Genomic DNA, 72,089 nt, shown 5'->3' with positions numbered 1-72,089 from the left:
GTAAAGGTGTTAATTAAGTAACGCTTTCATACACATAGCCAATTTTAGGTATCGAGGGTAATTTACAACAGATTTAAGCGATCAAGAACTTCAAGAGATCAAAGTTCGAGCCATCAAGAGTTACCTGTATGTACCTGCATATGTTTTTCTCTCTGTATTATGTATGTGTGGGAATTTCTTGATATACTTTGTGGGAGCTTGGAGATTTTTCCCACTTGGAAGATTTCCACTGTGGACAGCTTGGAAAGGCAGGTACAGAAACAAGGGCTGTAAATTTATTAAACTCTGTCAGTCTCTAGAATTCCAATTACAAACTTCTTCACAAATCAATTCTCACAGTTTTATTGCTTCAAGAGCTGGATGCAAAAAATGGGCAGATTTTGATTACTCCCCACCCTTCCCAAAATTTCTTTCTTATACATGTTAGCCTCTTACTCCCCCATTTTTGGAATGATTTTTCTTCAGTTCCTTTGTTGTCTTACTTCTGATGTGTTATGTTTCTGTATGATCATGTTGGCCTCTTGTCTGAACAAGTCTGTGGAGTACTGTCCAATTCCTGTAAAGTCCACTGTTGTGTTTCTCCAGAAGTCAAAGCCAAAATATTCCTGGAATGCAAAATTCTTTTCATTAAAAGTCTACAGAGATATAAGGTAGAAAAGAGGGAAGCATGCACAGCATTATTCAGTTGTGGAATTTCAACTAGAACATAATCATAAAGTTATAAACAGTTAACTTTATAAGCTCTACTGGTCAGAGACCAGAAGAGCTTATGTAATAGTAAGGTGTCTGTTGTTTGTCCATCCATCTGTCTGTCTGTTTACAATTTTTCAAAATGCTACTCCTCCTACAGTCTGATTTTTATACAACTTGGTATACAAATATATCCTGTATCCTATATCCTGTATATCAGTTTTTGATTTTGATGAACAGTGTTGCCATGGTTACTAAAAATAGAATTTTGTGAAAATCTTTCAAAACACTACTTCTCCTACAGTTTTAATCCGATTTCAATGGAACTTTCTTCACAAGTACACTACACTAAGATACATAAATCTGTGTACTGATTTTTTGATTTCAATGAACAGTGTTGCCATACCCAAAGTTGCCAGTTACTAAAAATAGAAATTTCTGAGAAATGCTTTCAGTGCTACTCCTTGTATAGTTTTAAATTCATGTGGATTTCATTCAAAAGGCCACCCCTTTTCTCTGTCTGATTTCAATGAAATTTCCTACACAAGTAGATTACATAAAGATACATAACTCTGTATATTGTTTTTTGATCTCAGTGAACAGTGTTGCTATGATTACTAACAAGAGGCCCATGGGCCACATCGCTCACCTGAGCACATTGGCTAGGAAAAAAAGCAAAAATCAGTACAGTATTGAAAAGTTTACGGGGGGGGGGGGGGGGTGTTGAATTTTAAACTACCTGATGATGCTTTCATATCAATATAACAAATGGCTTTATTGTTCTTGAGCAGCAGATTTTTTCCCATATATTCATTTGTAAAAATTTGATCCCCCATTGTGGCCCCACCCTACCCCCGGGGGCCCTCATTTGAACAAATTTCATTCTACACTACCCAAAGATGCCTCCATATCAATTTGACTAATCATGGCTTTTCTGTTCTTGAGAAAAAGACTTTTTCCTATATATTCCTCTGTAAACTTTGATCACCCATTGTGGCCCCAACCTATCCCCTGGGTAATGATTTTAACAAACTTGAATCCTAACTATCTGAGGATACTTCCACATAAATATGACCAATCATGGCTTTACTGTTCTTAAGAAGAAGATTTTTAATGATATTTTCCTATATATTTCTATGTAAAACTTAGATCCCCAATCGTGGCCCCACCCTACCCCCGGGGGTCATGATTTGAACAAATTTGAATCTTCACTACCTGAGGATGCTTCCATATAAATATGACCAATCATGCCTTTGCTGTTCTTAAGAAGAAGATTTTTAAAGATATTTTCCTATATATATTTATGTAAAACTTTGATCTCCCATTGTGGCCCCACCCTACCCCCGGGGGTCATGATTTGAACAAACTTGAATCTACACTACCTGAGGATGCTTCCATAAAAATATGACCAATCATGGCTTTGCTGTTCTTAAGAGGAAGATTTTGAAAGATATTTTCCTATATATTTCTATGTAAAACTTGGATCCCCCATTGTGGCCCCACCCTACCCCCGGGGGTCATGATTTGAACAAACTTGAATCTACACTACCTGAGGATGCTTCCATATAAATATGACCAATCTTGGCTTTACTGTTTTTAAGAAGAAGATTTTTAAAGATATTTTCCTATATATTTCTATGTAAAACTTGGATCCCCCATTGTGGCCCCACCCTACCCCTGGGGGTCATGATTTGAACAAACTTGAATCTACACTACCTGAGGAAGCTTCCATATAAATATGACCAATTTTGGCTTTACTGTTCTTAAGAAGAAGATTTTTAAAGATATTTTCCTATATATTTCTATGTAAAACTTGGATCCCCCATTGTGGCCCCACCCTACCCCTGGGGGTCATGATTTGAACAAACTTGAATCTACACTACCTGAGGAAGCTTCCATATAAATATGACCAATTTTGGCTTTACTGTTCTTAAGAAGAAGATTTTTAAAGATATTTTCCTATATATTTCTATGTAAAACTTGGATCCCCCATTGTGGCCCCACCCTACCCCCGGGAGTCATGATTTGAAGAAAGTTGAATCTACACTACCTGAGGATGTTTCCACATAAGTTTCATCTCTCCTGGCCCAGTGGTTCTTGAGAAGAAGATTTTTAAATGATGCCATTATTTTTTCACTAATTCCAAATTATCTCCCCTTGAAAGAGGGCGTGGCCCTTCATTTGAATAAACTTGAATCCCCTTTACCCAAGGATGCTTTGTGGCAAGTTTGGTTGAATTTGGCCCAGTGGTTCTTGAGAAGAAGATGAAAATGTGAAAAGTTTATGACAACGACGACGACAACGATGACGACAGACAATGGACAAATTTTGATCAGAAAAGCTCACTTGAGCCTTTGACTCAGGTGAGCTAAAAATGGAAATTTCTGTGAACTTTAGGTCTGGTTGTTATTAAACTTGCCTCAAAAAAAAACTAAACCCCCCGGTTATTCTATTTACACATATTGCTGTTGTTACTCAAGTTCAAGTGCTTCCATCTGCCTCCTTTATATGTACAAACCAGTAGAGCAACAGTCTTGTCACCTTCATATGTACAAACCAGTAGAGCTACAATCTTGTCAGAGACTTCTGGTTTATAAATCTTTTGATTTATGATACAAATATTATAAAAGACAATAAATTTAACACATTACGTTACTGAAATGACACTTTGTGTCTTACATAAATGCAAATGAAATGTCTTTTATCACTTCTTTTTATATTTTTATTTCAAATTCAGTTTATAGTATACCTCATTGGCCTCTGATGTATGATCATAATAATCTCCACACCCAAGATAATATCCATAGTGTGTCTCAAAGCCTCTGTACAGGGGAGTAAACTCTTTTCTATGAAATCCAAGATGCCACTGAAATGAGTAAACAAGGGTAAAATAATGCAGAAAAGATGTGCAATAAATAGTGACATTAAGAAGAATTGGCCACTTTCCCCCTCACCACCACCAAACCCACCACCATCACTTGATTTTACTTTTTTATCCAACACAAATATGATATACTGAGAGAGAAAATACTTCTGACTGACCTTGCCAATCATGTGCCGTCTATAGCCTAATTTTTGGAAATACTGAGGCATTATTGTTTCATTTAGGGGTAGTCCATAGGGCTGAGAGGCAACTATTACTCCTGACTGAAGACCTGATAGAATAAACAGTCTTCATTTAACACTCCACAACTTCCCTGTTCTCAAAATAACCTTAAGAAAGAGGGAACTACAAACTGATGCTATTCTTGAGATTCTGTGAATATATAACATTTGATAACATGGAAATGATGACAAAATTGACAAGCTACTATAATAAATGTCGAAGTTTTCACTTGTCAACTTTCTCATTCATTTGCCAAATTTTCTAAAATAAGGAAATGGTCAATCTTTCAACCTTTTAATATAAAAATGTTTACAGTAATCATCAGAAGGAAAAATAAAGCTTATAGTCACACAGGACCCTATGCTGTGTATTTATCACTAATTTTGAATTCTCAAAATCTTTTGGTATCTCTCTCACCAACCATCTTGTATCATTATAGCAACTATGTCTGCATATAGGTGAAATAAACTTAAGCTTTCCTATCTCTTAAAAATGTGTTCATGAGAAAATAAGTCATTTTGACCTTGGCCAAATAAAAAAAAATGCGTGGTTTCAGTAACGATGCCATTAGGGTTGGATACCGTTAAGGATGAAACGGTACGATACCATACCGGTATTTTTGAAACGATACGGTATTTTTACCGATACGGTACTATATCTTGATGAATAAGAATAAGGGTTCATTTCATAACAAATATGCTTTCACCAATCATCAACCTTTCAACGTTATAACCTAAAATGAGCTTATAAACTATGTTATATTTCAACCTTTTAATAAATGAACAACAAAACAAATAAATTGAATCTCAAACAAATTAACTTGAATAGATACATAATCACAAGTATACACAACTTCCATGGTTGCAAGGACCCATTTTGTTTGGTCGCACTAAACAATGAACATTAGAAGATGGATAGAAATGCACATCACATTTTTGCGACATTTTGCCTTTTTAATTTACATCTATTATCAGTTTTTATTAATTAAATTAAAACACGATTAATTTTAATGTATTTAAGTTCTTTTAATAAAAGAGATATACGTACTGATTTACCTCGAATATCGGCCGGCAGTCGAAAGCAGGTGTCGTATAGTCAAACAAAGCATCCATTTCGTTAATTAGCCTACTCTTTCAATATGTGGAGAATTCTATTTTAGAGAGTTTTAAATCTTTTTGAATGTATTAGAATGTTTCTAAGATTAAGAAATAGTACCGTTATTAGTACCGGTATTAAATGAAACGGTATTTTACCGGTATTTTTGAAGTAACTATTCGGTACGGTATTGGTACCGAGTACCGGTATCCAACCCTAGATGCCATAAAATAATAAGGGTAGGTAGGTAGGAAATAACTATTTTTTTTACTTTACTTTTTTATTTTGATAGCATCAGTCAACTATTCAATACACTGTTTTTCGTCATTTACATACCAGTACTCATAATGACCAAATAACAAAAAAATATATGTATACTCTTTAAAACACTTGACAATGGGATAGACAAGTTTTTACAGTGTCTAAGACATGTATTTTATTGACTGCACTAGAGAAAATTGTACAAGTAAAAAAAAAAGTCTGGTTCAAAATCTGGATTTGGAGTAAAAAGTAGTAGGGTCAGTGGGTAAAATTAGGGTCGGTCAGGTTACTGGAAACACACATATTAAGGTTAAACTTTCTCAAATGCAAATCAAATATATTGGTACCCAAAGTAAGGTCTTGTCTCGAGGAATATACCTGTGAAGTATGAAAGCCCTTGCAGCAACCATTGAATAGATATGGAAAAGGTTAAAGTTTTTCAAAAGCAAATCAAACATCAAGGTCAAATGGTCAAAATTAATGGTACCCAAGGAAAGGCCTTCTCACAAGAAATAAACATGTGAAATATGAAAGCCCTAGCACCAACCATTCAAAAGTATTGGCCAAGGTTAAAGTTTTTCAAAAGTAGGTCAAACTCCAAGGTCAAAGTTGTTGGTATCCAAAATAAGGTCTTGTCACAAATATTGCATATGTGAAGTATGAAAGCTCTAGCACTAACTATTCAAAAGTATTGGCCAAGGTTAAAGATTTTCAAAAGTAGGTCAAATTCCAAAGTCAAGGTCAATGGGCTACAATTGTTGGTATCCAAAGGAAGGTTAGTTAACAAGGATTACATATGTGAAGTATGAAAGCCCAAGCACCAACCGTTCAAAAGTTATGGCCAAGGTTAAAGTTTTTCAAAAGTAGGTCACACTTCTAGGTCAACATCAAAGGGTCAAAGTTGTTGGTATGCAAAGGAATATCTTGTCACAGAGATTACACATGTAAAGTATGATAGCTCTAGCATCAATTGCTCAAAAGTTATGGACAAGGTTAAAGTTGGGTAAAATTTTGTTAAACTGGGTCAAACTCTTAGGTCAAGGTCAAAAGGTCAAATATGATGGTACCCAAAGAAAGGTCTTGTCACAAGAAATACATGTGTGAAATATGAAAGCAATAGCTGCTACCAATCCAAAGTTATGAGTAATGGTAAAGATTTTGCAGACAAACAGACAGCTAGACAGACAGACAGACAGCTAGACAGACAAACAGACAGCTAGACAGACAGACAGACAGTGCAAAAACTATATGCCCCGAATCTTTGATTACGGGGGCATAACTAGAGTGTGTAATTTTTGAAAAGTGAGAAACTTTAAATGAATGATGGTGGTAAATCATAATTTTTCTGAGATCAAAAAGATTGAATCATACAGCTTTAATGTTTATTTCAATAGCCTTGACCCTCTGGCCTTTTTTTCAGAGACACCAAAATCTGCAGGTATCTCTCATTAACCATTCTTCCCTTGCATAGTACATTTTGTAAATACAGTCTAGGTTAGAAAAATTCCAAGTCATTTAAGAAATAATTCCTATGTTGGAGGACTTGTTGGAAAATATACCCTGATAGTCGAGAGATTTTGTTAGCAAATAAAACCCAGCTAGAAGGGCAAGGTTTTTATTTGCCAAAAAATCTCGAGATTGAGTGTATATTCTCCAACAGTTCTGAGGACAAGGGAATTATTTCTATTCTGCTACAGTAAATATTTAAATTTCTTTATAGAGAAATGCAGAAGCTAGATTTGGATGTCATCATAAGTGTTTTATGACGTCACATCCTTGTTCCATGTGTTCATTTGTATCTCAAGCATTAGAAAAAGTAAAAATTGAATGTAATCAAAATCCAAAGTTAATTTTTTCCCACCAATTTGCATCATAATCAAAAGATACCTCTATCCTTTTCCTTGTGAAGGCAGTCAAAATTAGAGGAAAGTGATTTTAAATTAATGATAATTTGTTGATGGCGTTTGTGATTTATTGGAAAATAATGGCTGCAGCATCTCGTATCTTTGCAATAACCATAGTAGAATGTAACTATCATAATGTTCATATCTATCATATTGACCTTGACCTTTGACAATCATTTTAAATCTATGCATAGGTGCTTTGCAATTACCATCCTCAATCTATTTAGAGAATATGAAGTCTGTTAATTGAAAGGTACACAAGTTATCACATCTTGTTGAAGGATGGACATACGACTTTTTTAACTGTGCAAACATCAAACACAAACTGACTTACCTACTACTTTACAAAACCTTTCTATACACATCTTACAATGGCCTTTAATTAAGCATATTAGATCCAGAAGAGATACAAACCTGTTTGAATAGGGTGCCTTCCTGACATCAGAGCCCCTCGAGTAGGGGTACAAATTGGGGACACATAGTAATTATTGAGAATAATTCCTCCATATGCCAAACTGTCTATGTTAGGAGTAGGGATCTGGTTTGATCCATGGAAACTCACATCATTATAACCCTACAGTAACATAATAAATATTCACTTCATTATAACCCTACAGTAACATAATGAATATTCACATCATTATATTTCCATTTCTATTTGTTTTCTCTGTGATAACTCTTTGAAAGTTAGTTGAGTTGATTTCTTGATCATTCTACCGGAATGTAAATTTCGCCAAGCAAAAGGTCAGGAGCTAAGAAGGCCGAATATGCATGTAATTCTCATGCGGCTGTCTTTGTGTCTGATGCTAAGGAGGCTTAATATGCATGTAAATCTCGTGCAGCTGTCTTTGTGTTTGACGTCAGTGGGCGGGGATTATTGAAATTGACATGTGAGGCCTCTTGTAATTAAATCTATTAGTCTACATTTTTAAAATCTAAATTTACAATTTTATTTCACAATGAAATGGAAATATAAGGAATTACTGACTTCGCCCGTTATGCAAATTATTCCTCATTTCCAACTATCGTTGATGTCCCTGGCATACTCTACTAACTAGACAGTGATTCCTTTAAAATAACCCTATACAGTAACATAATAAATATGCACATCATTATAACCCTACAGTAACATAATAAATATTCATGAGAGGTCATTATAATCTTACAGTAAATGAATAAATTTATATTCACATCATTATAACCCTACAGAAACAAAATACATATTCAATGTTTTATAACCCTTTATAATAGAATATATGTACAATCATTTGGTATTGTACATGTAAATTTAAGTATTACTTAACTAATTTTTTTTCTCCTGAGTTATTACAGTAAAATCAATATTTCTTTACCAAATCATCAGCCACTATGAGGATGATATGTGGTCTGGTTGTGGCTGCAGTTGTAACATCACACAAAACAACACTGAATAGAAACAGAAGTCTACAGCAATTCCTCACCATTGTCTACAAAAAAGTATCAACAATAAAACTTATGCAGGGGTGAACTTATTTATATACTCAATGTTACTGTATTTGATCTCATACATATTTTCGTCTCAAAAGAGCTATTGATTTTAATAAAAATTCAATCTTTCTGCAGGCAACAGCTTGAAAATCACATAATACCTGAATCTTTGACAATAAACAAGGACTGCATCCACAATTTTTTTTTCAATGGGTTATTACCATAATCTCCATACTAAGCCCCTTTGGGTGCTTGGAAAATTGAAAAAAGGGATGTTACTAAGACAAAGGGAGTGTCTTTAGGTAGTTCAAGTTCTAATCCTATAATCATTAAATGACTTTTGATAGACAAAATGTTCAGATTCTGTCAATCTGATAAATTTAAAGATACACATGTAAAACAGATCACCAATGCAGCATTAAAATTATTTACTGTCGCATTAATTCTCACAAGGTGTTGTTTGCATTTTGAACCTTACTATGTTGGTTTCCAGGTTTTCTTTAGTTTGTATTCTGATAAATTTGCAACCAGTCACACCAACACATGATCAAATAAACAATTTAATCAAACATATTCTTTTTCTATCCATTTGGAGGTGTGACTTGTGGACTTGGGAAATAAAACAGAGCCCTAGCTTATTCTCTGAAAATGGATAAATATTTCAGGGGAAACTTATAGGGGCAGGGGTTCTTAATAGGGAGAACACATTAGTAATTAGTCCGAAATATCTGACGTTTTCCAGGCTTCTTTGACAATTTTGATATTTTACGTGCCAGGAAAAAGTCAGAACTGGCGCCATAATGAAAACTGGAAATTTCACCGTCTCCAACCGGAGCTGATTTTCGATACTTGCGAACTGAATTAAATGCCGAACTTACCATTTATCAGTAGCACAATGCTCATAGTATTCACCAATATTGATGAAAAGAAAATATCACCCCACATTTCGATTTTGTCTTGCAAGATTTTAAAATGCATGAAATGAAAAGAAAACTCGACCGTCTGATAAAATGTTTTCACCAGATTGTATATTTCATAAACAAACCCATATAAACCATGTTGGTGAGTACTAAAGGCTTTGTACTATTGATAAGTTGTGAATTCAGGATTTAATTCGGTTCGCAAGTATCGAAAATCAACCTGAGAATGCCGCCTCCAGTTGGAGGTGGCGAATTTCCAGTTTTTGTAATGGCGCCAGTTCTGACATTTTCCTGGCACGTAAAATATCAATATCGTAAAAAAAAGCCTGGAAAACGTCAGATATTTCGGACTAATTAGTAATATGCATTCATTTCTAGAATGACTGAACCAATTTTGGTAGATAATATTTAATTAAGGGAAACAGAAATTGTAAATTTTTATTTTATTTAATTTGGGTCACGTGGTCAGGTTTTCTTTGTATTCAAATTCCATAGCCTATGTCCCAGTGTAACTACCAATTGCCTTGCATTAAGAATGAAGCTCTGTTCGCTTAGCGTTTGTAATTTTGTGAAACACTGCATGATCATGCTAATGTCAAAGTTTAAAAATTAAATCAAACTCCAAGGACAAGGTCATAGAGAAAAAAAAGTCTTGTCACAACGAATACACATGTGAATTATCAGGGGCCTATACATGATAGGTATATATGTTAGTTATGTACAAACTACAAAGCCCTGACAAGAACACCAACCGTTCAAAAGTTATGCCATATGACCAAGATTCAAGTTTTTGCGCACAAAAAGACAGACAGGCAGACCAAAAATTATATGCCTTAAATTTCTGATTATGGGAGCATAAAGTTGCAGGTACTTTACCTGTCTTCGAGTCATACGACAGATCGTGCTTATGGTGAAGTTATGCAGCTGCGCTCAGCCTCAAGCAGTGTTTTTATTTTTTGTCAGCTGACTTGGTGTACCTCGATCCCGAGCTAAATGACTCTCAGGCTCAAGCATAGAAAATTAAAAAAAATCCTTTGTTACAACGCGAAATATAATAACAACACTAAATGTAATAAACTGTAATTGTTACATTTTGCGTCGAGATCAACGCAGAGAGAGAGAGAGAGAGAGAGAATTTTATTTTTGCTGGTCTGCAATGCACATGATTTGTGAAACAGTATTGAAATCGATTGTCGTATGACGTCATCAGCATCACGAGGAATATTCCGGAATATTTATGCCGTTATCGTTTTTAATATTAGTTAGCGGTAGTTAAAGTCCGGCTATGTATTTACAATGTCCGCCAAAAACGAACATCTGCTGCGTAAGAAAAACGGACAATTTACCAAGCGAGGACATAGCAAAAAAGTACTTGGATTAAAAAAAGGTTTGTTAGCGCGCTTAGCCAAGAACAGGGGTGAACCTTTACCACCGATTCATTCGGAAGGTGACCGGAATAACATTGATCACACTGAATGTGAACAATTCGTGCACTTAGATCATGATTATTTTGGTGTAGAGGAAGAAGTGACTGTGTGTGATGATGGATATCCCTCTATAGACAACGGTAAAAGCTATGATTGGCGGGTGGGTAGACGTATTGTGGAATTGAGCGTTCTTGCAGATGGGTTAAGGGCTTGTCAGCTTTGCCAGTCCCCCCCTACATTTACATAACTGCATAAACGAACGAAAGTTTGGACTTTCCCAGATCTTGGAAATTAAGTGTGAAAGCTGTCAGCTAGTAAACGACGTTGCCACAGGAAGCCGTCATCGGACAGAAAAGGGGGGGCTGGCATGGGATGCCAATACAAAACTAGCAGCAGGTAAGATGGCCAGTGTAAAATAACATGATAATTTGTCGTTTAAAACTTCCAATATTGCATCATTTATTTCAATAATACAATAGACGAAAGTGGATCATTTAGATTTGCTATTACATCAAATATTTCTATCCAATTTCATATTGTATTTATGGTGTTATAGTCTAACACATATATATTTTATGTGCAACATAGGTATGGTCAATGGAGGGTTTGGAGAAAGCCATGTTAACACTCTTCTGGCAATGCTCAATATTCCTGGAATATGTCATAAAAACTTAAAAGAGAGAGAAAGGGAAGTTGGAGAGAAGCTTGAGAGAATGGCAACTGCATCATGTTCAAGAAATCTGGCAACTGAAGTACCTTTGTAAGTATAAACATGGATAATTCATTTAGAAACACAAAGAATTGATATATGTACTGATAGTATTAGAGAAATTATGAGAACATAAACTATGAGCCTTCATTCTAGCATATTTTATGAAGTCTTCTACTTATTTATATGCCCGACTTTCCACAAATTTCTTTTATTCAACAGTTTGCACTATAGTTAGATGTCAGTACGGTATTATGACGTCAAAGTGGATATATTCATACTCCTCCATAGTAGCTCAAGAGAAAATGAACCTTTTTTAATTTGCAAAGTATCTTATAGAAAATATTTGAAAAATGTAAATGTTTCTTGATACTATATTATATACAGTCTGCGATTATCTCATAGAATTTTGGTAGCACTGCATAGGAATACAGGAAATTACACACAATAATTTATCAGAATTTCCACTATTCATGTACTTTAGAATGTAGAGCTCCCTTTGTGAGTGACCACTTGTTGCACATGCTATCTGTAAGTTTTACTGGCTATGACCATCACTTTTATGGTTTATTTCTTGTAGAACTGATTCTCAAGAGGATGGCATTGTTGTAAGTTTTGATGGAGCATGGCAAAAAAGAGGCACTGGCAGGTCTTATAATAGTCTTACTGGTGAGATGTGTTTTGACATTATTCTTTTACTGATAAGAGTAACAATTTATATTTTCTGTACAGTTGAAGGAACTTTCTAAAAATAACTGAAAATGTCTTTCAGGTCATGCCACTCTAATAGGGCAGAAAACAGGAAAATGTGTTGGATATGCACTGAAGAGTAAGAAATGTCGTATCTGCAGTGCAGCTAAAGAGAAAAATGTAACACCAAGAAAGCATAACTGTAAGAAAAATTGGGAAGGTTCTGCTAAATCAATGGAACCAGCCATGGCCTGTGAAATGCTACAGTCTGTCTTGGACCAGGGAGAAAAAGTAAAATATGTTAATAATCAGAATGTTTTTCCAAAGTAATCTTTGAGATGATTCTGAATAAGCCTTATATCATTATTATTTTACAGGTATCCGCATTAGTGATGGACAATGATAGCACTACGATAGCTAGAGTGAAGTCAACTGTAGACAAGAACATCAGAAAGCAGTGCGACAGTAATCACACAAGGAAAGGGTTCACGGCTTCCCTCATAGAACTGAGCAAGACCCACAAGCTACTGCGAAACACTAAAGTCCGCTCCCACATTGAAAGATGTTTCAGCTACAGTATTTCGCAAAACAAGGGCCAACCAGAGCAACTAGCCATTGGACTGAGCAGTATTATTCCTCATTTGTACGGTGTGTAATGAAGGTCAACTAGAAAGTTTGCTGAGTGAGATATTAGGACTACTTTTAAAAGTCTGTTGAAAAACTTATTGCTTTCTGGGTAATGGTTGTTATCACGATTATGTAATGATATGTATATATTCCTAATGAAGTATTATCTTGTGTAGGTGAGCATTCTAGTTGTGGAACCTGGTGCAGGGGTAATGAGGAGGGATATAAACACAAGGAACTGCCATATGGAAAACCACTTGATGACAAAGACCTTAGAGTGGCCTTGCAGTCTCTGATGGAGAAATTCATATCAAGATCATCTGAATTGGCCAATATGGGGTCCACTCAGTCAAATGAAAGCTTTAACCATATGGCAGCTTCTAAAGCACCAAAGAGATTGTAAGTACATGACATACCTGTGCATACTATAATTAAAATAGTTCTTGAATTTAAGTTTGAAACTTACATGTCTGTGAGCAAATTGTTACATGTACTCAGCCCCCATAGCATTAAATATTTATAAACAATAGCAATAAATATATAAGAGCAGTGTAGCTTATTTTGCAATACATCTGTAATGCAGGTTTTATGGGGGCTCAGAAAGCCTTGCCTCAAGGCTCTCTGCCACAGTTTGCCAAAAAAATGATGGTTTTGAATACATATCTGAGGTAGAATGTGTTACGTGCAGCCATTCATGATTTGATTTTTTTGATGTTACTTATCATGTTTATATTTGCCGAATTTCGGGCATTATTTTTGTTCAGAGTAATTTGAATATTGTTTTATGTCTGTTTACATTTTCTTTAATTGCACCTTATTTTTACTTTTTTATTTTTTTTTTAATTTGGGACTCTACCAACTAATATTTATAACATTAATTCTTTCTAATATATGTATTAAATAATAATATAAACTTAAAATTTTTAACCAGTGATATGTCTTGGAACTTAAAGAGAAGAATTTACTTTTAACTTCCACAATTATTAGTCCCCTACCGGTGAAACCGGAGGGGACTATATGTTTCCTCTGAGTCTGTCCGTCCGTCCGTCTGTCTGTCTGTCCGTCTGTCTGTCTGTCTGTCTGTCTGTCCCTCTGTCTGTCTGTCAGTCTGTCCCACTTGGTTTTCCGCACTTTTTTCCTAAACGCTTGCAGATATTGAGCTGATTTTTGGTATGTGAGTGTACCTTGATGAGTTACAGATCAAGTTTGCATTTCGTTCCGCTTCATTGATTTTTGACGGAATTACGGCCTTTTCAATTTTTAGGGGTTTTCCGCAATTTTCTTCTTAACGCTTTCAGATATTGAGCTGATTTTTGGTATGTGACTTTACCTTTATTAGTTATAGATCAAGTTTGCATTTCGTCCCGCATCATTGATTTTTAACGGAATTATGGCATTTTCAATTCTTAACGGGAACCAGATTACACTTGCCGGTAGGGGACTAGTATTGCTAATGCAATACTCTCAGAATGCTTGTTATAAATGTTTTCTCGTGTGTCTAATGAGCTGATATGTGTTTCAATGTTTAGTAATTAAGTAACTTTGATTTGTAGCTAAATAAGAGTTGCTCATTATCACCTGGTACATACACCATAAGACACATGAGACGCAAGGATGCTAAGCTGAAAAGAAAGCGCCTGAGAAATGCACAGCCAAGTGCCAAAAGAAGAAGACTGGAGCTAAAAGCTGAAAGGCAATCTAAGAATGCATCACAGTCTGTTCTTGAAGGTACATGTACATTTATTTAGTATGTACATTTATTTAGTATTGACTAATTTTTAGTGATTTCGTCATCTTTAATATATTTACTCATATGTTGATACAATCTAAAAACAAAATGATTTTTAAGGGAGATACATATAAGCCAAATATATGCTTAGAGGCTGAAGAAAACCTAGATATAGATGATATTCAACTGGATGCCCCTGTTGACAATCTACATACACATCCATTAGTGTTCTTTGATTTGGAAACAGGAGGATTAGGTTTGTTCATACTTAAAATTTCAGTACATGTATAATTTATAGGTGTTTGTTAATCATATAATACTTTTAAAATCCCTCTTGTAATCATTACATTGAGTATGCCAATATCATACGATCACACATTTTGGTTTCTTTCTATAGGAAGAACATCTGATATACTTCAAATTGCTGCAAAATGCAAAAATAAGGAGTTCTCAGTGTATGCCTTGCCCACTCGCTCCATCAGCAAGGAAGCGTCTGAAGCAACCTCTTTGACCTTCGATGGAAACAACCTCTGCTACAAGGGAGAAGCAGTCGCTGCATTTCCTCCACCTGAAGCACTCACCAAGTTTCTTATATTTTTAGAGTCTTTTGACCTTCCAGTGTTAGTGGGACACAACATTCAAAACTTTGACTTACCAATACTGCGACACCATTTGGGAAACTGTGATCTTCTTGAAAGATTTCGTAAGAATGTAACTGGATTTTTAGATACTCTAAAGATTTCCAAGAAATTATTGAAAGATATCCAGCTTCCAAACTACAAGCAAGAGACATTGGTTCAGAATCTATTAGGAGAGGAATATGAGGCTCATAATGCGATGGCAGATGTGACAGCATTAGAAAAGTTATATTACTCTAAGTTGTGTCTGTCAGAAAGTACAGTGTCTGAAAATGCTTTTTATTTATCATATTACACATGTAAAGAGTCTTTAGAGCCATTGTTAAGAGGCAAAGTTGTGTCAGCTTTAATACTTCGAAAATTGGTTCTATGTGGATTTACTTTGTCAAAACTAAGACAAATTCATGCTAGGGACCCAGAAAATGGGATTAGATATATATTTTCAGAACCATTGAAAGAAAATCCTAAGAGTGTAAGAATAACAAAATCCTCAAAGATTATTCAAAAGGTTGTGGATTATCTTAGTATGTAAGCATACATACATTTATGTACGGTACATATGTATATTGAACTGACATGTACATGAAAGTGGGGAGAAAATGTAGTCATAAGTGGAATAGTAGAAATGTAATATATTTTCAGTTTTAGCATTATTTCTTGATTGAGTTATTGAAGTGTCAATTATATTTCAAGATTTATTGAGTTAACACATCACTGGATTTAAAGATAAGAGTAGAAAATATATTGTGGAAGTCATAGAGAGCCAATGTATTTTAATACTTTTTACCAGGTAACATAAATATTGGTTTGCAGTTTTAGAAAGGAAAAACTTTGATTTACATGTATACTAAATTTTATGAGGTTTTAACCATTATTGAAGAAGTTGTAGACGTTTTAGAGACAACCATATTTTTCGAGATGAATTGGTAAGAAAAATATGTCTGTAAATGCCATAATATGTATACTGACAAGCCAAAATGGCTCCATATTGTTTAAAGACACAGTAATTTGATTAGTTTATGCAAAAATTTGCTTTAGATTTTGCATATTAATTAAATTTAATGTGATGTTAAATATGACAGCAATCCTAGCTAGTATCGTACAAAAAAACATACAGGGGAAGTCATACACAGACACCATATTTCAATATTTTTTACCAGGCAACACAATTATTTTTTTCCAATTTTGGAAAGGATATACTTTGAATTAAATACATACCAATTTTTATAAGTTTTAACCATTATTGAAAAAGTTATAGTCATTTTCGAAGGCAATACGACATTTTTTGATGTAGAGGAAAATGAGTAAAAATACACTGAAAAATGCTATGATATGCATACTGACAGGTTTAATGGCTCTATATTGTTTTAACAAATAAAATAGAGTATTTGTATTGTTTTATGCAAAGATTTGCTGTAGATTTTGCATATTAATATAGTTTTTATGTGATATTTGATTTAACAGCAATCCTCGCTAATATGTTATAAATAGTGTACTTATGTAAACTGCCACAGAATAAAAAAAAGGTTTGCAACTTATAAATATTTTTCTTTATTTTAATTCTTAAGATTTTATTCTTTAAATTTAAACAACAATTACATGTATTTAACCATGAAAACTCGAAGGGATTCTCTTTCGCTAGTCTAATCTTTACAAAGTTGCATCCTTCTCTTCCGTTGATCAAAATGTCTTCCCAAACAAGAACTGTAAAGCATTAATTTTGTAGTCATTGGTGTATAATTGATCATGTCTTTTGTGTTTGTTTGATACATAAGTACCAAAAATCGTTATCGTTGGGCTCGATGTTGGGCTCAATGTTTATGTACATGCATTATAGACGAGATTTATGAAAAACTCTGTAACACGTTCGTAGTTAATGCTTCAAAACAATGCATTCCTCAGGCAGGTTTTAATCCACGAAAGAGATTAAGGAACCACATTCTATCGAACGGAACCTCAGACGCATTTGTATATATACGTGAGGGTAGACCAATAGGCAAGCTTTCTGGATCGTATAAAAATTAAAAACGCCCGCTTTACACGTGCCAGTGAAAATGAATAGATTTCTTTTCTAAATTTCATGTGTGTGCCTATTAAAAAGCAAACTGATACACTGTTCAACGAAATAACACCCCTCCCCCACCCCCCACCCCCCCAACACACACACGCGCGCGCGCGCGCGTGTGTGCAAGCACGTTTTTTTTATTTGCAACACCTATGATTTGTATATCAACTGATTTTAAATGGTTAATGAAATCAATATATGAAGAAATCAGACCTATTGTAAGAATTTGCATATGTTTATTTTTCCTTTTGTTTTATTTTCTTTCCGTTTATTTTCTTCGTCCACTACTCAATTGAAAATTATTCTCAATCTGACTGACCAAAAAGTGTGTAATTACATTTTGCGTTGTTGCATTTTGCTTAATCTCGACGCAAAATGTAATAATCCTAAAAAGTCTGTCTTTACATTTTGCATTGTAATGCATTCTTCGTTGATATCGACGCAAAATGTAATAACGCAAAATGCAAAAATAATCCCGGTTTATTACATTTTGCGTTTTTATTACATTTCGCGTTGAAACAATCCTTGAAATTTTAATTTTTAGCAAGAATGCTATTCATATACTATCAGGATTAGTAAGTAGCCATATTTTCATTTTAATGAATATATATAATTTACAACAACATTAAGGGGAGGAATGGGGTGTTGCAAAATTTCCTCTTTTTTAAATAAAAAAAAAGTTTTTCGGTTGAGTGGTTATGACACGACCCCCCCCCCCCCCCCGATTATTTTTTGGTTGATCCGCCTTGTTAAGCAATGCTCTATCTTCGCCTGTTAATATGTGATCATGTACATTTACGTCAAATTTTTACCATCAATAAAACTGCCATCTATAAAACCACAAATATCCGAACATGTATCTGAAACCTTTTTAATGGTCAGAATGTTGGTATTACACGACATTCTGTAGTCCTCGGTTTGGGATTCCAATGTAAGTAGTAACACCTGTACAAAAACCACAGAAAACACAGAACATGGTCATAACACGATGAACCACTATGTTCTGACTGCTAATGGGAGGGTATTTTGGACGCTACTCGCGTTTATAATACCTGCAGTTATTACAGGTTTGTAGATATTCTTACGAATTAGTAATTCTAGTGTAGTACTTGAAGATTAGTTGATTCCTTGATTCAAATATTTTTTGCTGAACATTTTTAGCAGATTTAAGTTAACTATACACGTATATTTTATTACTGCAGTTTATTTTAGCTGCCCGAAAAGTTGGGTGAGATTTCGCGACAAATGTTATTTCTTCAGCAGCAGTAAAGATACCTGGACATCTTCATCGGTCAGAATTTTAGTTGTTTTTCTTCATTTTTAACACTTGCAAGATTTATATGATCGAATATCAGATTTTTTCCCCTTAAGTATTTCACCAACAAGAAAATTGGGCTGTTCCACTTTACATCTTCTTTAATTTCAACTGCAAATATTAGGATTTTTTTTAACCTGTTCTTAAAGCGTATTTTTTCATTGATGGATTTTTTTTCAGTACGTCTGTGCCGAGTTGGGAGGGACTCTGGCCCACCTGGAGACGAAGGAAGAAAGTGATTTCCTGGAGGAGATTGTGTACAATGAAGGTGTGAATTCCATTTAATCTTTACAGTTACCATGCTCTACTACATGTACCATGGCACCGGTTTGTTAAGAGGGCTGGGTGGTTGTGGCCATTTTCAGACTATATTGATCTCCTTTAGAAGAAGAGCTCCATATAAAGATATACAGAAATGATCAAATTTTAAAACTAAAATGTATGAAATTTTTCTTTGCCAAATGATAGTTGACAGCTTAAAATATCATATCTAACAAATAAAGTTATATCTGATGGTTAATTTGTTGACCCCCCAGCCTCCTTAAAATAAAGATTTTTAAAAATCTCCCGCTGTCGTGGTAGTAGATACAAACATTTATATTTTATAAACGTGCAATAGTCTTTCCATTATTCAAACTAAATAGATGTATCGGTATTTTGATCTCTCTCGATCTCTTTTTCTGATGACTAGAGATGAAAAGATTAAACTTTATCGTTATTTCCAGCCTACATTGGGTGCCTCAATGACGGGATTACTCGGCTCTTTGATGGAGATTTTTACTATAGTAAAGTGATGACCAATAAAATGTGTATACAAAAATGCAGACAACATTACTTCAAGTTTGCTGGAACACAGGTACTGTAATGTTAGGGACTTTAATTTTTTTTAATACTTTTTTCTTAAGAAAACTACATGTAAGACGATCATTCACATTTAATTAAGAACTTTCGACAATGATTTTGTGTTATTTATTTTATTATTTTTTGTTGTTGCTGCCGTGAAAATAATTAATTCAGCAGTTCTTTTGAATACAATATGTATACATTTTAAGGCCTTATTAGTCGATCAAGTGGTTTATTGCTAGTTTATTGCTAGTGATTTTCTTGCTTCACTATTATTTCATTGACCCTCCCTTCCAGGTCCTGAGTAAAGTCGCCAAGTATATTCGAAAGTCTTAGTTACTTAATTGCCATCTAGCAGACAAATTGTTTGCATAAAAAGAGAGCAATAGTTTCTTTTAAAAATGTGATTTTTAAAATGTCCTCTAGGTCATGGGTTCAAACCCAGAGTGGGGCTAGGTTGATCGTGAATTGAGTCTGTAACCCATAAATATAAGATGCTCGTATGTGATTAAAGATGGCTTGTGTATAGACTGTGTGTTCAAAAAATGTTGCTAATGTTTGTCAAGACCGATAGTCGACGTCTTTTCTTGTAGTATTTTGGACAGTGTTTCTGTGGGAACGCGACATGGAAAAAATTTCAAAAACATGGCCAGTCCTCAGAGGGAGAATGTAAACTACCTTGTTACGGAAACAAAGGGGAGAGTTGTGGAGGACATTGGAAATTATCCGTTTATTTAACAGGTATAATGTACGAACTTCACAATTAAGTTATGGTCTAATAATTTTTTATGCCCCCGTAATCGGAAATTTTGGGGTTATAGTTTTTGGTCCGTTCGTCTGTCTGTTTGTCTGTTAATCTGTTTGTTGTCTGCAAAAACTTTAACCTTACCCATAACTTTTAAATGATTAGTGCTATAGTGCTTTCATATTTCACATGTGTATTTCTTGACAAGACCTTTCTTTGGATACCAACTTTTTTGACTTCTTGACCTTGGAGTTTGATCTACTTTTGTAAAATTTATCCGTACTCTAACCATAACTTTTGAACAGTTGAAGCTCTGGCTTTCATATTTCACAAGTATATTCTGCGTGTCCAAACCTTTCTTTGGATACTAATATTCTTGACCTTTGAAATGGAACTATTTTGAAAACTTTTAACCTTGGCCATAACTTTTGAACTGTGAGCACTAGGACTTTCATATATCACATGTGTTATTCCTTGTGACAAGAAATTTCCTTTGGGTACCAACAATTTTTACCTCATGACCTTGACCTTGGAGTTTGACCCCCCCCCCCCCCCAAAAAAAATAACCCTGCCTATTACTTTTGAGCGGTTGCTTTTAGGGCTTTCATACTTCAGTTGTGCATTCTTGTGACAAGACCTTTCTTTTGGTACCTTTATTTTTTGTCCTCATGACACTGACCTTGGAGTATTACCTACTTTTTGAAAAAACTTTAACCTTTGCCATATTTTATGAATAGTTAGTACTAGGGCTATTATATTTCACATGTTTATTCCTTGTGACAAGACCTTTTTTTTTTGGTATCAACATATTTGAACTCTTGACCTTGGAGTTTGACCTAAATTTGAAAAAGAAAAACTTTAACCTTGGCTTTGAGCTTCCATACGGGAGGTATCAGTGTTTCACAAACACATCTTGTAGAATTACTGTCTAGCTTGTTGGGTATTCCAGAACATCAACGGCAGTTGGAAATGGGGATAATTTACGCTTAACGGATGAAGTTGTAAATATCGAGAAATCAACATACTAGTACTTAACTTTCAGAGTTATCACAGAGAAAACATTTGGAAATGTAAATAATATATGACTCGCGATCACGACATTCCCAGTATTAATTGATCATGTTTTTCGTGTTTGTTTGATACATAAATTAAGTACCAAAAAATCGTTTTTGTTGGGCTTGATATTTATGTACATGCATTATAAACAAAAGAAAACGTTGATGAGGTAAACAGGTCTCAATAAAATCAACAAACTTTTCATGTAGGCTATACCAATTTTTCCGAGTACCTGAGTACTCGATCGGAAAATTGTCCGAGTATCCCATTATGAAATATTGACCGATTTGACATCCGTAGTTCTTTGCTGTTGTTGCAAAGTACTACTGAAGTTTCGCCTTCACTGTTGTTAATGTATCTTTTTGTAAAGATTTTGAAATCCAATAAAGGTTTGGTAATTCAAATTAAATTTGGTTGTTGGGAATTATTTTCGCGCGTTCACACTTGCAAACAATTTTGCCCCTTTTTAAAATCACACAGTCACAGTTCTGTTTAAGAAATCATACTATCTTCCTTAAATTCGCCCGTCTTAAATTCGCCCACTAGTGTCTAGAGCGAAAGGGACGAAAATTTCCCTGTATACAATATTGAAAAAATGATTTTGAAGAATCTCTTCTTTCGAAAAGGAACTGTGAGTTTTAGTTGGATTACCACGCGTTGTTTTAGTTGGATTACCACCTTTAGAATTAACTCCAAGTTCATATTAAAATATAATTATAATAATAAATATTACAAACAACGACTATGTTCCTAAATATTTTTTTTTCAACTGGAACCAGTAAATACTAATCATGTAATCTAATTCTTTTTTCACTTCTGAATTACGGAATACAGAAGGACAGATGGTTTGCATTTTGCAACTCAGGCGTTTAATACAAGATTTCAATATCCATTTTATAGTTTTATCTATATTACCATCTTATATTTTTATCTATTTTAACAGTGTAAATGTAACCTCCTTCATATTTGACCCCATATTCTGACATAATCTTTAACAGAACTCCTAATATTTGTGTAACTGTGGCTCCACTGAAAAGATCGGGGTTGAAAGGAGGTGAAGAACAGGAAAACGTGGGAGGATTTTGTTTCAGATGGTATCTAACCTATCAATTCTATTGTTCTGGTATTATGACCCCTCTTTTCATAACCTATCAAATTCTATTGTTCTGGTATTGTGACCCCTCTTTTCATAAACTATCAAATTCTATTGTTCTGGTATTGTGACCCCTCTTTTCATAACCTATCAAATTCTATTGTTTTGGTATTGTGACCCCTTTTTCAGACTTCTTCCTCGTATATTCAGGCTAAAAAAGCAAAAGTTTGAAGTAATTTTTCGCAGAAAACTCCCAGGGTAAATATTTGGTTAAGATAAGAGGTAAAGGGATGTAGATTCAGCTAAATGTATATTCTAATCGAGGATAAAAAAAATAAGCTGACAAAAAGAAATGGAAAGTCTTGTGTCAATTTGGATTAAAGCAAATTATGAATTCCAGACACTGACATTGAACAAGGAATATACTGTAGACGTACTTTTTTCCACGTGGGAATAATTAACGCTATGAACGCGGTCACAGTTTTTCTGAAGAAATTTGTCACAGCGTACTTAAAGTGTATTTAGGAATGAAATTGCATTAAGGAGGATTTCTTCTCATATTTCTTGTATTTAAAAATTGTTGAAATTTTCATAATTTCAAGAAACTTTATCATAAAGTGATGGTATCAATTAGATTAAATTTGACCGTTTTATTTTAATAGCAAGGTCAGGTCAAGGTCATTATCTTTTTCTTTGACCCAAAGAATAAAAAAAATACTGTTGCAAATCATGCAATGCCTACTTCTATTTCAAAATATTAAATGTTTTTCTTTTTGCATAAAAAGATATTACCATATAGGGTCTATTAGATGATTCTACCAAATTGACATATAAATAGTTGAAATAAAATAGATATTGGCTAATCCGAATTTCCTCTGTTTTTCCTAGATTTTTAGGATATATTAGTTATTCTTATATGCTTTCTATATATAAATTTTTCATATTTTCACATATGGCAAAGTAGTCATATAAAGATGCAAACTGATACCAAGAAAAAGTTATGACCGTTTACTAAGAGAGAATATCACTTTTTACAGATTTTTTGCTCAGATCTGTATTTAGATTGGAAGCTTTTAAAAGCTGACAAAATTGTAGTTTGTTTGGAAAATTATATTTATTTTATATATTTTAAAACTTCACTCCATTATTATTAATTTTACTCACATTTGAAATTTTCTTAAAGTCTTTGATTGTTTAAAAATTTTAACTAAATTCATTGTTCTATAGTAATTTTGAGAAGCAGAAAAGGATTTTTCATGAAAGTATAATATGATAGATTGTGTACATATTATAATTTGCATCATTGATGCATATATAATATCTATGCGTTTATTATAACAGAAATATCAGCTTTTATGAATTAAAATGACTTAAATACACAATTTTTAATCACAAAATGATTATGATATTATCAAATTCGAAAGCATTTTAATTTTCGTAAGCAGTATTTAATGATCAGGAACGCCACTAGTATATTTACCTGCGTATTTAGATTTTTCGAAAAAGGCATCATGTATGGAAGGAGCCGTGGGGGGGGGGGGGCTGCATTATTTTCCATGCTTACTTGGAATTGAAATTTCCAGAGAGGGGTGTCGACATTTTCAGAATTGTTAACATGCACAGTCTGTTTTTTTTTAAATGTTCAACACTCAATAATGTTTAAATTAGTGGGTTCAAAGTTGACCAGGAGTTCATGACCCAGGACAAGCTTCAGTATAATTCATTTTGTAGTAAAATCCAATACATTTTTATTCGTTTTGTTTACTCAAATTGACCATAAGCATCTTGAAAGTACTTTGGTGTGTCTGTTGAATACTCTGTTGAATTCATTAGCTGGAGTTGATTGATTGTTGATTTACGTCCCGTTCGAAATTTTTCATTCATAATAAAGACTTCACCTATACCGATGAAGGCCTTTCCTCGACACTCAAGACCATTGAGCAGTGAGGGATCGTTATCGTGCCAACGCCTACCGTGACAGGGTTTTTAAGGTCTCAACCAAAAGACCCACAACTTTCACTTCAAAAACGCTTGGCGAAGGAACAGTTGCTCTCCATATTTTATCGACTTAGGTCTGTCGCAACCGGGCTTGAATCTACGGCCTTCCGATCACGGAGCGAGCACTTTACCGACTGAGCTACTGTGGCGGTCTGCTGGAGTTGAAGTCCTTTGGGAAAGGATAAATTCACCAGTAACACACGTTTCGGCTTCTTTACCTGTGAAAATACTGTAGATATATTACGGTAATTGTATATGCATGATTATCATAAACAACAAAAACGTTTCAAAATTATATTCAAATATTTATTACAGTTTCAGACTATGCTAATATTGAATGTAAATGAACAGTACCTAGGCACTCTTGGGGAAGTTTTAAATTGGATTCGAGAATTTTTCCTAATTTTATAATGACATTTCTGAAAAATGTTTAAATTACGAAAACGAAACTCTTCATTGTTAAATGCTAGCTTCAGTAGACCTCTAACCTCGTATAATTTTTCGAAAATCCACATTTATAATATATATTCTTCGAAACAGAGTATCTTAATAGGAATAACATTCATTTCTGAACATTACAAAACCAAATGTTATTTTTGTCAAGTTTGGACATGCCGCCAACAAGAGCCCTGTAATAATTCGTCATTTACTGGATATCAGTTATTGTAAATGAAATAGAATGACTATAAACAGATTGTACTTTGACTATATTTGTATGTTATAGTCCATTTAATCCAAGTTCCGAACATGACACAGCGTTTATATTTTTAACAATTAACCCTAGCTGCACTTAAATATGATTAAGATTTCATCAGTACATGACTTCTAATGAATTTCCATCCGGATATTTTTAATTTTTTCTATTGATATACGTTTGTATTGTGTTCTTTGTTTTCCAGAGAGAACATATCACACCTAAATGTAGAATTTAAAATAGAAACGACACTATGCTAGTTTAGCATTTTACCTGTAAGGGCAGAACATTACTTTTTTGTTCTACTAAGAGTTATTGCTAAAGAAATCATATACGAGTACTTGCAACAACAAAAAAAATTGCACAACTGTTACAATTCTAGTCATATGATGATTTGTTATGAGTAGGAAACACAAATTCAAGTCAATTTCAAAGGTTATGATGAAGCTGCATCTCATATGAATCAGCTTTCAATTTGCAGGTAATATTAGGTGAACGAAAGCAAAAGTATCAATTCTAGTAACTAGTAGATCATATACACGTAACAGTAGATCAAATACATGTGACTGTACGTCCTTTACAGGGGGCCGGAAGCACTGGGTAGGGGGAACAGATATGTTAGAGGAGGGAGAGTGGATATGGTTCCCAGGTAATACACCTTTGACGTATACCGATTGGCTCTCCACTGAACCAGACAACCAGCTGCACTCTTCATTAGAGAAGGAACACTGCATGTCTCTGTCTCCAAGTGTGTACGGATCGTACAAATGGAGCGACGAAATTTGCAGCAAACACTTGTTTTTTATTTGTGAAAGAAATGCTATAAAGACACGCCACCGTTAGCGCTAAATTTTACGATTTGAAAAAAAAGATCTTCAATACATGTATGAATGTATGATATTTCGTAACTCATGAGAGTTTTAGATCAGAGCGATATATTTAAATCTCGGCATAGCTCGGGACAAATCAATGATGATTCAGATCATATGCATTTGCTGAGTAATGAAAATTATACATCACTGAACAGCTGTGTCCAGTAAAGGGTGGACAATATTGCGACTTCTGTTGAAAACAAAATTGTGCAATAAATTCTGAATAATCGCTTAGGTTTGTGTATGGGCGTTGCTTTAGTGTAGGAGGGCCAGCTATTTGCAGAAGAATTCGATTTGTAAATTTTAGAGGGGTTACATGTACTTGTGGAATTATGAGTCGCAGCGTTAAGGAATGAAATAAAATATTAATACGGGTTTTGTTTAGGAGACCTATATTTACATTTCTGATAATCAGAAGCCTTGTTTTCAGATTATTACCTAAATCCACGAAATCTTACGTTTTGGATTAAATTTCCAGATTTGATTTCGGAATTTATATGAGTAGGAGTTCAGAAAGACCTTGAACATATTTTTTTAAAATATCAAATTCTTATGAAAACATAGTATTAATACCTTCTACTGATATGCCAAGAATGCTGAATACTTTGACCATTTCGGAATGTAATGTCATTTGTAATAGTACGGCTATTCCTCAAATTTTCTTTGAGTGCAACAAGGACTGGGTGGAATCGATACAATAAAACTGAAACTTAAATCCATATCAAATCATAGGCTTTGTTTTATTCATAGTAAGAAAATTATTTGTGCTTCACCAAGGAAGAACTATATATATATATATATATATATATATATATATATATATATATATATATATATATATAATATATATATATATATATATATATATATATATATATATATATATATATATATATATATATATATATATATATATATATATAAGGGATGGCGATTTGTAACCGGTTAACCGATTACTCGGTCGGAACGATGGTAATCGGTTAGCCGGGAAAAAAAAATATGTAAATTTGAACACAGTTTTCTTAAATTCATTCCTAAAAAAGAAACCTCTGCATTAAAGTTAATAATTTAGCTTTTTTCACATATCTATTTAAGCTTATATGGAGGTAATTATGGCTCTCCGGATGGAGATCACGGGATAATTGGTCAGTTTGTGAAGTGTTCATTAATGTTTTTAAAAACACCAAGCCGTTACCCCGACTGTTCTATAATTCTTTAATTATATTGAACAAATCACCGTTGCGCACTGTGACTTGATATGACTATCTTTTGCCGTTATCTATTGAATTATATTATTAGACAAACATTATGAATTAGTATATATATATTATATTATATTATATTATATTATATTATATTATATTATTATTATTATTATTATATATATATATATATATATATATATATATATATATATATATATATATATATATATATATATATATATATAACGAAAGGAACAATTAGTATGAAAAACGTCAGTCAGCTTTGGACTTAATGATAGATTGTATTTGCTGACAAGGTCATTGTATCGACCATAGAATTTGCGAAATGATGACTTCAAACGAGACTGTTGATACCCTTGTTTCATGAACTTGTTTGTCAGTAGCTTGCCTCGTTTTAGAAGTTGTTTGTACGTGGAGCATATTCTTGCGTATCAAATCAACTGGGAGATATAAACCCCATATGCATGTGATAAGGGTATATTGCTACATGAGTAAGGAAAGTTGACGATGGAAAGTTGAAGACATGTTTATCAAAAAGATTTGTTGTTAGGTTATTACTAACGTCTTTTTCTAGTAAAATATCCAAATATGAAACAGATGTGCCAGACTCTGTGGTGTATTGTGTGGGAATTCCAACAGATTGTTGGAAGACCTGATCTTCAAAAACTGCATAGATATTGTCAATCAGAAACTCGAGCATCTTTTTAATATCTATTTTAGAGTACTTATGTGTACAATCAAAATGTTTATTAACAAAATAATTTTGCAAATGACCAATGACAAGGTAAGTAAATTTACCAGTTCTATTTTTATCAAAAAGCATACGTATATAAAAGTGGGCTACTCGAGTATCCAAAGAAAAGGGAAAGTCGATGTAAATTTGAATAAAATAATTTATGATTTCAGTAAGTCTCATGATTAACAGGAGGCGAAGAGTACTCAAAAATTACACTTTTCAAAACAATCATTCAAAAAATTCCGTCAATGGAAACTTTAGAAGTTCCCTCTGATAATGCCCTATCAATAGGTTTATTTATATATTCATTGAAATGAACAAGCACACTTGAAAGGAAAATATACAAGAATACTCTCGATTGCCGTACACATTTTACACAAACATTTCAGAATCTCTGGCAGTTTTGTTTTTGGGGTATTTCAAATTCAAAGTAAAATTTGTAATTTTTTGGTGAAATAATATACATACCCCAACAGAGGCCATGCAATGAAAATCGCCTCTACTGGGTGTCGGTGAATGGAGTAACTGAAAACAATTTGTACATGACAATAACATGTTAACGACCAGTTAATTCAAAATTTCGAACCTTACACAGAATTCAAGAAATTATTCTTGGCATCCCCTTCTACGTTTGATTATGGAAAGCTAATTCTTGTGAAGGTTATTAGGTGGGTGCTGACCGCAACCTTTAAAGTTGGCTAAAATTGTTTTACTTATTCGTAACTAATGACCATGTGCCTAATTATAATACATTTTGTTGAACACAGGAATTATATTTTTAAAAAAAAAATTTTTTTTGGTTTACTCTTTACTTGCATGATTTCTACAATGATTGCTTATAACTGTATGTAGCTATTTCACCATAAAGCTCGAACCTATCTGCGAAGAATGGCATAATTCTATTTTTTCAATCAAACATTCAGGAGTGAAAACCCTAATAAGGTCTTTCCAGAAAAAAAACCAAACAAGAAGTACGATGTATGTTAATTTAAAAGAAAAACAATAGGCATTCTTGTAACCTCGCGCTGACGACGAAATCGTAGTCGCCTGGAATTTAATATTTTATATTTTGCAGATGATTCAGGTAAAACGAAAGCAAAAGTATCAATTCTAGTAACCAACTGGTCATATATACTTGTACATTCTTCAAAGGTTGCCGGAAGCGCTGGCTGTTAGAGGAGAGAACATGGATATAGTGTACAGGTTCCTTTTACACCGAGTTGCTCTCCAGTGAAAAACCAGACAACCAACTACACTCTTAGAGAAAGAAACTATGTCTCTATCTCCAAGTGTGTACTGATCGTACGACTCTAAATTTTTATATTTGGTAAAAAATAAAGAAATAAGAATCTTACCAAGTTTATGAATATTACAAAATAAGTTTAAACATGGTGAAGTCAAAGGAGTTTGTGAGACAAAAAAATTACATTTTACATCACAGGAGTTCGTAAATTAAAAAAATTATATAGTTTGATTGCATTGTTGCTGAAAATAAAAGAGTTTTCTGATGACGGCAAGTAAAGCATAGCTAAGAACTGGACCTTTGGGCATGTGACATGATTTTTGAAGAATTTGGTACAGGGCCATTTGTTAATTATCAGCGATTATTCAGAATTCATTGCAAAAATTTGCTTTCAAGAGTTAAGCCGCAATATTAAATGCCCTACATATTACTGGACACGGTTATTCAGTAACGATTCAGCAAATGCATATTACCTGAATCATCATTGTTTTGTTCTGAGCTTTGTCGAGATTTAATTATTTCCTTCTGATCTAAAACACTTGTCAGCTACGAAATAATCATCCATTGACGAAGATATTGAAATATCGACTCCTTAAAGTTATAATTTAATTTTATCTATCTATCTATCTATCTATCTATCTATCCATCTATATATATATATATATATATATATATATATATATATATATATATATATATATATATATATATATATATATAACTGGCAGTCTGAAACTTAAAAAAATGCTTTAAATCAAAACTAAAACGGGAATATATCTACTTTCGATAGCATGATAACCTGAGTTGAAAGAATAAAAGGTTTTTTGCTTTCTAACGCAATCTCTACAATAAATTAATTATCAGGCTTTTTGACATCACAGACAACTTCTTCAATAAAAATGGAAAAATAAAGTAAATTTTCAAATCTTGTCTAAAAATTTACTTCGTTAAAAATTATTCTGATTCTACACACAGGTACTCTGAGGTTGACATTAATTAAAAAGATGCTGTAGGTCTATATATGTAGTCTTTGGAGACTCTGGGTTTTTCAACAGTCAGTTGGAATATTTTTGTCCTATTTTCAGCAGAACTGCTTATATATTCTTATGAAGCAGAATTTATTCTGATGAAACAAGAATATCAACAGTCTCCTTTAAAGTCATCATTTCGTAAGTTCTATGGTCGATACAATGACCTTGTCAGCAAATACAATCTATCATTAAGACATATGCTGACTGACGTTTTTTCATACTATATGTTAGGCCATTATTTACACCTGAGTTGTCGACGTATTTTTTCGTTATTTCCCGATCATGACAAGGAGCACACGGCGGGTGTGGCCGGTCGGCGGGGGATGCTCGCTCCTCCGTGGCACCTGGTCCCACCTCTGATGTTTTTGGAGGTCCGTGTTTGCTTTGCTCCCGATTTGTATTATTTTAATGGACTTTGAGCTTGAATACTGTTCGTTATCTCCATATCTCATTCAAAACTTCTACAAAAAAAGAAGAATTCTTTTTCTGTAGCCTTCAATTCGACATTAAAATATATGATGATGTTTTATCAATTAACAAATTATTCATTGTTCACACCTCTGGTGTGTCCAGGCGTCTGCGTTTCTTGCCCTGTTCACGACTCGTTTTGTTTACTGCATTTATGAGATTAATCGCTGCTCTTTATCTTCACATATTACATTTCATTCATACATTGATTCGATATATCCCAATGATCTCGAAATAAAAGATATCCCAGAGTCTGACACATCTGTTTCATATCTGGATATTTTATTAGAGAAAAATATTGATGGCAGACTAACAACAAAACTTGATGATAAACTTTTTACAGTCAACTTTCCTTATTTATGTAGCAATATACCATTATCACCTGCATTTGGGGTTTATGTCTCTCAGTTGAAGTTGATTCGATAGGTATAGGCATACTCTTAGTACGAAGTTTGAGGCTACTGACAAATAAGTTGATGATATATGGGTATCAACAATCTTTTTTAGGGTTAACATTTCCCAAATTCTATGGTTGATGTAATATCCTTGTTTACAAATACAATTTGTCTTTAGATCAAATGTTGACAGACGTCTTTAATATACTAGTACTGGTATATTGTTAGGTCCATTTTCATACTAAAGTGTCTACGGATTTCTCCATTTACCCAATCCTGACAAGGGGCAACGTCTGACTTATAGACAGGGGATGCTTACTCCTTTATGGCACATGATCCCACCTCTGATGTTTTCAGAGGTCAGTATTTGCTCTGCTAGCAATTTGTATTGTTTAACTGGACTTTCGAGCATGATTATTGTTCGTTATCTTCACATTTCATGTAATACCCGGTTTCTAGGCATCAAAAATCACGTTATTTTACAGAAAATGCAAGTTAAGCTTGAAAATTGTATATGAAATTACGAAAGAAAATGGATTTTAACAGGCAAAAAAATGGTTACAAGTATATTTGCACCATTATAGTAATGGATATTATCCTGTGTTTGATGCTGAAATTTGTGTTATTCAAAATTTACATGATACTCTGTCTGAAATGTACATGAAAATAAAGCTTTCAAAACTTAACAATTTGTGCATAATGATATTTGCCTTAGAAGCATTTTTAAAAATCAAACAAAAAAAGCACATTTCACAGATATCCATCAGAGTGATACATACCACTCTGTTTTTGGATTTGAATTCTTTAACAGTAATATAGTATTAAAATCTCCTACTGGCATGTTAAGAATGCTAAGTATTTTGACATATGTAGAACTACATATTTTCATATATTTCTTTCATTATGAAGAGAAGGGGTGTTAATTAATGATTTAATACTGAAATTTAAAGCTATATCAGATCATGACTACACGTCAAAATTTATATGTGCTTTCATAGGGAGGTGTAAATATATCTATACAAATCTTAATACGATGTTATCAACAAGGTATGTTTTGTAGTAATTCTATTAGATGAGACCTTTGCCAGAGACTTGTATTTAAATCTTAATTACATGTACTAGCATAGGAATGCCATGGATTCTTCCGTTGGTAGTAAATTTTATATAATAATATGAAAGGGAATAATCATGATGACATTTACATTTCATGATTTTAAATTTCTAAATTAATACATATTATATTTGAGATAATGGTGCAACTTAAAGATATACACGCTATAACTTGCGTCAGTTAAAAATAAAGTTGGAAATTTATTTATTTTGTTTACCTAATAAAGTTACGAAAATATTGTAAATTACACAATTGGAAATGAACGCATTACAAAGATCTCAAATTATAATTATTTATTATCCTACTAGGAAAGTAATGCATCTATTTAAATTCATGCATCATGTGACACCGTCGCTACTTTAGGATTGATAAACAAAAATGGCGTCAAGAAAACGAGGTAGGCCGTTTGGTATACAAAATAACTTTTGACATGGATGGCATACGTTTTATGCTTATAGATACTTATCTTTGAAAACAGCCAGTATTAACCATCTACATGTCATGTAATGACAGATATTATCTTTTATTCAAAATCGTAGTCAAAATGCAACGTACCTCGTTGTCTATGATTTCCCGCGGACATACGTTTCTATATACTGTTTACGCACTTCCTTCATCAATATTCATGAATAGGCTGAATTCTTAATTGCAGATCTTGCTTAATTGTTATGTAATTACAACGACTTATTTAGTAAAACTTTGTGGAAAGTAATTATTTTTTTATTACACATCATGTTTCTCAAATCATTTATCATTTTGTTTCACATAAAAAATCGCGTTTATATAGCGTTTATATCTTTAAGAAATTTGGTCTCTAAGTACTGCGATTGATTTTTCGTAACCTATTTTATATATATTGTTTAAATAGATAGAGTTAATCTGATGAGTAACATCTTGTGAAAAGTGTCGTTTTTCGACGCGTTAATAAAAATTCAAGATCAATGATTTCTGGAGGAGGAAAATCAAGCAACCTTTGTACATAAGTCAAAAATGTAACAAATAAATTTAGCTTCTGTCATTCTTTGACCTTTAATGTACCGCTCTTGGTTGCTTTGTATAGTATAGTACAAGCTAAGATTTAAAAACTGATATTCTTCCATTCTTACGGTAGAGTAATTTTGGTTATGTCATTTAAAATCCTGTGTATTATTATTTAAGGTCATGAGAATGCAGTCATCGTAATATCCACAGTTTGTTGTTAGCATTTTAAAGGAGCTTTGAAAGACCCCAATATGCTATATAGTATACTCTTGATATAAAATTACCCCAAAGCAATGCCCATTCAACTGAGTTTAAAAGGAGATTGTAAACTGTAATAAAACAATGCATATATGTCTTTAAATCTATGTCGAACCATTCAAGAGTTCACAAAGTTAAATTTGAAGTGTTATGTTGCCAAGTGTGTAATACATTTACATGTACATGTAGCATCCTCCTATTTAGATATTCACATTAAAACATTGATGGAACAGCAACACAAGTTTCATTGTAAATTACTACAAACATCAGATGGATTATTAAAGATTATTTGAAAACTTTTTCTACATGCTAATATCAATTGTCTGCTTAAACTTAGACCTTCAAAATAACCCTTAGATTTGAAAAAAAAGCTATAGTTAACTTAAGTAACATTTTGTTTTATTATTTAATTGAATAATTTCAAGCTCTCTAATTGGAAGAGATCCAACATTGAAGAAACCATACTAATGTATAGCTATGCATAACAGAATGATTTCTACGATGTTGGGTCTTAGTTTTCGGTCAACAGGGGACGCTCACTCCTCCAAGGCACCCGATCCCACTTCAGATGTTTTAGAGGTCTGCTCCAAATTTGTTTCGGTGGACTTGTGAGCTTGACTACTGTTCGTTATCTTCAATTTTCATAATATACCAAAGCATTGTATGTAAACACCCACACCAGTTAATGTACTCTTGATCCTTTTTTCTCTCTCCGTTCTTTCATAAAAATATTTTTATTGGAGTTGTTTAACATTGCATTTCCAATAATGACTATTGCCAACTGAAATGTTTATTCTTTAAACATAAATGCTGCAACATTACGTTGTTTACATTTAGTTAACAAACAAGAATAAAAGGTAAAAAAAAATCAACTATGTGATTGAGTTCGATCTGTCTTGTTTTGACCGGTTTAATGCGGTTTTTCAACAGAAATCTTTTTATTTTTGCTCGGAAACTTCGGCAAATGCAAATGATTTTAATGTAGATATGAGGTGCAGTTAGGAGGCTTGTAAAGATTGAAAAACATTGATCTTACAGATAATTCGTGCATTACGCATTTGCAATACGTGTAAATCCAATGACGTCAGGGGTCAATAGTATACGTACAGACTGTATGTGTATGTCTTTTTATTCATGTTTAGTTTAAATACGTCATTTGTAAAAAGTAACAATATCAATATTAATAATCATGGCTTTGCTGTTCTTTGCAGAATAATTTTAAAGATTTTTTCCCTATGTATTCCTATGTAAAACTCTGATCGCTCACTTTGGCCCTAACCTACCTACCCTAAATTGAATAAGTTTGAATCTAAACTACCTGAGGATGCTTCTATAATAATAAAACTAATCATGGCTTTACTGTTCTTGAACAGAGGATTTTTTCAAGATGATTCCTATATATTCTTATGCAAAACTTCTGTTGTGCCCCCCATCCTTCGGGGGTCATAATTTGAAGGAAAAAAATGATTCGACAATACCTAGGGTTGCTTCTAAGTTAAGATAAGGTAATATTTATTTAAAGTCGGGTAATTCAAACAGAAAACATTAGCTCTGAAGAGCTATTTTCCGACTACATAATAATATTACATATAATACAACAATACGAATAAACAAGAAACAGTACTTAAAAATCACACTACTAAAATATCAATATACCCCGTGATGCATTACAATGACATATGACATAGTATTCATTACAATAAGACCAACAAACTGAAATAAACCCTGTTTACTATTATCTAAAAATAAAATTTAGCGACAAACACAGCAATTACAACTATTTCCGTATCAACTACTTATGTTTGATTTGAATTGGTTAAAAGTAGTAATATTTCTAAAAGATTCTGGTAAAGAGTTCCAGAGTTTTGCGGATTCATATCTAAAAGACTTCAAACCGTATGTTGTTGATCTTGTTTTTGGTAAAACAGCAGTTTTCGTATATCTAAAAGAATATGGCGTTTCTTTAATATGGATAAAATCGTGCAGGTAAGATGGGCTTTGTTTGTATAAAATCTTAAATCATTCTATGGCCATTGTTCTAATACGCCGGAGTTTGAGGCATGGCAATTTTGATTTATCCACAAGATAACTATATGAGTTTTTGTAGTCGTCATAGACGAAACGCAATGCTCTTTCCTGTATTTTTTTTCCATTTTTCTTCTCTCGTTCACCACAAAAATGCCAAACTAATGGGCAATAATTGAAGTTTGACATGATAAATGTATGATAGATTGTTAGTTTTCCTAATTTAGTCAGGTGAACCCCTATTCTTTTAAGTACATTCAGTTGTTGTGAAGCTTTCTTACAAATGTTTGAAATATGAGAGCTAAACTTAAGTTCAAAATCTATAGTCACGCCGAGTAATTTTACTTCGTTTTCCGGATTAATCATATTACCATCAATTTCAAAACAAATGCTTCTGTATAAATATGACTAATAATGACTGAGTTGTTCTTGAGAGGAAGATTTTAAAGATATTTCCTATGAAACGTGCATGTATGATCAGTTTTCTCTTATCTAGATACGGGAACTGGGTTAGGTATTACTTGCACCGTGTTTCTCCTCTAGGTTCCCATTGATAGATAAGAACCGGGTGTCTCAATCTTCTTCAGATTTACTACACCAGAACTTAACATCAACTTCCTAGGATACTTGCCACTGGTGTTTATAACTTTTTTACTTTTAATTTGCTCTTACCCTCAAGGTTTCCCATCCTTAATAGGACCAATTTCTCTAGTCTTAAATGATTAACAAAGATTGCATTGAAGTCTATGGGGACAAGCAATTTTTTAAAAATAAAAATTTAAATAATAAGAATATCAATAAATACTGTGATCGAAAGATGCTTTAAAACATTAGAAATAGAATGACAATTGAAAACATTTTTTGTTACCAGATAAGTTTTTTATAATTGATTTTTTTTTATTTATTAAAAAACAGAAGGAGATACGGTAACTCTTACCAAAATTCAAGGTCAGAATAAGGACACATCCTATTCTTACATGCTAATAGTAATAAATCGGAATTATGTCTAAATATACCAAGTATTCAACCCCTACACATCTGTTATATATTCAATTTCATTGAATCTGTTGCTATTAGGGATGAAATATCTTAACTTCTTTATTGCTGAACAACATTCCACTTCTGCTAGCTTCTGAATGCCTGACTTTCCCAAAGCTTTGCCTTATATACCCTTTTGCTAATCCATTAAAGGATTGTCAGGTCATTTCACTATCTGAAGTCTTCAATGCGTTTTACTCAAATACCCCTTATCCATTACACTTATATATTACTATGTAAAACTTTGACCCACTGTTGTGGCCAAGCCCTACCCCAAGGGGTCATGATTGGAACAAACTTGAATCTACACTACCTGAGGATACTTCTAGTAATATGACTAATCATGGCTTTGATGTTCTAGAGAAGATTTTTAAAGACATTCCCTATATATTCTCATGTAAAACTTTGACCTCCTGTTGTGGTCCCGCCCTACCCCGGGGGTTATGATATGAGCAAACTTGAATCTAGAGTATGTCATGAAGCTTTCACTTAAGTTTCATCTTTATTTTGCCCAGCGGTTCTTGAGAAGATTTTTAAAAGGTCCCATCAAATTTTCACGAATTCTTAATTATCTCCCCTTGAAGGAGGGTGTGGGTCCTGTTAACAAATTTAAATCCCCCTTATTCAAGAATGCTTTGTGGCAAGTTTTTTTTTTAATTGGCCCTGTGGTATTTTAGAAGAAGCCGAAAATGTGAAAAGTTTGCAGACGACGGACGACAGACGGACGCCGGACACTCTTTGATCAGAAAAGCTCACATATATCGGCACAGGTGAGCTAAAATATTCTAATTGTACAAAATCTACTTAACACCAAAGTATTTTTATCAAGTAAATAAGAATTCTTTTAAGCAGATTATTTCAAAAATGTATGGTAGAGTAAAAAATTTTCCCTCTGTGTTCTCTTTTTCCTTAGTAATGAACGAAGTATGATAACGAAAATTATAATTTACGAAGCACAGCCTAGAAATATAAAAAGTACCAACACTACCTTTACTCTTTACTCACATGTCGTAGCCAGTTACTAGAAGTTAGCTTTATTCACATTTTAAGTCAGTTACTAGTAGCCAGTTACTAGTAGCTAACTTTTCCCACTTGTAGATAGTTACTAGTAACCAGTTACTAGAAGTTAGCTTTATTCACATTTTAATTAAGTCAGTTACTAGTAGCTAAATTTTCCATATCTGTGTATTGGCTCGTCTTGAATACACAAAATAAGTCTAAAATCAACCACGTAAAATAAACTGTCAGATGATTCTTTAATCAGATTTTATAGCTCGTTATCTAATGATAATGATATGTTGTCGCGTAGTTCGTGTTTCATGGCAAGGAGAAAGCTATAAATATCAAGGCTTTCAACAAAACAATATTTATGGGAGTTTCTTTGAATTACATTGAGGTATTGTGAACCCCAAAAATATGGCATCTGTTTTGTTATTCTATTTCTTTCAGGGGGAAAAAACTTTCAAATTGCATAATTCTAGTTTTAAATAAAAGCCTGTAAAAAATTCAGTTGATAAAATCTGGAGAAAACACAAGCCAATAATCCCCTTTAGGAGCTTTGTATCGTGTTTTATCATCACTTTGAGATTACAAACAATTTAAGGTTCCTCTGAAACCCCAGTTATTAATCCCATCAATCATATGTTACAAAAAACATTATTAATCAAATCTCAGAAGTTTTGTTTCGTTCTACAAATAAGTCTTTTATTTTGTAATTTGTCCTTTATAGGAAGAAATGTCAAGGAAGACACTATAAGAAAAAAGAAGTTTTATCATAATAACTAATGCTCCTACAAACATTAAAGTTTTATTATAATAACTAATGCTCCTACAAACATTTTGTTGTGTTTCTCTCTGTTTCATGTTAATGTGAAGTTTTTGTGGAGTAAGGGTTATGTTTAACTACATATAAATGCTTAAAATATAGGATTTTATTTTTTTTATACAAGTAATTATCATTATTACTTTTTTTTGTTTGGCAGCAGTATATTAATTTCCAAAATGAGCATTTAATTTGTTTTTAGACCTGTATGTCCCTTTTCTTCATTCACTGTTGATTTCCGTTCCTTCAAATATCATCACAATTGCCATCTGTCATTTGTAAGAAAAGTGCGATTTTGGTAAAATTCAAGCTTTCACTTAAAATTTATAAAAGTGTTATATAACGTTGTCATAATACCGGTATACTTCATTACACGTTATTGTCTTTATAAGTAAATTGAATAAGTAAGAAGATCAAATGTTTAATTTTTTTTTGTACTGACATCAGTAAACAAAGCTAAACATTCAAAACAAAGTTAGTTGAAAAGAATTTGTACTGAGTTTAAGAAGTGCTACAAAGCATGGACATTGTCTGGCAGATAGGTGAGGGAATTCCTCCTCAGCATTTCCTCTATGACTAGCTCTTCATTCCAACCAAACTTCCTGGCCAAGTAAATCTACATGTATAAAGAATTTCATAGCAACATTAAATAGTGAAATCATATTCTCCAGGCCAAGTATATCTACATGTATAAAGAATTACATAAAGCAACATTAAATAGTGAAGTCATATTCTACTGGTCAATTATATCGGCAAAGAATTATATGGCAACATTAAATGGTAAAGTCATTTTTTTCAACGCTGATCAAAATGTGGTAGATTAATTATCCTCACAAAGAAAAAAGTGTCGACATCATATTTGAACTTGAATTATTAGTCCAGGCGCGGATCCAGGAATTTTTTCCAAGGGGGGGGGGGGGGGGCACCCCAGTCAAAAAAAAATTCCAACCCAAAAGTTTCTTGACAAGCAAAAAATAAAATAAAAAAAACAAAACAAAAAAACAAAAACGTAAAATCCTTTTCCCAAACGTGAAAAACACCTATTTCGTGGTGGTGATGGTGGGGTCCACGTTTTCTAAAGGGGGGGGGGGTTCCAAAGTCATTTTTTTTATTTGCTTCAGTATATACTTTTTATAACTATGCAAATTCCAGGAGGGGGAGGGGGTTCGGACCCCCACTCCCTCTAGATCCCCGCATGTAATCCCTCACACTTTCTTCATTTAAACCCATGATATTGTCGTAGGTATTTTGTTTTACTAAAATCGTTGCCCCAACACAGACACAATTGTTGTCGAATTCATACCATGACTGTATGTTATCATAAAACAGAAATACTCACTTGAGTGTTTGTCTCTAAAATTATTATCTTTGGGTGACTAATGTGTTATTCAATAATTTTCATAAATATTAAATTGAACATGAAATGCCAAGGTGAGCATGTAGCCAATTAGCCTACATGGGCATCTTATATTAGTATTTCATACAATAAATTCATTACAGTTGAAAAGCAAGCTTTTGTACTTAAAATATAAAATTATCGGACAATTATTGGCCTCCTGGAAATATAAAGCATCTAAACAATCATTTGGCTACTGCGTCAATTGTAAGAACGTTCTAGAAATGGCTTTAAAAGAGTGATGTCGTTTTATTGCCTTAAATTGACCTCTTTTATGAAAATTCTCAAACTTAATTACACATCGACTGAATATCTCCAATCACAAAGATGAACTGGCTACTGCCTAAAAAGTTAGAGTTCTGGGAACCAGGGTGCTTTTGTGGAAAAATGTTTTACGACTTCAAATTGGCTCCCAGGGTGAACATAAAAATTCTGAAACCTTATTGCACATCTACAGAACATAATCAATCATATAACAGAATATAATTTGGCTACTTCATAAAAAAAAATATAGAAATTATGAGAACAAGATTTGAGAACAAGGTTTTCGCAGGAATATGTTGTTTTTCGCCCCTAAATTTGCCTTTAGAGTGAAAATGAAAATTCCAAAACCTTATTGCATATCAACAGAACACCATCTAAAATATTCCAAAATATAATTTGTCTCTTTCATAAAATTTAAGTGGAGTTTGACAAAGTTGGATGAATTGGTTTGAGGTGTTAGATAGTGTGACAGACAGACGAATAACATATTCTTTAGAAGGTGTGGGTATAATTATATCACAGTGCGAAGACAAGTAATTGTTAAATATTAGAAAGATAGTTGAGGATTTTATTCTTCACAGATTGATATAATCCTTGAGCTTTCAAAGAATAAAGTTGAATTTATATCAGCATATACATTTAATCGTACGATTGTACATTGCAGTTGAATTGGCAATTTGCATGTATAGTTAATAATTAAAATATCCAATGAAATAGTTTTTTTTTTATTATACAGTAAGCAACATACCTTTATCTTCAGAACTTTGCCAGGACCCAGAGCCTGAAATCAATGTCAGTATTTAGGAAGAATTTATCTTTTATTATTTGGTCTTTTGTTGACAAGTATAAAATTCCCGTGAATAGCAATAAAACAATTTCTTCTTCAAAGTAAAGATTCTTGATATGTACTTTCAACCATTACTTTTATAGTCTCTACTTTTGCGCTCCAGAAAGGCTTCCATAAATTGCATACTATTTTGGTGCAGAGTAATTACAACAATATGAAGACCGCCCAACAGCTGAAAAAATCTGTCACCTTAAATGACTGTATCATAGTTTTAACAATGTATCATTTAATGATTTAAGTCTATCACTTACATGAACAGAAGTTTGCGTAATAATCGGGTATATAATAATATTGTTAGCGTTATAAAATGGTTTGTTTGTTTGTATGTTGTTTAACGTCCCTCTCGAGAATTTTTCACTCATATGGAGACGCCACCACTTTGCCGGTTGAGAGCTGCAAATTTTGTCCTATGCTCGGCACTTACGGCCACTGAGCAGTGAGGGATCTTTTTTGTGCCAGCACCTACTGCGACACGGGACCTCGGTTTATGCGGTCTCATCCGAAGGACCTTATAAAATGGTAAAAGTATTTAAAAAGCTATCAAACTATCAACTGTATTGATTGACTGTGTGTAGTATAATCCCTGGCGAGAATTTTCACTCATATAGAGACGTCACCATATACCGGTGAAGGGCTTCAAATTTAGACCTTTACCCGGCACTTAGGGCCATTGAGCAGTGAGGTTCTTTATCTTGCCAACGCCTACCGTCTCACCCGATAGACCCAAAACTTTCACTTTTAATGCCGGGCGCTTGGCGAAGGAACAGTCACTAACTATGTTATCGTCAGGTGAGACGCGGCGCAGGAACGAGAATCGAAACCTGTATCTCACAATCATGAAGCGACCGCCCAATTACAAGGCTACCCCGACCGGGTTATTGTTACAGGGTTTTCAACTATCTCGGTTAAAATCATTAATCTGCAAATTATATGATCTTAATAATGACCTTGTTTGTAAATACATCCTATCATTGAGTTCTTTTTTTTTTTTGGACTGACATGTTTCCCACCAATTGTTAGGTAATAGTTTATACCATTAAGTCTACGGCGTGTGTGACTGGTCGAAGGGATGCTTATTCCTCCTAGGCACCTGATCCTACCTCTGGTTTCATCCAAAGTTCTGTTTTTTGTTCTGTTCACGATTCTTATTCTTTACTGGGTTTTTGAGATTGATCACTTCGTTATCGTCACCTTTTACATCTATCGAGTTTTCTTGCCAAAAATATGCAAATAATTTAATTTTAAGACTATGGTCGAATCCACGTCCATATGTGATTTGTAATGGTGTTTAAAGAAGTCTGCCATGTATCATAAGCTTAGATTAAACGATTAAAGATTTCAGGTCCGGAAATCTTTTTTGATAAAAAGTAATTTGACTCTGAGGTCGAAGGTCACTCATGATAAAGCTAAACATGTTACCTATTGTTGATTCCCTCATATGCCAAACATCATAAGTCTACGATGAATGTTTTTGAAAAGTTTTGCCTGGACACGATTGTATGAAAGCAATAAGAACGCAATATTTATGCCTTGCCAAAAAGGATTTCCTTGCTAGTATCTATTTACATTAATGTGTTTACAAAGTCTTGCTTGTTTGTTTTGTTTTTTTAATGTTAAATTGAAGACTTAGATCATGACAATGTATAGTACAATCAGAACACAGCATTTTAAGCACTTTTTTTTTTAAATTTGTGCTTTCTCTTTCAAATTAAAGTCTACAAAGAAACTACATATCATGATTCAATTTCTATTTGACCCAATTTAAAATGCATAAAATCTGCATATAAGAAAACTGATTACTTACTATATACGCTACAAATAATGAGTATATGATAAGTATGACTGACGTGATTAGATACGTATACCAGGACTGGTCCGCTCCCTGGAATGTCAAAGAAAAAAATTACATGTACAATTAAATACATGATATCATTACAATAGAGTAACATTACGTATATTTAATTGATTTAAGGAATATTTACATTTCCAATGTCTTTGTCCGAGATAAAATTACAAATTGTAAAAATACTTTATTTCTACATAAATCTACTGGTTCATCGATAGGCGCGGTTTTAAAAAAAATCACGTGCGGGGCGGGACAAATAGACACAGAAGCGGGGCTATTAGCACGGGAATTTGCAGAATCAGGAGCATGTAAATATAAGGAATAACTGTCAGATTTTTTGGATTCATGACGATGATCAATCGATTGGCTTGCGTGATAATTTTATGCATAAACGCCTTCGGCGTTTATGCAAATTATCACGCAAGCCACTCGATTGATCACATCATGAATCCAAAAAATTAGAAAGTTATTCCTTAAATCAATCTAGTATCTAATATATATATCGTATATTTAATTGATTCTGAACTATTTTCCATAATATTTTTGCGAGATATCATAAAATAGGAAATACAGATGAACGAAGGTATTCGAAAAGAATATTCTTGATCCATATTATATGATATATATACTTATTTGGAATTTAAATGTATCTAGCTTTGGATGGAAGCTTTAATTTAAAATTTAAAGCACTTGAACAGGTTTGATTAAAGAATACGTACCACAAATACAATGACTAGGAAGAAATTAATGCCCATAACTAACACTGCCAGTAACCAAACAATAGCCTTCATTGCCCTACGATTGAATATATCGTTTTATCAAATCAAAAAACCCAAAGTAATACAAAAATATCTTCTCCTAATTTCATTTATTTTATTACAAAATTTATATATGTACCTACTTTCCATTCTTGAATTCTTTCATGATTCGTTCACTACTGGTAAAATGTAACACAGGTAACAGGGCGAATGGTAGCTGTACACTCTGAAGGACATTCAGCCAATTATTCATCATGTCAAGGTCATTAGTTGCTAACAGCGCCACAGCTATGGTAGGCCCCATGGCAATGGATCTGGTCAATAATACTCTCTTCCACTTAGCCCACTTTATCTGGATGAAGCCCTAAAATTTCAAAAATGGACTAAAGAATGCTCCAATTCACTCGTAATTTAATCGCTTCGAGTGAAACAATAGAATTACTGTGTAATTTGGTATATTTCTCTCTTCCTGCAAATTCAGGGGCCCGTTTTACAAAAAATGTTACAACTAAAACCAAAAACTTGAGTTTATTGCAAGATTTTGCAAAATTAATCATTCTGTTTAAAATTTCTAGCGTAAAAATATCTTACCACATTCCCTTTAAAAAGATTAAAACCATTTTCAATATAATGTAAATTAAAACGATATAAGCAGAATTAAGTTTTGGTCTTAGTCGTCAGTTCTTTTGTAAAACGGGCCCCTGAATTTATCGACTGATACTTTTCAAAAACAACCGTAACTTGGCTAAAGTGAATTTATGTGCAATGTGCAATATATTTTTTATTTTTGTATAATGAAATATGAAGATTACCAACTGTAATCAAGCTCAAAAGTCCACTGAAAAATACAAATAGGGAGCAGAGCAAACACTGATCTGTAAAAACATCAGAGGTGGGATCAGGTGCCATGGAGGAGTAAGCATCTCCTGTCGACCGGACACACCCACCGTGTGCTCCTTATCCCGATCGGTTAAACAGAAAAAAAAATCCGTAGACAATTCAATGTGAAAATAATGGCTTAACAATTTGTACGAAAATATCAGTTAACATTCGACTTAATGATAGATTGGTACCGTATAAGATTTCCATTGTATTTACTAACTAGGTCATTGTATTGACCATAGAATTTGCGAAATTGGACTTTACACGGGAATGGTGATATCCTTGTATCATCAACTTATTTTTCAATTTCAAAATTTTTCCTACTTAGAGCATGCTCTTGCGTATCGAATCAACTGGGAGACATAAACTTCATATGCAGGTGATAATGGTATATTGCTGCATAGATAAATGAAATTAACGATGAAGTCATCATGTTTATCGTAAAGTTTTGTTGTAAGGTTTGCCATTAATGTATATTTCTAGTAAAATATCCAAATATAAAACAGATGTGTTAGACACTCTGTACCATCTTTTATTTCAAGTTCACTGGGATATTTCGTGTCGACATATGAATGGAAGTAACTATTGCTAATTGTCGATATATCCAAATGTCGAGCTAAAGGCCACAGCAAGTGTTTTCTTCTTCTCATGACGAATGTTTTAAAAAATGATTTCTGCTTCAATGAAATATATGGAGATAACGAACAGTATTCAAGCTCAAAAGTCCATTAAACAATACAAAATAGGAGCAGAGCAAACACGGACCTCCAAACATCAGAGGTGGGATCAGGTGCCATTGAGGAGTGAGCATCCCCTGCCGACCGGTCACACCCGCCGTGTGCTCCTTGTCATGATAAGGAAAAAACGGGAAAATCCGTCGACAATTCAGTGTGTAAATTGTTGTATATTGCTGCATAAGTAAGGGAAATTGACGATTGAAAAGTTAAAGTCATCACGTTTATCATAAAGCTTGGTTGTTAGATTACCATAAACCTCTTTTTCAAGTAAAATATCCAAATATGAAACAGATGTGTCAGACTCTGTGGTATCTTTTATCTCAAGCTGACCAGGATATATCGTATCGACATAAGAATGGAAATAGCCATTGTTAATTGACAATACGTCGTCGATATATCTAAATGTCGAGTTGAAGGCCACAGCAAGTCTTTTCTTCTTTTCACGTACAAGATTTTGGACAAATTCTGCTTCATATGAATACAAAAAAAGGTCCGCTAATAACGGGGCGCAATTGGTACCCATGGGAATTCCAATAGATTGTTGGAAGACCTGGAATCCAAAAACCACATAGATATTGTCAATCAGAAACTCAAGCATCTTTTTAATGTCAACTTCAGAGTACTTGTGTGTACAATCAGAATGTTTTTTAACAAATAATTTTGCAAATAACCAATGACAAGGTAAGTATATTTACGAGTTCCATTTTTATTGAAAAAGCAGCTGTCAATGATATCAAAAAGCCTGGACTTTAACTTATCGTGGGGAATGGTTGTGTATAAAGTTGAAAAGTCGTAAGTTTTTAAGCTGTTGATTTTGGTAAAATCTTCTGATTTCAAATTTTCCAAAAGTTTCTTGGAATTTTTTAGTATCCACATCTGATTTACACCACTTCTCGAATATATTGTTGCACAATACTCTTGAAGTTTCTCCTTCACCACTGTTAATATCTTATTGAGGAGTAAAGAATTAATAAAAGAATAGCTCTGCTAATAAAGGGATGCATTCGGTACCCATTTGAAATCCAGCAGATTGTCGAAAGACTTGATCTCCACAAATTACATAGGTATGTCATCAAAAACCCAGGCATCTTTTTTATATCAACTTCAGAGAACTTTTGTGTACAATCAGAATGTTTTTAATAAAATAATTCTGCAAATGACCAATTACAAGTTAAGAAAATTTACGAGTTCCATTTTTATTGAAAAAAAGCAGCTGTCTTTCACGTCAAAAAGACTTTAATTTATCGTTGGGAATGGTTGTATAAAGTGATGAAAAGTCGTTACGTTTGTTATGGATTTTGGAAAAATTTTGTGATTTAAAATTTTTCTAAAAGTTCATTAGAGTTTGAAAGTATCGACATCCGATTTACATCATTTTTCGAATATATTGTTGCACAGTACTGCTGAAGTTTCTCCTTCACTGCCGTAAATATTTTAATGCGGAGTAAAGAAATAGCCTTGGTAGAACCTTTACTGGAACGCGCTATGTACCTTTGTTTGTAATGATTTTTATGTAGTAACTTCATGAGGTTTAATACTGACATTTTTTTTAAAGTTTCCTATGCATCTGAATCCCAGTATTTTTAAAGTTTTAGGCATGTTTTAATATTTTTGCATTTTTAAAAAAAAATTGTATGGTTGTAAGTCTCGATTTTATATATATATATATATATATATATATATATATATATATATATATATATATATATATATATATATATATATATATATATATATATATTTGTGCCATTAGCCCCAATGAAATGCCCATTCCCCGTATATTCTGTTGGGTAGTATTGAAGCACACCTTGATTGCATTTAAATGATGTTACAGAGTTACTGTACTAAAGAAATCAAAACAAGCATACTGAGAGTATTGCATTAGCAATACTAGTCCCCTACCGGCAAGTGTAATCTGGTTCCCGTTAAGAATTGAAAATGTCATAATTCCGTCAAAAATCGATGAAGCGGAACTAAATGCAAACTTGATCTATAACTAATCAAGGTAAAGTCACATACCAAAAATCAGCTCAATATCTGAAAGTGTTTAGAAGAAAATTGCGGAAAACCCTTAAATATTGAAAAGGCCATAATTCCGTCAAAAATCAATGAAGCTAAACGAAATGCAAACTTGATCTGTAACTCATCAAGATACACTCACATACCAAAAATCAGTTCAATATCTGCAAGCGTTTAGGAAAAAAGTGCGGAAAACCAAGTGGGACAGACTGACAGACAGACAGACGGACAGACAGACAGACGGAGGGACAGACTCAGAGGAAACCTATAGTCCCCTCCAGTTTCACCGGTAGGGGACTAATAATCACTCTTTTTGCTCTGCAATTTTAGGTCTTAGAAGGTTGAAAAATTTGAAATGAGCCGAAAAGTAGATCACAGGTTAAGAACCATTCTCTGTAATGACTTGAACTTTGATATACGAACTGTGACACGCATAGTCTTAGAATTTCTCCCGACTCTATATAATAAAAGTCTTTGATATCGTAAAGTCAAATCAGGCAAAAAATTGGTTGCTTTGTGTCATGGTTATCATGGCAGCATGCCCTAAAGTTTGAAAAAGACATTTTTGAACATTTTCACAGCCCCATGTTTAACGTAATGTTTGCAGCAATACAGACAAGGGACAATGGTTGTTTCCAAGTTAAAGGTTTAATGTCTTAAATGCATTATAAACATATTTGGAAAATCAGCTATTGGTAACAAAATATTTAAATGTAATAATTTTATTCATTACTTTTTATAAAGTCATACACATACATACAAAAATAAAATCAACTTTAGGTTGAAATGCAACCGAATCCTTTTAACATACATGTATTTGATGGAATAAATGGTAAATATCTTTTTGTTTGGCAATGGTTGCTATGGTTTTAATACTGCAAAGCAGGGTTGGCAAAAAACTGGGAAATACTCGTATTTCCCAGGACGGTGGGAAATACTGGTAATTACCGGAAATTACTGGTATTTCCCGGGAAATACTGGGAAATAAGAAATAGGTACATATTTCATTCATATTGACATGTAGTACACCTTATTGGCTAAGATATCTACCTGGTATCACTGTTCCCGATATAAAAAATTCTGGTTTCCAAGTAATTCATTTTATATACAGTCATGTAATCATAACACAGTATATTCATACGAGTATACAATGTACCAATCATGAGTGCTTGAGTCAGATGTAGTCTATAAAGGTCTATGAAATGAACACAAAGATCCCAGTTGGGTTTTTATGTAACTAAAGAAGGATCTAAGAAAATTCTTAAATGTAGAGTATGGTATGAATATCAAATCTGAGAAGAAGCCTTTAGTTTTACTCAAGGTAATTATCTCTCAAAAACAGGACCACAAAACTGTCCAGAGCAATTTGTTAAAACAACATGTCGATTGATTGTTTGTAATAACTACAGTGTTTATAGAAGGATAAAAACAATTTTTTTTGTTCTTGGATTTATAATTAATAAACTTAATAATTTTACAAAACTGAAAAGAAACTTGAATTGAAAAACTCCTGTTTTTGTACAGCCAGGGAAATGTTTCAGAATGCTTTTGGGTATGGGACCTGGAGTAGGCGACACATTCTGAGTATGTTATGTAGCAATTTGAGACATATTCCATATTATTCATTTTCTGTTTTTATGTTTATTTTATTTTTAAATTTTGTATAAGATCGAATGAATTAGAGAAATAAAAAACTCTAATAACTTAGTATTTCCCAGTATTTCCCAATATTTCCAAGTTTAGAGAAAATTTGTAGTATTTCCCGGGACGGGAAATACCGGTATTTACCACTGGTATTTCCCGGCCAACCCTGCTGCAAAGAGATTTCAAATTTATTTTCTAAATATCTTAATCCCAACCTATCTTTGAAATAGAGCTTTGCTATAGAAATTATAGTAAAAAATATGTATTAAAAGCTGAAAAATATTTCTTTTCCTTGGATACGTACGTACCCTTGTATATAGATTCCCAAAACTTTTATGATTGATATTTATGAACAACTAACCTGACTTTCAATTTTGACTACCACACAATCTATGACTGGATGCAAAAAGCCGGCACATAGGGTTTAATATTGCTATAAAGTTAACAAAATCGAACATTTTCCAAAGAATCATTACTTTAACCACTGGTACATTGTTTCCAGATTACACTACAGAGTAGCAATTGATCCCAATTTTTCTTATGTTGTCTGTGTTACAAAGTCCTAAGGATTAATGTTTGCCAGATTGAATTTCCTTATTTTTCCTTAAGATAGCAGCAATAACCAAAACTGTTGTGTGGTTACACTGTGATACCATGGCAACCATGTAAGTTATTTATAGAATATTGCAAATACCATATATTACTAAAGTCGAATATTTTTATTTGTTTTTTTCCTAGTGTTGTTAATTGAGTGTGATCATGAAACACCTTTTATTAGTAAATATTGAGTGTTTTTTTCGGCATTTTAAAATGTATTTCAAATGTACCCATTGTTATCAATTACTTAGATAGATATATTCTAATTACTGATTAGTCTCTCTATAGCATAGGTTGCAACAAGGTATAATGTTTTTCTGAGAGTGGTTTGTTCGATTTTCTTAGTCTTTATTCAACCGCAATATAGATTCAAAGTATCTGAAAATCTTTTAATTTATAAAACGTTTCCGGCTGTTACCATGGCAACCAAGACACATAGGAACCAGTTTTTATTTCATATATGTTTTTGGTATCACGTTGTAATAATGAGTAGAGTTTCATCAAAATCGGAGACTATGCGTGACAAAAAAGTTAAAGTGGTTACAGAGAATAGTCTTAACTATTTTGGTTCTAAAGTGGGAATGTGTCGCATCTTGATACCAGGCTCCGCCGCCATAAAACAGTGAGAATTCTCAAAAAAAAAAATCCTCAAGTCTTGAGAATTACTCAGTCAAGAATATTCTTAAATTCACCTCCATAAAACCTGAGAACAATTCTAGACTTAATTTTGTTTAACGGCGGCGAGGCCAGGATTTCCATACAGTGGGAAAAAATTCATGCAAAATTGCGACATGAGCTTTCTTGTAAGAAAGAGGATATATGTATTTATCTAAAAACATTTTTTACCAAAAAGCTAGAAATACTCGTAAGGAGATGGGCGAACATAGCGTGCAGAAAGCCTATAAATTCAAATATATAAAATTCATGTTCAATTTGTGAATTCAGTAAAGTTCTCATTATCGAAATGTATGAAATTATGATAAACAAAACTTTCTGAGGAAAATTTTCTCGGAAAATTTATTCTTTTATTTAAAAAATAATGTGATATTCGTGGGGGTTCGAACCTTAGCAATAAAAATCCTGAGTATCATTTTCTTTCGAGACTAGCACGCTATCCCTAGAATACTCAAGATTTGATGAACAGTGGCATTTAAATCATGTTTGTGATATGACCCTTGACTTAATGGACTCCAAGTATTTCTCGAAAAGATGCGAATGATGTGTCATAAAAGTATATTTTTAAGGTATAGTGGGTCTTTGCTTCATATTTTAGGAAACCAAAAAATGTATATTTTTATGCAAACTTCGAGGATTAACTTTCAAAAAAAAAATGGAGCGAAGACCCACTCATATCGAAAAATAGCGTTATAGTATGAGAAAATGACTCATTTTGCCCTCTTTAGTGTATGTACAATATTTCATAAGCAAATAATTTCAATCTCAATAATATTTTTTTAATTTTTTAATAAAAATTTCAATAATTTCAATGATATTTTTGCAAATTGTAGAGATTTTATATAAAGTATATTTTAATGTTAAATGAAATATCAAGGAAAATTTTGAAATAATTGAGATTTAATTTTTCACCTTCATGTTTGTCACACTATAGGCTTTTTGCTCGACATGTTCACCCATCTTCTTTCTAAAATATTGTAAGATTTACTGGAGACAACCTTTATATGGACTTGTGCTGATAATATGCAGGTGCAAGGAAACAACACAGTTTCTTGATGTAACATTTGAGTTTAATACTTCAAGTAATACCTCCATCACAAACTGACCAGCATATGTTCCCTGAAATAAAAAAAATACAAAGGAAGGTAAAATTGGCTCAAATGATCAATGCCAAAAGGGAAAAGAAAAGATTGATTGCAAAACATGTACCGTCATAGTTGAACTCTGTCCTGCTGCTAGAATTCCTACTCCCCACACGATTTTCATCGCTAAACCATAGTTTTCATACAACCAATCACCCTGTAGAAAAAAAAAAGAAAAATCATATTGGTTGTCTTCTGAAAGGAACACAAAAGAAAATCCCAAAGTTGTGGTGGACAAATACATGTATGCTGCTATATTATTTGATCGATTGCTCATTATTTGAATGCAAAATAATAAGTATATACGATTTACAATGCTCTGATTTAAATGGTACACTTGTATATACATTAATAAAAGTAAAATAAGTCATTAAAAACCCCATGTTTCTAGAGTTACTTACCGCGACCTTCAAGCTGGCTGTGTCGGCGTACTTAGGTTCTGAGAAGGCTGCGGCAAACACAGATACCACAAAGAGGTTGACAAGCAAGGAGACAAACAGAGCTATTGCTGTAAAAGCATGTAATAGCATTAATCTATTACAAAGAGAATGATCATAAGAATAACATTCCTGATACTGGCCTAGAATAATACATAGGCACTTGGGGTATGGACCCCCCCCCCCCCCCGTGAAGAAGAAGCCTTCTCTCTTTTTATGTATCAGTCGAAAACGATATATTTAAAAACAGCTTATAGAAACAAAAAAGTTACATTATTGGTAACATATAGTGCATATTAGAATACAAAAAATAGGAAAAAGGTGACTCGAACCCAGATTTAAAAAGAAAAAAAAAACGGAAAAGGGGGGGTGTCCATACCCCAAGTGCCTATGGTAAAACACACCGAATTTGATATTGGCTCAATACTCAGTAATTACTCATTTGTTCAAGTTCAGGGACATCTACGGGCTCAGTCATACCTTACCGGATAGCGCTTACGGACGTCAAACAGGTGACAAAATTTTCAATCCCTTCAGTCGTCTACGTTTACACACGTTTTTTTGTCCGATTCTTACTTGGTGAGTACGTTCATGTCCGAAGACGTCCGGTGAAGTTCGTTTTATATGGCCATAAGTTTTGAGCATTTTCAAAACTTGGAACGAACACCGGTGGACTAGGTGTCCCTTTAAAGTGAGGTGGGCATAAATTTCGTACGGAACCCATGCATTTCTTCTGTACTTGACATTTCTGCTTACATTAGAGTCCAAAGGACCTAAGTCACAACTGGTCAATTACCGGTCATGTAACGGATACACCGGACTTGCCTTGGACACTGACCGCACGACCGTTAATCTATCGTACGAAAACAGGTTTTTCAGATGTGCTTCGTTTTACACGGTTAAGGTACTCATTCGTTACTGAAATGTAACGTTAGTTGACCGTTGCTTGTGCGATGCATTTCTTATAATCGTTCGGTCTTCATGCGTTGATTACTCTAGTACATCGAAAAGCGGCGGGGATGACTTACATCAAAGTTACCAAGGATTTGCATTCTCATGATTCTGTCGCCGTACTTCCAATAAGGTGTGACGACATCTTTTAGCACTATCCAGTAAGGTGCGATAGAACCCTAACACTGCATACTGAATAATTTTAATCTCATGGTAGTTTTATGTAGCTAAGGTGATCTGCTATTTGATGTCAGATAGCATAAACGAAAAACACACACAATTTGTAATAGATTAAAGCATTCTTGACATTAAATATGACCAAAATCAAATAATTGAATACATTATTTGCATGTATTTTCCAAATTTAGGTACGTAAAGCTTCTGTTCACAAATACTTCATTATCTTTGAACATTTCACCCAGGGAAACTTGCAGGCACCCTGCATTGAAAATGAACAAGACAATCTCATTATGTACTTCTTCATATAAATTCTCTTCATGCCCAAAATCATTTATCGTTCGTGCTTTGTAAAGCTTTCCTCTAAATATACACAGCTGCTGTATAAAAAATGTGTTTCTACTACCAATTTTGCCGAGTTGACCTGACTACATTTGTTTTATTCCCAGGACACTTTGCATTTCGTGTTTTAACAATTGATACTCACAGGTAACTATTTTTTGAGTAAATTAAAATATTTTACTTAACTCTTTTGGACTCCACTGGGGGTGGGGATCATAACGTACCCGATTCTATGCTGTTGTACTTGATCGACTCTTTAATCTCAATTCTGTCTGTTCGATCTATAATACGAGACTGAACAAAAAAATCGTTATTTATTAAAAAAAAAATAATTAATTAATTCAAGCAAGTGTATATTGCAACAAGCATTGTAAAAAATCAAACCTAAAATTTTCGTATATTCAAAATGATATGAATAAACACAAAGACTTTCTTAATGCTCTCCCTGTTGTAATTTCATGTCGCATTGAGAAATGCTATAATTACACTAAAATAATTAAATGGTTTTAACAGTTTCAGTTCCAGGAAAAAAACTAAAAAAAAAAACAAAACAACAACATTCAATGTAATGTTTATTTTATAATTTTTGTATGTTTTCCAAAATCCTATGCATTCAAACAGATACCTTTTTCAAGAATTAATTGGTCAACGGATTTGTGTTGTCATATTAATATTACACAAGGATCTTGAGAGTGATTGCACAAATGTAAACTTGAATAGTTCTTTTAACAACTTACTAATACTAATGAACTGTGAAGATAAATATTGTGTGGCATAATGACTGCTCCCACGATTCCAACCAATTGTTGTATCGCATCCTTATTACAATCCTGGCACCATGGAAACCATAGACCAATCAGGATGTCTCCCTGGTTGGGTTTAATTTTGATATACTGCAAAGAAAATCAAACACAAATTATACTACCAAAATATCAAGATCACTGAAATAACCGAAACCACTCTAGAACGAATCCAATATAGAAATTTTACATCTTGTCAAATTGTTGTTACCAATCGAAAACTTTCTTAAAAGAATGATCTCACTATATAGAGAAAGGCTCCGGCCATTATTGTAATGAGGGAACAGAAGAACGCCTCCAACTTCCTCAAACCAAACTGCTCCAAGAAAAGAAACGTGAATGTGTCAGCCCCGGTAATGAGGACACCAGCCCAAATTGGAATCCTAGGGCGGAAAGACGGGAAATAGCTTTTAAAAATGCTTTATCCGGTCTACTAAATCGTCATTCTATATCAAATACATGTATGTAATAAAACCTTAGAAACACTTCCATTAACATGATCACATTTTGAATCCATAGTTTACTTAGAAGTATTTCTTACAATTTATTGGAGAGAAGATTGATCGCAATCGATGATCCTATGACTTCCTGTATGTCACTTCCTATAATGGCGATTTCCATCATTAGCCAAAGTATGTACCGCGGAATTTTGGGATATTCCTGACGACAAACGTCTGCGAGATTCATTCCTATAAAATAATTTACCAATAATCAATTCTAAACATATGATAAGAATAGCTCAAAGAATAATCGCATACAACAAAAGTGTATATAATACTGAATAGGGCCAATCTTCACTTAATGAATAATGATAACAACAAAATACCCGAACTTTCTAGAAAGTGTAGGTATAATAATTATCGCTGTCACGCAAAAAAAAAAGTTGCCAAAGCATATTTCCATTAATTACGGAAAAAGTACCTGTGACACATCCCAGTCGGGCTGCTAGTAACTGAAGCATTAGTCCCAGTACAGTGGACCACATCAAAACCCATAGTAACTAACGAAATCATGAAAAAGAAGGAAGACTGGTTAAAAGAATAAATGTTTTAAAAAATATTCATTAGAAGAACATTTCATTCATTATTGTCTACTGCATTTAAAAATTCGTTTGTGGTAGGCTTTCAGTGCTACCTTATATTTTGCAATGGCTCCGGCTTGAAGGTCGGATTCTATATTTCCGGGGTCAAGGTAGGCTATACTCATCAGAAACCCAGGTCCAGTGTATGCCCATAACTTCCGGAAGCTGAACGCCTTCTGCAAAGACATGGGGCCTGTTTACAATTACGATGTTCCAGGTAGCCTTTTCACCAAATATATATATGTACATCTATATCGTTGCTTCGCCTACCTCAGCCTTGAATGTGATAACAAATTTAATTGATTGGTGATAATTAATTGATTGATTGCAGCTTGATTATTTCAAGACTATTTCACTCTTATGAAATATCACGAGATATCGGTGAAGGGCTTCAAATTTAGACCTTATTTAGCAGTCAGGACCACTGAGCAGTGCCAACGCCTGCCGTGATAATGGCTTCAATTCGAAAGACTACCCGGTCTACCTATTTTATATCAACTTGGGTTCCTCGTGACCGGAGCTTGATTCCACGACCTTCCGATCACGTAAAAATTTGCGGCAAAGTTTAGTCATTCCTAAAATAACTCAGCATATAGTGCAACTTACTCCTGTTGATTTAGGAACCCTGACTTGACCAGCGGCTATCTCGAATCCTCCCCCGTCCTTCTGTATAGTGGTGTTATTCCCCGCAACATCTTCCTCCAATGTTTTATACTTTTCCATGGTTACACTACTAGGCTCCGGAAGTCCTACTGTATAAGAACATACGATTCATGCATATGATAGAGTCATGTGATGAAGTACTCACATATTTTTGCTCATTTGGATATAGAAAGATTCGGCGATTACAAAGCAGATAGTAGCTGAAGTTAGTATTAACAACCAAAGTGATTTTCTTTGAAGGGATGTATTTGTCAAGTACAATCGGTGATACCACGCAAAAAAGAATTGTGTGGGTGTTAACTTTGACCCACACTGAAGAGGAAAAAATGTTTTTTTTTTTATTATAAACTTTCAGTGAAACAACATAAAAAAGAGAACTCACCTCAGTCATTTTGATGGCTTATTTATTTCCTGATTAACCCCAGTTTTTCATAACAGTGTTTATCAGTATGTCTAGGGAGATAAATATTATGGGTAGATATAAATTGTGATACGTAAGACAATATAAACAATTATATAAATGTGAGATATGCAAATAGCTACAGGTTATTGTAAACTTCAAACAAAGTGTCCGTGACCGAAAGGTGCATGAATGACCGTCTGTCTGTCAGAATGGACATTTGTTAATTTACGAAATCGTGAACATGACTAATTACCATTTGATCCATCATTTTATGCTAAACAGAACAAAATCAAAACCTTCATTTTTGGTGCTGTTCAAAGTACAAATTTCAAAATCCGTGGTACGTTTAAATCAAAGCGGTAAACTGTATTTATCTGTATCCGTATTAACTTAAAATTACAATTAAGAACTGAGAGAGAGCGAACATTTTGTTGTAATATCAGATAACTGATCTCTATCTACCATCACTGTGTGTTTGTATCACAGTGGGACAGAAATGAACTACGACATATCGCATGCCTATGAAACAGGAAGACGTTGTTGACCAACACAAAAGTTTAATTTAGCTGCAAAACACAAATAAACAACAAAGTATAGAAGCTGCTAGTCCATAAGTGGTGTACCCTGGACTATCATGAGAAATGGCAGTGTATCATACTGAGGATATCACAATAGAAAGATGCTGAGAAGATCTCAAAAGTCAAAAGGTCATCCGTAGGGTCCATATAATTTTTTAGGTATCAAAACGTAAGGACTTTCATTGCATAATCAGAGTATGCAAATGCAGTTTAAATTAGGTACCTATAGTTAGCGATGTCTATGAAAAACGGCATATATCTACCACAAAAATACATACATACCAGAAACACTTCTGAAAGTTGTCGAACCTAAAAGATGATATGAATGACGTTATTCATTTGTGTGAATCGACATGATTTCTAATTTAACATGTATGTCAATTTCAAATATTAGTTTTTAAGCAGCTTCAAACCGTGTTATGTAACTATCTAATAAGGGTCTGTCATCTTAATCATAATAATAAGGAAACGGATTAGTATAAGTTTTCAAACTTGTTTCTGAATCCTTTTGGATTTTTTTGTACTACTTACCTGTATTTTCTGCTTGTCATTTTCAAATAAAATATGGTTTAAACTAAAAGATGATATCATCTTGAAAGTTCATTTGCGGCTCACGACGCAACATCCTTCGTCCCATTTCACAAAATAACTTACATGTACTACTATTGAGACCAAATTTTAGCTGTTGGTAATTTTTTTTCAAAATCGATTGTTCTGTTAAAGTTAAAAAATAGTTTCCATGAAAATATCACCGGGGAAAATAAGTGTAAAACTTTCCGGCAACGATGAAACATCAAAATGCTTACGATGGAATAGCACTTTATTATAAACTTAGGTCGGTAGGGTGAATTCTGGAAATCCAAAATTTACACCCGAACAATCCGAAACCTAGGACTTAACTGATTAACAATGATGCATGTAACATATAAATAATAAAGTATAACAATGACAATTAGCACAATTCTGAGCATGAGTGGCAGATGGCTTAGATAGAATAACTCATGACATGTTGAGTAAATTGATTAAATTGACGCGGTTTGAGTTGCATGGTAATTAGCATAATTAAAGTCTTTCATGTTGTTTTAAGTAATTACAATAGATTAAAAGTATATTTCAAAGACAGTTAAAACATGCCACTAAAATTCTTTTTATCAAAATTTACACCGTGATAATTCCCTCTCGCTTCGGAAAATGAGACGTCCTCGTCTCAGGAATCACCGGGTATTGGCATGTGGAACACTAGGTTGTTGGTACCAGTAATGCTTGGTTGGTGTTGGTAGAGGGAGGAAAGGGTGTTGTTTGTCAACACGTCTCCTAGTTGAGTCGTATGGTCTTTGTTCGTTTGGTCTGTTTTGTAACTTTGAGATTTGTTTGTGAAGAGCGGATGCCACGGTCTGAAGATTATCACATTTCCGTATTAGTCCACTGACTTTTGTCTTAAGGGCTTTATTCTGAGTCTGCATTGCAGCTAGTTGGTTGCTGAGGCCCGTTGATTTAAATAAATTGCGGACGTCCTCAGAATCAAGGTTTTGAAATGGTAACAATTTCACTAGCTGCAGTCTGTCATAATATTCCTTTATTCTTCTTGAACCCCTGTGCCATTTGCTTACGGACTTAGTCTGCAGATAAAGTACACTCTTCCTTTGCGTCTCCGCAACAGCAACACTCTTTGGACTACTTTTAGAAGCAGTCCGAGAAATACACATACCTGCAGTAGAATCGCATTTTGACGACTTGTTGTCAGACGATCCGACAGACGGGTTTCCCGGGTTTGTCTTAAAGCAGGCCCGTCTTGACCCCTTGGCTTGATCCTTTTTAATCAATGTATTCCTTTGGGAGGAACGGTAAGGTGTGGTTGCAGAAGAGAAACATACTTTCGCATAATGACCAAGTTTTCCGCACACGAAACACTCGGAACGTGTAGCTGGACACGTGAATCTTTTTAGACCCAAACTGCGCGGTCATAAAAATATCTTTTATAAATCTTTTTTAAAAGGATTAAATACGTTTTAAAAATTTATGTGAAAAAGAAAAGTGCAAATTTTATTTTGTTTTTACTCGCAAATTATTTTGTAAAACAAAAACCTGGTTCATATCCATTGAAAGCTCCAGTTGAAATTTTCTGAAAAACATGAGAGAAACGCCAATTTAGATTTTAAAAAAATCAATGAAGAGGGGAATGGTAGGGAATTTAATAGCAATATTTCCTAGAGAGCATTGCACCTGATCCCACCTCTAAATTTTGAGGTCCGTTTTTGCTCTGCTCCAAATGTGTATCGTTTCATTGGACTTTCGAGATTGAATACTGTTCGTTATCTTCATATTTCATTTAATTACACCATTTACTGGCAAAACTTTTTTTTTTTTTTTAAATAGAGGATGGGGGTAACTGGACCATCTTGCTTCTTGCAACCAGCTAGATTCCCCAATGCATAAATTAATTTGTTAGTACTGAAAATTATTTTTGGCGATGGTGAATTTGGATTCCACCAACTCAAACATCACTGATGGCTCCGCCAAAGCAAGGTTTAGTTCTACGGTTCTATCCTCTTGATAGTGTACAAACGACTATGAAGTGGCCAAATTGCAAATTTCTGACCATTAGAGACGTTGAGGTAGAAACAAAGAGTAGAGAAAGAACTAGTATCACTTGAAGGATAAAGCAAATTTGGTTATTTTAAAATGTACCATGACGGCGCTGGATAAGTTAATTATCATAACACAAGGCTAGTTTATCTAGTGGTCTCATACAATTTTTTTTTTTTTTTTTTTTTTTTTTTTTTTTTTTTTTTTTTTTTTTTATTAATACCAATTGTCACACACATGTCTATAATCTGGATTACAACATTATATCATTAATGAATATAATAAACAAATAAACAAAAAAAATTATAATTGTGACAACTGAGAGATAGAGAGAAAGAGAGAGAGAGAGAAAGAAAGAAGGAGAGAGAGGGGAGGGGGTTGAGAATGGTAAAAGAAGAGCATGATCAAAGATAAATGTCTGTTCATTAAAGTACTGGTAAGAGTATGTCCAAGGATTGTGCAAAATATCTTTAAGTGCCTATTTGCAGGGTCTTACATAAGTGAAAGCCAATTTTTCCATTTATTATTAAACTCTTTAATTTGATTACTTTTTGTTGCGCTATATTTCATGGTAGATAGTAATGTTTTAACATCTCCACGTAATCCTTGTAATCTCAAAACCTCATTACGACATTTAGTTCTGTATATAAATGATTTAATACATAACAGTATTGTATTTAATTCCTTACTATTGGGTATTGGGTTTCCAAGTATGAATGTACAACTATCTATTGGAAATTCTATATTATGAGCTTCGCAAAGAATGGTAAAACTATTTATAAGTTCTTGAACCTTCTGGCATTCCCACATAATATGAAAAATTGTTTCCTCACATGTCTGACAGAAGCTACACAATTTAGTATCTTTCAAACCCATTTTATATAAAATTTTATTTGTAACTAAGATATGTTGATTTATTCTGAATTGTAGCCATTGTAATTTAGAACTTTTTGTACATTGGAAAGGAATTTTGTATAGCATTTCCCATAGGGAATCTTGAATTTCAAAATGTTTACTCCATTTCACTTTTGAGAAAGGTACTACATGTTCTGTATTCAAAATATTATACATAGGTTTTGTTCCTTTTTTAGCTAAACAGAATAATTTTAAATAAAAAGGTAGAATGGGCTTTGGGTTTGATCTTTCTTTGTTTACTTTTTCTACAGCCATAGCTACTTTTATAACTTTCTGTAGACTTGCATAGGTTAAAAAATTGGTTTCTATATTAAATTTTGCTTGAAGTTCTTCTAATTTTAGAAAAGTTCCCTGTTCATCTAACAAATCTGAAATAAATATTACACCATTGATAAACCATTTAGAGTAAAAAATGGGCTTATTGTCAATTTTGAGTTTTTTATTGTGCCATAATGGTTGAGAGATGAAATCTTCCCAGGAATCTATTTTCATTTTGTCTTCTATGTTCTTGAAGGCAATTAATGTATCTTTCCAAAAATTATTAGTTATACTTTGTAAAATTAGTTCAATATAATTTTTTGGGGATATTAAGTGAAGTCTCTATGTCCCTTTAGATTTATTGACATATGAATAGCCAAATCTCTTGGGTTTCGAAAAAACACAGGTATTAATGAGAAAACAAATATATATCCTCGAGGGACTTCCAAAAGAAGGAGAAATACAAGTATCGAAAATGTGTCCTTTTAATGAAAAGGGATTTTTCCTGTAACTACGGGGAAATGTCAACTTTGATCGTTTATGGTAAAAATTTGCTGTACTGTCACTTCACAGAAGAGCTTGTAGAGGACAGGGGCCCGTTTCACAAAACTAACTTAGGACTAAGTTGTATCTTAGGAAAGAACTTTTTCCTAAGTTCATTACTTATCCGTTTCACTAACCTTGTCTTATCTTAGGATATTCCTAAGTTATGTCGTAACTTCAGGACAAGCAAATTAATGACTTAGGAAGAAACTAAGTATGACGGCTGTAGATACATGTACAATGATTCTTACAGAGAGATACTGTGTGTGTTCAGGGAGAGAAAAAATCCGAAGGACTACAAGTATATGAATGATTGTGATCCCTTCAGGTTATAACTGCTTTACTTTGTATGTAATAGCTAAGAAAGGGATTTTAAGAATTGTCAGAGATGTGTCTTTATCACTGTTCAAAATTAATCCAAGGTAAATAAAAAAAATGTCCATTGGTGAAGTTGGAACTACAAATACATTGTACTTAAAGAATGTTTGATTTCTCACGAATTCGTGGATTTCCCAATGTTACTACAAAATAGACGGTACATATGTTGGATTAATTACCCATCATTTAAAGAGCACGATTTTGTAAACAAAAAAAAACAAAAATCCACGCTATATACACTATTGTCTGTGTTTAAAAACTTTGCATATAATTTGAACCATTATTATATATTTTTAAATCTAATAATATTACTATTATTTGAATCGATATTTAGTATTTGAAAGATTATATTTGATAAGGGAACAAATTTGTTCTCTTCAGCTCCTGATGTAGCTGTTTCTCCAAAAATTGCTTGTATCTTATCTCCCATTGGAGGAAGGAGGCGTTGAAGTGCAAGGCTTTGACCATTTTTTCTCTGTTTCCGCTTAATGACTCCACTTCTTTTCAACTCTTCCCCTGAACAAATGTATGTTGTGTTACAGAATATTTGGTCCCCCTCTCCATTTTGGGGCTGATTTGTCACGGTATAATTATGCATAAAGATTTTAATATATATACTTCCTTTTTTCAACATTTTTTCTGTTAGTGTTGTCATTTCCACAGTCGCCAATTTGGAATTTCTTATCTGTCGAAAAATTCTTATTTAAAATTACACAGTAACACGGACAACTAACGTGGAGCACTCATTCGCGAAGAAATAAAAACAAAATAAGGCCTCTGTTAGACTGCTTGCCCCTCGAAGCAATTATTGTTTTAAAATTATTCCATTTCCTAATTGAAACGATACTAGTAGAAAAATATATAGAAGGCGGAAAAAATAAACAATTACAAACCTCTGATAACTTATACAAAGCAAAATAAAAGGCAAACATATAATAGCACAAATATTAGTTTAAAAAAATATGCGTCATGTGGCGGGGGGGGGGGGGGGATATATGTGTGTGAGGATGTGTGAGTGCTTAGTTTAAGTAGGAAACTTGTTAAGGTTATACCATACTTCTGTCCAAGTCCTTTGAAAGTGGAGGGTAACCCCTAACCTCCAGACCCTCCCCTTTTCAAGCTGTTTTTTTACTTGAAAAAAAAAACCGACTCAAACTAAAGATTTTTACTCATGCTGACATCCTCCTAACAGTAAGAATTGTAGATAGAGTGGAGAAGTTATTTCATTAGTACGTAATACAACTTAAGAAATGTCTTAGGATAAAGTTAAGATAAGATTGTTTCGTGAAACAGATGTGACAAATCTTAGGAACTTCCTAAGTTATAACTTAGGCATATCTTAAGTTATGTCTTACGACATATCTTGGGAAACCTTTGTGAAACAGGCCCCAGAACCGTAGCAGTTTTTTTTAACTAAAGACAATTGCACCCGGATCTATCAGGGTTACCGCCGATTTGTTGTGAAAAGTAACTTTACTTATCCAGCCCTAGGTTTATGGTCCGCCATGCTACATTTTACAAAAACTTCTTGCTTTGGCCTCCCGTTGATACTAGCTATTGTTCTACCCTGTATTTCTCTTCAGCATCTCACCTCCGGTTGGATTTTTTTTCCCGGTGACTTTCAGCGCCTGTCTTTTAACATTGTTTACTATCCCTATCTGCTCTCTTTCTTTTTCCCTGTTCTTTTTCCAAAAGAGAGTCCATTCTTTGCTGACCATTCAATATTCAAAATGGCTTGACATGGAGTGCATTGCAAGCATTTAATCCCTGGATAGATTTTTTGATCTTTCTCTGTGTTTCAGATACATATTTAGGATTTTTCTTAACTTTATCCTTGCTAAGAGCTCCTTTTGAGTACAATTCTAGCTTCGAATATTCAGACTTCTTCACTTCTATTAGTGCAGTGACAGACCTAGAAAAAGACGCTTATTATTCGAGTTTAATGCACCGACATACCCTACGGCTGAAAGTTATCTAATGTACGCTCGAACGAAAGCATTCAATTTCCGGAGAAAATATGCAAGTTTTGACAAAATTTCAAATGTTCTCCTTAAGACGCCAAATGAAGCCTGGATTTCAATCAAAAAGCATTTGAATATAATTATTCTGTTTTATTTTTCAATTAGATAAGACGTAAAGGTCAAGCATGTTACTTTCATTTCAATTCATGTTTCTATTTGAACAGTATCTTGCATGATTAGAGATTGCTATTCTACATCGTAAGCAATGCAAATGCGATGCTAAGTTGTGTGAAATACAAAGAGAAGAAAGATATAAAGTGTTATTGACACATTCACAAAAAATGTAGGAAATATTTGAGTATATCATTGGAAGGACTATATATCATAAAGATCATGCATCACTTACTTTACTTCCTCTTGAAAAGTGGTGGGAGAGTGGTGTACACATGTACATTAAAGAGATTAGGGTATCTGGTCATCAGTTTATCCGGCACACTCGGGATGGACATCCCTTATCCGCAATTCCTCTTGCAAATTTATGCTATTTAATATAGAATCTTTAATACAAACTGCTTTGTAATAGGCACCTGTTATTTTACGTTTCATCGGAATCGGGGGTTCCGAGTCTCCATCTTTTATTCTGAATCCTCCTATACAACTGAATAATATTTTGTTAAAACCCCAATCTCCATCTTTTATTCTGAATCCTCCTATACAACTGAATAATATTTTGTTAAAACCCCAGTATCCATCTTTTATTCTGAATCCGCCTATACAGCTAAATGATATTTTATTAGATTTTCACATATTTTTAAACCGTTGTGTTGTGCACTTTTAATTTTACGTCTTGATTAGAAAGATATTTGGGATTTCTTATATCAAAACATGGACTTTGCCATTATTCTTGTCAAAGGGGTATCCATTTTGTTAACGCATTTCCTTCTTAAACCCTGAATGATTGCCGATGGTATTTTTAAAGAATCACCTTCGACCGGACGAAAACTCCTATTGGAGCGGGAGTATCATTTTGTGAACTCAATCAAGTTTCTATTCTGCTTTTCAGATGAAACATATCCTTGTAAAGTGATGTAGTAGTGAACAAGACAGAGAAATTACAGCTCTAACAAATACATGTCGTCAATAATATAAAAATGCTTTCTTTGTCCCCTTTCATAGAATTGCTACTATATCACCGATACAAGTCCAATATCTTTCTGCTCTTAAATCCTCACAACCGAGTATATAACAGGCAGAATTTATGAGTTAACAATTATTCGAAATCTCATCAGATTATCATAACCTTTCGAGACATAGACAAGAATCAGTATGTTTTTTTCCTGCAAATTGTATGAGGGAAACGAAAAATATCAAAACTTTTAGCACTCGGTTGGCTCTTGTCTTGTGACAACAGGTGTGGCCCCTAAAAGAACCCTATATATCCAAAGGCCATATGCGCCGAGCATACATCTGTATATTTCGAAGCATAAGAACCCTTGATAAAACTGCTTTCATATTCATAAAGTTGTTTAACGAAATCTATAATTATAAACAAAACAAAAAAAGGTTAAACTATAATGCTTTAACGTGTATGACGTCATATAGATGATTGATATGCTTCAGGAACAGAAAATGTTTTTTTAAGAGTTCAATATATTCAAAATTATTAATATTTAATGTTTAAATAAAAATATTACTTCAAAGCAACAAAACTAAAAATTGAGTCATATTTCGTATTTTGGGGTTGGGGTGAAAGGGGGGGGGGGGTATAGTCCTTTTTTGATTTCCTAATTACTGTTTATTCATGCACCTGTCTTAATATTGCCTGTTTGTACTTTATGAACAAAAAACCTGTACATCAGGACTGAATTAAATCTACTCCAAGACAATTAATTTTACGGACAGACAGACGGACATTACATAGTTCAAAATTTCCTTCTTTTTCTACGAAATCGATATTTTCACTGTAAAAATAAATTTTTCATACAAATTTATTGCGAAATCCGAGAAAATTTATGAATTCTTTAAGCTTTTTTAATATGTTCATTTTTATGGTTAGATTTCAATCATTGATCTTTAACCTCCTATTGTTTTAAATTTTGACCATAGAATTTTCTACGACCGGACGAAAATAATTGCTGAATAATTTACCTTTCCAAAAAAGTACAAATTAGCTGTAGGGTAGGGTGGTGCATTAATTTCAAAATTTTGATGGTATTGTCACTCCACTATATATATCACATGCAGAGTTTCCACTTCACCCGAGTACCCACCCCTTGTAACAATGCGCTGATGGAAAAACTCCATTATCGCAATATTTAAACGTGAAGCATGGGTATGAAAAAAATGTAGATCGTGGTTCCTGCTGGACACGGAAAATTCGATACATTGATTGATTGTTGTTTTACGTCCCATTCGAAAATTTTTCACGCATATAGAGATTCACCATATACATGTACCTGTGAAGAGTTCAAATTCAGACCTATACTCGGCACTCAGGGCTATTGAGCAGTGAGGGTTATTTATGATGTAAACGCCTTCCGTGACACGAGACCTCAGGTTTTAATGTCTCATCCGAAAAACCCGTGACTTTCACTTCTAATACCGGGGGCGCCTGGCAAAGGAACAGTCACTACCTATGTTTACGTCTTAGATTTGACGCTGCGCGGCGAACGACCCAGCTTCCCCATCACGAAGCGAACACTCTACCACTAGGCCAACGTGACCGGTTTCGATGCATCGAAGGAAATATTTCAGAAAACTCGGAACTTCTAATTGATCGATCTTCCTACATAGCTGAATATGTAACTGTTTATAACCTTCATTTATCAGATGTACTCACTGAATTTATTGTCCTTTTCATTGTTTTCTTCGACCAGGGGAGAGGGATAAAAATGATTCTTATGCAAAGTTACTGCTGATTCTGATGATTGTATGGATTTTGTAAAGATGTTGACAAAGAAGAAGGAAGAATTGCTCAGATCCATCGAAGTAAGCTAGCAAAAATAAGGCATATATCCCTTGAATCAGCAAGGCAAACGTTAAAATACGAGACTTAAGGTGTAATATCCCTCTGATAAGAGAGATACCGGTAACTTTCCAAGGAAATTATTCCATGCATTCCTATGAATTGTCTTACCAGAGTTTGATAATGAGGACCAAATTATAGTGAACTCATTCAAATCTGAATCATGTTACAAATATTGATTTCTATTTTCTATTGCCAATATTTTATTAATTACTTATAATAGTTTACCTAAAACATTTATACTCAGTTCCTTTAAACTGTAAAAATTGAGATATTTTTATCTCTTGGCATATAATTCTTTTAATTGTTACATAAACTGCAGAATTTTTATAACCAAATAATTAATATTTTTTCACTAGAAAATGAAGAACGATAACTCCTGTAGATTTTTTAATTTACAAGCACAGACAACAATGTGATATTCTGATTTAAAGAGCAACTCCTCATTATGTTTTCTAATGTGAATTAGATAGGTAAGATAGTAAATATTATTTTCATATATACCTCATATTCTTAATTTTATGGTGAGATAAAATAAATATTGATCTTTCTATTCATCATATCAAATTTTCTTCATATCATGATTAGACATAATATTCATTTCTGAAAAAGTAGGCAATGCTTCATACTTCAAACTATTTTCCATTTGAATCTAATGCCATTGTTGTTGATGAAAATCAATGTTGGGAATGTAAAAAAAAATGGTGAAATTTGGAGCAGAGGGATATTTCACCTTAAGCTGTCTTACAAATGTATATATAACATAAAGTACTCCGTTTCTGATGACGGGATCTTCAGTGCATGCTGCATTGCTCTCCCTGACCAGCATACAGACACCAATCCCGAATCATAAAAGTTGGATTTAGGTTCTGGAAAAACGCAAAGGGAAAGAAAAGGATTCTATTTAATAGTCATATTTCTTCTAAGAGGCACAAATTTTCTTCAAAAAAAAAAAAGCCTGAGATGTTTTTGTTGAAGATCGACGGAAAAAAAATCTATTTCGAAAAAAAAATGTTACTTTCCTTGGAAATTGGGACAAGGGTTATGGGAATAAGGACGGCTTGTTTGATATTTGTACACAGAAGAGAGCAATTTCTTGGGTTTGTGAAGCTTGAGATTACGAATGCAGAAACAATCAGCAGTGCTTTACTGAACAGACTGGCTCAAAAGTGAGGATTTGACCTTGGAAGTATGCAAGGCCAGACAGGCCCGTAGCAACGGTTTTAAAAGTGGGGGCCAACTTCCCAAAAAATCTGTTAAGCAAAAAAAAAAAAAATAAATAAATAAATAAATAAATAAAATAAAATAAAATAAAATAAAATAAAATAAAATAAAATAAAATAAAATAAAATAAATAAATAAATAAATAAATAAATAAATAAATAATAAATAAAAAAAAGAACAACAACAAAAAAAACCTTATTAACTGTCCAAATCCTGGAATTTGCCAGTGCTCGACCTTAGAGCAACAAAAAGTGGGGGGGGGGGGGACCAGCATCTGAAGGAAAATTTACTACAGCAAAATATACTGACGGAAATTAATAAGGGAACGCATAATTATTGTTACTAAGATATGGAAGCTGATACAGAGTGTTCCACGACGGTGTGAGGAAATGAGGGAGGACACACCAGATGCTAAAATTTCACTTGGGATGCACATATTTAATGAAATATACTTGATCAAAATCCACTGACAATAAAGCAAATTTCACCATTAATACATGCGTTCCCTTATTTATTTCCATCAGTATACTATACTCAGAAAAAGTGCCCCCCCCCCGCGTTCTATGGGCCAGTTTATGTAAGGCAGGGTTCTCCTTATAATAAGGATAAAGTTGTCCATCAGTGTACGAAAGTCCTCTTTTCAACGAGTCAATTTCCTGTGCTGCAGCATTTCTACATTTCACGAACCACCTTTTTATCTCGAGATCCAAATAATCAGGAAATGATGTCGTGCGTACATTTGTTGAAGTTTTTTTTAAAAATTGCCGTTACACTTTTTTTTTTGTTTTGTTTTGTTATGTTTTGGTTTTTTTGCTATTACACGACTGTAGACTTTCAAATAAAGTTTACGATTATTACTAATTTTGGCGGATCCAGAGGGGAGGGGGGTTGGGTTGGAAACCACTGTATTTTTTTCCAGATGAGGAATAAAAGAAAAAAGAACGGGTTAAATATGTTTTCTAGAATAGCTTTTTCTTAAGTCTAGTATATATAAATGAATATAAACATGTTTCAAAACAGCTCTCTGCTCATATTCCGCTTGCTATATATAGAGTCTCACATATAATTTCCTTTCCTCCATGAATTTTACCTTCACTATCCATCCCTTTCAGTGTTTTTATTTATAAGTGGATGGTAGAAAATATTCTACTTATTTCAATATATGATAAATAACATGCTAGGTTAAATTTGTTATTAGATTCCGGCGATCTTTGGCTATATACCATCTTTCGGATCAGCTTTTGAAGGAACTGACTTAAATAAGTCAGGGAGAATGCATATAGCCACAGTAAATTATTTCTTTGTTTTACGTCCCCTGTAGGTGGGAAAATGCAGTTAAAAACAAACACTAGTTTTTTTTTTTTTTTCCAAATTCTCATTATTTTTTTCTAAATCTTGCAAATCCATTCAATTTTAAGCTACAGCACTTTTTGGAATATGTTTGTTTTTTATTCGGACTGGAGGATACATTTACAAAGAATTAAGGGAGCCTTTTCAAAGAAGTAAGGGACGTAAAACAAAGATATTATTTAACACGGCCTAAGATGATTTTTCTGTCCCTGTGTTTGAGAGTGTACGTGTGTGTAGGAGGAGCAATACTCTGGAACCCCCCCCTTTCAAAATTGCTGGATCCGCCCCTGAAATATAATTTAAAGACATCATCTCAAACTTAGGGTAATATCAGAGGAGTAAGTATGAGATGCAGGCGTTATGGACGTAATTCATTTGCAAAATTTATTTATTTATAAGTATAGATAGAATAGATAGATATACGAACAAAGTGAAAATATCTTTATAGATTCCCTTTTCCTCTATGAAAAAAAAGAAAGAAAGAAAAGAGAAAAGAAAAGAGATTCGACTAACACTGTATTAAAATAATGCAAATGCACCACGCAGCAGTTATTATATAAGAGACATATAACTCATGTTTCAGTACCGAAACTAAAAGAATGGAAATCCCCGACTCGTGTACAACCCTATGCTTTCTTATTCGGTAATTCGCTCTGGCTTTTGAATTAAAGATATGAAACTAACAGTAAGTAAACATCATCTAAGGTCTGATCACACGTTCCTCGAATATCCGTTTTATATCTTTTCATATTATATGAAAAATTATTAATAATATCACTATCTTGTGATTTCTAAACTGTTTTCAAAGTGTCTTAAAAAGGAAATACACAAAAATTGTGATATTGGCAATTCAAGTGATTTCCAACAGGATTAGATAGGAAACTCCAGTACTTTGCATAAATGCCTGGTAAGGTATGTCAATTTCTTTGTATGGAAACTTGTTCAAGTAGCAATACTTCAGACAAATTCTTAGGGAAAACAGTAATATTGGAGAACATGTCGACTGACCTCAATTCGAATAAGTGCACATCTAATATATATGAATGAATGAATTTAATCTTTTAAGTATCTTTTGGGTCTAAGAGATTTAAATTCTCTGACCTAAAATGAAATGTCTTCAGAATTTTTTGGTATAATCGATACGATGTTTGAGTAGGCAGATAGCAAAGATTTTCACCGGGGCATGAAAAAAAAAATAATAAAAAAGAACTTGTGACGGGGAGGGAGCAGAAAACTTTGACAGGCTCTGCAACAAAAAAGGGGCCGCCCTTTGAATGAAAATTCCCACATTAATTGACAGCAAAAGATCAAAAAGTGTGTGTGTAAGGGGGGAGGGGTGCTGTTTACTATGGACATGTTTATAAAGTACGTTTTTATGCGCGATGAATTACAAGCACCAAGGTTTTTGTGTATAACTCTCCGTGGTCTGTAAACATTTTCCCCCGGAGATCTATACAGTTTTATACATGTAGAGTAGTTGTGAACACGTTCATCTGAAGCTGTTGAATTCAATTGATTTTTTTTTTATTTCAAAGTACTATACATAAAAAAGTATCTTCTTTTTTTTTTTATAACTAACTGCTGTTTTCAGCGATTTTCAATTTTAATTTTAATCCATGTGATACCGTTTGCTCATTTTGCACAACGAAGTCTTTCTGACTCAAAAATCTTTTTACTCTTTTATCTTTCGTTTGGCTGAAATATCCTCAAAATAGTTTTCAAACATATCGATTCTTACAAGAACAAGAAAGACATATAGAGAGGCCATATGCGTTTTCACAAACCATGAAACTGAAGGGAGCTCAAACCCAGGAAATATAAATACATCTAGAAGGGTTCAATGACGAGCAAATAATGACAGCAACCAAAAAAATTCTGATGAGAAATTTTGTATACTTGGATTATTGATACTATTTAAAATGTGTGGCAGGAGGAGGGGGGGGGGGGTGCCGCCTTTGACTCTGCTAGTGGAAGCTAATTATAAGGTTAACTCAATTTTACATCTAAATATATTTAAAATTCATGAGCTTCTTTGCCCTCTGCATCCCCACCAGGGCTTCGCCCTAGACCCACTTTTGGTCTCAAAGAGGTCCCAGACCCCCCTCCCCCAAGACAGAAATTCCTAGGTCCGTCCTTAGTTGTGTAAAAACTCCTGGCACTTACAAATTCATGAAATCCAGTGGCGGATCCAGGAATTTCATAACGGGGAGGGGGGGCGCAGTAGAAGGCAGGGGGTCTGGGGGCTGGATTGAAGCCCCCCCCCCCAGTTGGTCTAGGGCAAAGCCCTGGTGGGGGTATGGGGGAAGCCCTCGGAAGCTGACGAATTCTTACAAATAAGAAATGTTTTTTCCTTGATTTTAGGATAATGGACATATAAGTTCTACATACAAAAAATTCAAACGGGGGGGGGGGGGGGGGCTGCGCCCGGCGCGCCGGCCCTGGATCCGCCTTTGAAATCTTAATATTTTCAGACTCACTTAATGGTAACCTAACAACAAAACTTTATGATAAACGTGATGACTGCAAACTTTATTTCTATTGTCAACTTCCCTTATAAACGTATGTAGCAATATAGCATTATCACCTGCATATTGAGTTTATGTCTGTCTCCCAGGTGATTCCATACGCAAGAGCATGCTCTACCTAGGCAGGGATAGACATTAACTTTCAGATTTACTTGCCCTTCGGGCAAGTGATCTCAAACTTTGACTTGTCCGAACGCAAAACTTGGTTGCCCAAAATAAGGAAAGAACTTCAGAAGAAATTTTTTTATTACTGTAAATATTATGACGAAAAAATGTGACCAAATACACTACCGTCAATTTCGTAAGGTGAGGTACCTGAAAAAATTTCGATGCTGCGTTTGTACATAAATGTATACCACTGTCCTTGTAAATTTAACCTGTTAGCACATACTGCCATATAGCAATAACCCTCCGTTTTAATAAAATTCATATTTGTAAAAATTATTTTCGGTAGGATTCTTTTGTGAATCGTGATTTTCTGAGATAACTGTGAAACAACGCTGAAGAAAGATAGTTGCTACGTAACACACATCGATCTTTACCTTGATCAGGATACATCGTGTTAAACTGTACTTATATTCTGTAAGTGAATAAATAATCTAATTTCCAAATAAGAAGTTAACAAAAATGTTAGACGAACAGCATATTTACCAGGGGAAAAGAACGGAATAACGAATCCGATTTTCAAATGAAAGGTATAATCCAGAAATGCTGACAAGGAATTCCGAATACAAAAACAATGTCAGTCAGGTACCTGGCGGAAATCAAGTCTTCAATTTATTGTCTTTTATATAAATTAATGTAAAC

The 72,089-nt window shown here is 33.6% G+C and overlaps 3 protein-coding genes and 1 pseudogene across 3 annotated transcripts in view; 2 read left to right on the top strand and 2 right to left on the bottom strand.

Annotated features, from left to right (window-relative positions):
• The window catches only part of LOC133189530 (arylsulfatase J-like), a 12,547-nt gene extending 2,187 nt beyond the window's left edge, over positions 1 to 10,360 (bottom strand). The window contains exons 1-7 of the mRNA XM_061324887.1: positions 10,320 to 10,360; positions 8,409 to 8,522; positions 7,471 to 7,630; positions 3,733 to 3,845; positions 3,440 to 3,556; positions 483 to 605; positions 135 to 267 (exon numbers count right to left, since the gene is read on the bottom strand). Of these exons, the coding sequence (XP_061180871.1) occupies positions 135 to 267; positions 483 to 605; positions 3,440 to 3,556; positions 3,733 to 3,845; positions 7,471 to 7,630; positions 8,409 to 8,522; positions 10,320 to 10,334 (775 nt within the window). The 5' untranslated portion in view covers positions 10,335 to 10,360. The remainder of the gene's footprint in view (positions 1 to 134; positions 268 to 482; positions 606 to 3,439; positions 3,557 to 3,732; positions 3,846 to 7,470; positions 7,631 to 8,408; positions 8,523 to 10,319) is intronic.
• A 379-nt stretch (positions 10,361 to 10,739) lies between these two features.
• LOC133189655 (uncharacterized) lies at positions 10,740 to 16,257 on the top strand (annotated as a pseudogene).
• Positions 16,258 to 18,316: 2,059 nt separating this feature from the next.
• Positions 18,317 to 25,942, top strand: LOC133189654 (C-type lectin mannose-binding isoform-like). Its single transcript, XM_061325055.1, has 5 exons — positions 18,317 to 18,349; positions 18,824 to 18,911; positions 19,369 to 19,499; positions 20,080 to 20,227; positions 25,656 to 25,942. Exons 1-5 carry the CDS (start codon positions 18,317 to 18,319, stop codon positions 25,913 to 25,915), a joined length of 660 nt encoding a protein of 219 aa, XP_061181039.1. The 3' UTR covers positions 25,916 to 25,942.
• Positions 25,943 to 38,783: 12,841 nt separating this feature from the next.
• Positions 38,784 to 55,596, bottom strand: LOC133189718 (metal transporter nramp1 homolog). The gene is made up of 15 exons (XM_061325121.1): positions 55,480 to 55,596; positions 54,927 to 55,049; positions 54,714 to 54,792; positions 54,334 to 54,481; positions 54,037 to 54,175; positions 53,730 to 53,885; positions 53,217 to 53,286; positions 51,487 to 51,593; positions 51,153 to 51,242; positions 51,033 to 51,062; positions 43,533 to 43,753; positions 43,351 to 43,426; positions 42,590 to 42,667; positions 40,687 to 40,719; positions 38,784 to 38,894 (listed from the first exon to the last, which is right to left on the bottom strand). The coding sequence occupies exons 1-15, from the start codon at positions 55,594 to 55,596 to the stop codon at positions 38,790 to 38,792; spliced, it is 1,572 nt and encodes a 523-aa protein (XP_061181105.1). The 3' UTR covers positions 38,784 to 38,789.
• Between the last annotated feature and the right edge of the window lie 16,493 nt (positions 55,597 to 72,089).

This window comes from Saccostrea echinata, unplaced genomic scaffold (genome assembly GCF_033153115.1).
Source record: "Saccostrea echinata isolate AGI-Se365-2 ecotype Australia unplaced genomic scaffold, CSIRO_AGI_Sech_v1 ptg000019l, whole genome shotgun sequence".
NCBI classification, from domain to species: Eukaryota; Metazoa; Mollusca; class Bivalvia; order Ostreida; family Ostreidae; genus Saccostrea; species Saccostrea echinata.
This window is presented reverse-complemented; position numbering and strand designations above follow the sequence as displayed.

Excerpts from the sequence above, each read along its gene's own strand:
- LOC133189654 (XM_061325055.1), top strand. The coding sequence starts at position 18,317 with ATGAACCACTATGTTCTGACTGCTAATGGGAGG. Across the intron at positions 18,912-19,368 it reads GGAGATTGTGTACAATGAAG|CCTACATTGGGTGCCTCAAT; the intron begins GTGTGAATTCCA and ends CGTTATTTCCAG. Across the intron at positions 20,228-25,655 it reads ATTATCCGTTTATTTAACAG|GGGGCCGGAAGCACTGGGTA; the intron begins GTATAATGTACG and ends CGTCCTTTACAG.
- LOC133189718 (XM_061325121.1), bottom strand. The coding sequence starts at position 55,596 with ATGGAAAAGTATAAAACATTGGAGGAAGATGTTGCGGGGAATAACACC. Across the intron at positions 53,287-53,729 it reads TTCACAGTTCATTAGTATTA|TCTCGTATTATAGATCGAAC; the intron begins GTAAGTTGTTAA and ends TTTTTTGTTCAG. Across the intron at positions 51,594-53,216 it reads GTACAACAGCATAGAATCGG|CAATAGCTCTGTTTGTCTCC; the intron begins GTACGTTATGAT and ends ATGCTTTTACAG.